The sequence below is a fragment of the Falco rusticolus genome, chromosome 4 (genome assembly GCF_015220075.1).
Source record: "Falco rusticolus isolate bFalRus1 chromosome 4, bFalRus1.pri, whole genome shotgun sequence".
NCBI lineage: Eukaryota > Metazoa > Chordata > Aves > Falconiformes > Falconidae > Falco > Falco rusticolus.
In genome coordinates, this window is record NC_051190.1 from 65,261,556 (window position 1) to 65,333,644 (window position 72,089).

Below are 72,089 nucleotides of genomic sequence, written 5' to 3' on the forward strand. Positions count from 1 at the left end.
GCGGCCAGGGCCGGGGGGGGCTCTGCCCGGCGCCGCCGCTGCAGGGGCCCTTCTCCTCGAGCAGGTGCTGGAGGGGGTTTATTCGTGGTCGTTGGTCCCTGCTGGCAGGCGGGGGCTGGGGCAAGGCCAGGGGGCTGCCCGCTCCCCCTGCGGCGGAACAGGCACATCTCCATCTTCTGAGGAGACGGAAATCTCCTCAGGCGGCCCCTGGGGACCGCGACACGCCGCGCCCGGGGGAGGGCCCACGCACGAAGCTTAGTCTCCCCGGCACCCGTGGAGCCGCGCAGGGCGTGGGGAGGGCGGCCCAGGCGGCCGTAACCCGCCGGCTCGCCGACCGCCCGCCGCGACTCCATTTCGTGCCCCGCCGCGGCCCGGCACCGCGCACGCGCGGCAGGGGAAGCGTCACCAATGGAGGAGCAACGCGTGCGCGGGGGCCCGGCGGGACATGCGCCGTGCGGCCGCAGGCTGCCCCGCTGCTGGGAAATGCGGCCGCCCGTGCTTGCCGTACAGTGGGTTGTACCAAGCCTCTCTCCTCAGGCGGGGGGGTGGGGTCGGAAAGTGACGGTGCACCGGGACCCGTCGGCCCTCGCCCAGCCTGTAGCCGGCGGGGCGAGCCTGGGGGCGGCGGCGCGCGGCGCGCAGCGCGGCGGGTGAGGGAGCGGCGCCGCGGCAGCGAGGAGAGCGCGGGGCCGCCCGCGGCCCGTCCCCGGCAGTGGCGGCGCCGGCGGAGGGGCGGGGCGCGAGGGGAGAGCGGCTTGGGTAATGGCAGCGCTGTGAGGACGGAGCGGGGCAGGGACCGCGGCCGCAGGGCAGGGAGCGAGGCAGGCCGGCCGGCGGGCGGGCGTCGCTGACTCGGGCCCCTTGCCGCCAGGTAACCCCCCCCCGCTCCGCCCCGCCCGGCGCGGCCCGGCTCGGCCGGCAGCGCCGGGGCGCTGAGGGGAGGGAGCCCCGAGCGAGGGGGAGGCGGCGGTCCCCCCCTCTCCGCGCGCTGCGGGCGGCCGGGCCGGGTGCGTGTGAGGGCGCTGAGGCCCCGCCACCCGCCGCCCCGCGGGGTCCTGCCCGCCGGGGTCAGCGCCCCGCCCCGAGCTCCCTTCCCCGGGTGTTTGTGCGGCAGCGCCCTGCCCCCTGCGGGGGGCGCGGGCCGGGTCCTGCCCCGGGTCCTGCCCTTGCCCGGCGGGAAGGGCGCGATGCGGCGGCTCCGGCGGGGCTGCTCCGCGCTCCTCGCTGCCGCCGCAGCCGGTTTCGCTTTTCTTTCGGTGGAGGGGCAGGTCCCTTGCCCGCGGCCTGCCGGCGGAGCGGGGGGTGCCGGGGGCACGGGGGGGCAGCAGGCCGCGCTGCATACGTGTTTGCCGGGCTGCCCTAGCCCTCGGCGGCTCACCCGCCGCTCGCACGTAATATAATATCGCTTTTTTTTAAATGATTAAACAGTTGAGAAATTCGGGGGATGTTTCGATGCTGGCAAAACCCTACATTTATTTGTGGGAGGAACTATATTCACTGTGACAGCGGTATGGTTTAAAGAACAAGGTGATGGAAGCAACATCCTTTCGTTATCCTCACGTGTAAATATGTTTCGACAATATCCGCTTACCTTAGGGCTGGTCACACAGGTATGGTTTCCTACCCCCGAATGCTATAAACCCTAGGGTAGATACTCTTCTCTACGATGATTTTTACTATGGAGGTTGCTTGCATCGGTACAAGTAATTTAATTCTCTAAGCTGGTAAGCTTGCGCGCTGCAGACAGCAAAGCGTAGCACACACCTACACCCACCCCCAAACCCCAGTGTCTTACAGAAAAAGTTATACTGCCTTTCTGAACACGTCTAGAAAACATGCTTCAATTTGTATTGTTGTGAAAGCTGTAAGATAATGCCAAATAAGTCAGCTTTGTGTTAAACTATTTAACTCCAGAGTACCTTTATGAGTATGTGGATACATAGTGCTTTACATATTATTAGGGGTTTTGGTGATACTAAACGCAGTGTTATAGATTCTGTGTGATGTATGGTGGGGAGGACTTTATATTGACCCTTCCTTCCTCCCCTCCGTTTTGCTTATCTGTGATGGAATAGAGTTACAAAGTGTGTTTCAGAGAGAGCAACCTGTAACATAACATTCAACCAAGTATACCATTGTTACCACAAGAAATTCTTAGGATTCTTAAAATTTTGGGGGACCATGATATTTTTTTGGGGAGGGATCAGCTGAAAATAGTCCTGTGTTTTCCAGAAGAATAATAACATCAGAGCTTTTAGAAGACTAGCACTTTTTATTTTTTCTTTTTCCCCTCCTGGAAGTGAGCTCTCCTGTTGTTTATTTCTACTGAGGTTTATGTTTCTATGAAACAAAAATGGGTTTGTGTTTTTCAGTGTACCTTCCTTGATGCGTATCTGTTTGTGTTGTCAGTTCTCACTGATCTGTGTAGTAAGCTGTAACTGACATAAATGGACTGTTGATTTGTTTTTGTTTTCCAAAAGTAGTAACTATGTTGCAAATGTAACAGCTTAAATGTTTCTACTGAACTGAAAATGTTTACACACCACTTTCTGAGCTTTGGTGGTTCTTAAAAAAGATTCCTGTTCATAAAACATAGGATAATACCACTTCCTCGATATTAGTTGCTACTCAGTTTCTGTATGAAATCAAATGTTGATTAAGTTTTAAACGGAAACTGTTGTGTTGCAGGTAGAGGAAAACAACCCTCTGTGGTTCCCAAATTCACGACAGTTAAGGAGCTTGGTTGGTTAGTCAGGGTGGCATTTATATGCATTCTGTTTTGTTTTGTGTTTTTTTTTTTTTTTTAAATTTTTTCTCTCCTTAAACTGAGAAGCTATATATCCTGCAGTTTGAGAGAACTGATCTGCCTGCAAAAAATTAAAAGCCAGTAGCAGTTAAGGTAGTAAGCTGGTTGCTAAATAGTTTTTTTTAACATGCCATTTGATTCTTTCTCTTATAGAGGTGTGTTTTGTGTTGAAAGTCTGTCGCTAGCTTTCTTTTTACCCTTCTGACCTTGAAAATTTGGGAAGACAAGTTGAGTCACTTTTCCATCTATTTAAAATGGAGATAGAAGTATTCTTTCCACTTTTTGCTTTAGTTTTACAATGTTGTGTTTCTGAGCAGGAACTAGAATTCTTTGTGTATGGAATGTCACATATCAGGTCCTTTCTAGATTAGGTGCATAGGACAGAGAGATAGAAACAAAGAAGAGGCCTTCACCGTTGTGTCTCTAGGGCCCCCTTTTTTTCCTCTAAGTTACATTTTTTCCTCTATTTATTTCAGTAATTTAATGCTTTTCTTTCAATAAATCTCTTCCAGTGGTTTTTTATATGAAACTACTAACACTGCTTCCATATTTTCAAGCCATGTCTTACTTGAAAGAATTCACTGTTTGTCCTGCTGCACAGTGCAATAAGCTGCACAAGCTCTATATAATACTCTGTGTTTAGATGTGTTTTCTTTTATTATCCTGATCAAAGCTTTAGGGTTTTGTGGCTTTTTAAATATAACACCAAAAACGTCTCATGAAAGCTTGAGGTGAACATAGACTACAAACTGACAGTAGTGAATATCAAATACTCTGTTAATACATTCAGTATGTTCCTGCCCAAAATTCTCTCAGATACAGCTGAAACAGTCTTCGCATGAAAGTGAACAAACAACATTTTACAGGAAACTTGTTTTCTTCATTTGGAAATGTTAAATTGGTAGCTTGGTAAGGTGATGAACTTTGAGGCATGATTTTCTTAGGTTAATTGACGTTGTGTTATAGGGTATTCATGCAACATGAGTGTTCCATAATGTTAAACCTAGGGGCTTGTGAGCTTGATTTTGGAGGGTGGGGAAGCAGGGGTGGGTGTTCTTTTTGTTGCTGTATCATGGTGGTGCAACAGTGTACAAAACTTAAATTGAAAAATTCAAAGGAAATGTATCTTTTTTAAAATAATTGTGCAGTGTTTGACATGTTTAATTCTTCTACAGATTAACACTAAAGCCCCACAATGTCCTTGAAACCACGAGTAGTTGACTTTGATGAAACATGGAACAAACTTCTAACAACAATTAAAGCTGTTGTTATGTTGGATTATGTTGAAAGAGCAACGTGGAATGATCGCTTCTCGTATCCTTTAAGTGAAAATCTGACTTAATGTGTTTGTATGACGTGTTTGGCATGGAGTAGGCCTGTTGTACCTGTCATTGTAAGGTTGTATCAGTTGTTAAGCCTGTGGGTCAGTGGATAAGTTGAAAGAGATGGGAAATTCTGCATATTTGGGAAGTATTCTATGTGGAAATTGCCATGGTAATAAATAGTAAACTGTTCTGAGTTTTACTCACTTTTAGTAGCTTTAATGCTTAGCTTATACTATAGCTTTTCACAGAAGTATATGCATCGGCTACCGTATTGGACATGTCTGTAGCAACGGTTTGTAAAAAAGCCTTGTTACTTTCGTTCCACTCTTATTGCCTCTCTACTCTCTGACAGTTAAGCTATTTTAAAAAATAATTACTCTTTCTAGTTGTGGTCATATGATCTTGCTGTTCAACTCACAGCTGTACATATATTGTTGTGGTGAAAAGTTTGCATTTTACATGTAAAATGGACTTGTAAGTTTTTTACAAGATTTAAGTTTCAGTCAACTTCTTTTAAAATAAGTGTGACTATTCTAACCAGTTATGTTGTGCCCTGTGTCTGTGCATTCATAAGGCATTACAGTGTGGTGGATAATTGAGAGACTTTTAGGAGGCTTTGCAGCTGTTCTGCAGCAATTTGACTGAGTTTGGTTTAATTGTAGGGGAGAATGATTTAGACTTACTGTTTTGTTAATTCTTCTGGGTGAAAAAAAAGCTCCTGAGAAGATTCTTATACATAGATTTTTACAACATAAGCTTATTCTGGGTGCAAGGGCTAGGCTAAAGAAAAGAGACTCAGAACTGCTTTCCCATGTGCCTGTTTTGAGTGTGTGCATGCATATAAATACATTAAAAAATCAGTTTCCCAAAGTCTTTGTGGAACCTTATTCTATGGTGTGATAATCTTTAAGGAGCTCTTTAATTTTAAAACTTTGTGGTTAATTTCTAAGGGGCACGACTCTTCACCTGGTCCGGGACTCAAGTTCAAATGGCTTCACAAAATTTACAGACGTTTTGAATTAATGAGTTGTGTACTTACTACCACAGCATAATTTGTCAGCATTTCTTTCTAAGCAGTTTTTGAGAATTGCGTATTTCAGTCTTCAACAAGCTGTTAACTTCTGTAGCTTAAAGCTCTAAACATTTAAACAAGGGCACCTAAAATCTAAAATAATAATTGAATGAGATGTTTCACTCAGAACTTCTTACATGGAGGCCTTTTACACTAGTCTGCTGTTGATCCTCTTTTGGGATTTACTCCAGTTGATTGAACATCAGAAGGGGAACACTTATGAATAGGAGACTTGGGAAGCAGTCTTGGAAGAATTATTTGGCATGTAATTCTTAGGACCTTACTTGCCATCATCTTGGAATTATGTTCCTTAGAAAGTGGCACTATTAGTGCTGATTTGGCACAGGCAGGAGCCTTTTTGTCTTATTCTCTATGGCTGAAAGGCCTGAGAAGCTTGTGTGACTTGTAACTTCCAACTTAAATGTTGATTGTTTAGTACTTATGCTACTCTTAACCAAATTCTAGGTTTTAACGCAAACTGCTCACTGAGAATTGAATGACTTGGTTAAACTTGTCATTTTATACAGCTGGTGTGTTCCAGGTTTTAAATAAATAAAGAAAACTAAGGTTTTGATGATATGTTTTAGGAAGATGTGGCATTTGAAAAATACATCATCTTGATCTTTGTTAGCTTTAAATTCACTGTTAAATTCAATTTGAGTAATCTGTTTCTAAACATCTATAGGGATGTTATAACAAAATGTCCCATTAACTCTTCTTCTTGCTGTTTAATAAGCACAATAAAAAGGTGACCAATGATTTGAACTGTGTGTTAATGAAATTAATACAGGTTATTTCATTGGTTATAGTACCACTTGATCTTTGTAGTCTCCTTATAGTTAAAACAGTGATGTGGAAACAAAGGATAAAATATAGCAAAGGATCATGATTTCAGTCTGCAGCAGTGTATTCTAAGAAGTGTTTGCTTTCTCTTGTGCTGCTTGAGACAGCTGAGATCAAATAGTGTATGGAGACTAATAGTATTTTAGGGGTGAGAGGCTTTTACTGTGTGGATTGCATTTCTAGAACTAATTTTTGCCTCACTGCTTCCCCAGAACTTGTTTGTCTTGAATATAGTGTTTTCTCTGTAATGCTGGCAATTCTGTTGTTAAACATAGCTTACCTTTAAATATAGCTTGTATCTCAAACTTGAAACGCTAGAATGGCAATGGGCTGGGAAGCACAACTGTGTAAGCGTTAAAAATCTTCTGGAAAAGATCACCTGAAAGACCATATGTCACTTTATTTAAACTGTGAGTCATCTTGAGCCACCTTTGACCTTCAGATTTCCTTTAAGGTTCTCTGCAGAAAGAAATGTTTCTGGAGTTGTTTCATTGTCTGGTAAATGAGTGACAGTTGTCTCTCTGAGATACTATTTACAATAATTTGGTTATTATAAATGCTTTGTATAACTTTCAAGGCTTTGCTTCTAAGTGTTCAGTAGGGTAGGGAGTACTCTTTAAGTTAAAAGGCTGATCAAGCTTGGTTAGAGTTACAGTTCATCTGTACTTGGATAACTACCTTTAAGCAGCAGAACCTTTTTGAATAGGTAGAAATTCAGGATCTTCTGCTTGTTGTCATGGTTTTTCCACCAACCAAATAAACAGGATGAACAGTACCCAGGGAGGAAGGTAGCCATACAGCAAACAGAATTATTTTAAAAGTATGCAACGTGGCCACCTGCTTTTTTCAATCTTTTATGCATATTTGTTCTCCTTCCTCTAATCCCCCATTTTACAAGGGTCCTAAACCAACAACTTATGAACTATATCTTTAATATAAGAACCAGCCCAAAGAGAAGGAAGAGTAAATAAAGTTCATATCATCATGATTCTTTCTGACTGTGAGTCCTCAAGTGCTCTATGAATTTTGATTCTGTTACAGAGGAAGACCAACAACCACAGAGTTTTTCTGAAAGCTGTGCTTTGGTCTTCTAGAGAAGATCCATTCAAAACTTTCTGTTAATATATGGTCTTAACTAGATGCTTTTTTTTACCCCGGGGACAGTATTAGTGAGCTTTTATGGCCTTGGATACAGTATTTTCTTGTAACTGGTGATTTATTTTTTTCCCCTTAGTTTGGAATTGCTTTGGTTTCCCCTTGCTGGGTAATACCCCTCAAATAGCAGCTACTGGAGTACTTAAATTGTGCAAGGCTTTTGATGTTCTTGACACAGAGTGAAGGCCCCTAAAGAACAGTTTGGCTTCAGCTTTCTTTGACCTTTCTCACCCTGCAAAACTATGTGCTGAACTGGAAGGACAGATGGCTTTCACCATTAAAATGAATTATTGAACAGTAAAGGCTGCTTCCTGATCTTCTGAGGGACAGCATCACAGAAAAAATGTGCATTAAGTTTATGGAGTAAAATACCAGTGATGACTAATGATTCATCTCCTCTCAAAGGTTTTTTGTTAAAAGATTCACGTTTTGAATGGTACACCTAAATTTGGATTCTGAAATGAAAGATACAGTTGAGTGAATAAACTAGTACAAACTAAGCAAGAATGTAAGCTTTCTGTAGCAAAGCTACACTTTAATGTGTTCTTGAGACTCATGGTAGCTTTTTTTTTTTTTGTAGAAATCCAGAGAAACTTAGTATCCAACAAATAGGATTTGGTGTTGATTTTTATCATTTGGTTGTTACAGGAAAATGTGTGAGGTTGATATGGAGGTCCTTCTGTGATTAAGCCATTAGTTTAATTTCAGCAGGTACACAAGAGTGTTATGTCAAGGAAGAATACTGGATTCTGCTTTCTTAATCTGCAAGAAAATTTGACTGCTCTCTGGAATAAAGAAAGGCATGTTTGGAAGATAGGCATTTTCGTGAAGGAGTACACATAATATTTTTGATCTTCAATACGTTTATTACAACTAAAACTTGTTTACAACAGTCAAGTCATCTAGACTTCTAACTGAAGCCTAGACACAGAGGCTAGATAAATTCAGAGATACTTGTTTGCTGCTTTCATCAGGTAAGCTGCCGTTATTTTATTGTGCTGTGGTGGTGAAGACTGCCTGTTTCCTCTAACTTCAAAGCAAGTGGTTCTGGTAGCGGAGATCCATAATAGTTTTTGCGATGCAGGTAGTGTAGTTGTGGATCTAAAAAGAAAAAAACCAATGTCCTCTTTGCTTGTGAGTAGCTTACAAAGATTTCTAATTCTGGAAGTTACTTTCTCAGAAATACCTTATTTACGTAGTGAGGAGGCTTGTGATTTGAATAGTACTGAGGATGTGTTTGACTGTGGACCATCCTTAGGCTGACAATTTGTTGGGGAGGGGGAATGTGGCAAAAAAATCCAACCAAACTCAGTTGTTCTTTACAACCTGTTTAAGAAAATATTTCATTCTTCACTAATAATTTAATAGTTTTGATATTTCATTGCTCATAACTCTGGAAGTTGGTGTAATGTAATGCTAGCTACTGTTATAAAGCAGTGAATATTGCCTGTTTTGTTTGTTGGGATTTCCATTTAATGCTTCTTGCCATTACAAGGAGAATTCTGATAAAGATGATCGCAATGGATGAAATAACTGTAACTGAGATTAGGCTTTCAGATTCCAGTGGCCAAATAAAGGCTTTTTTCCATTTAGTTGTCCCATATCAGTACCTTTCTTTTTTTGAGTTGTAGTTATGTGTAAAAAAAGAATCATGCTTTTGGGAAGAACTGTGGGATGAGAGCTTGGCCACTGTTCCATAGACTAGGCAGGTGACTTGTCAACTGTCCTTATGTCTTCTACCTCCTTTTACACAGGCATGTGCTTTTTTTAAGGTAGACTACAGGAAAGCAGATCTTGTGTCTTCCCTTAATTAAAGAGCTTACCTTAAAGAGTAATCTATGCTAAATCATAATTTGTAGCTTGGCTGGTTTTATAAAGTACCTAATCTTAGTGGATAAGCATAATGGGTTTTAGATAACTTCTGCAGAACTAGTTTGTCCTGCAGTTTTTCACCTGAAGCTGGACTTAATCATTTCTTGACTTTTCTGAAAGCCAAGTTGTTAATCATAGGTTTTTTTTCCTGATGAAGTATCAAGTGACTTTTTTAAAGCTCTGCAAGGTACTTCAGAGGCAGAACCACCTTAAGAGGTTTAATTGTTTGCTGCTGTCCATTTAAATGAGCAAGTGTTACTGTTTTGTGTAGCTGTGATCTAAATAGGATTACTGAAATAGTAATGATGGTTAAAAAGAAGACAGTTTTTTGTGCCCACATTACCATTGTGATTACTTAATTTCCAGTGTCCCACAAAATTGTTTCACCTGTGGAGTGGGGACCAATACTCAGGGACAGTAAATTGTTTTGGACTTGGGAGAGGAAAACTTGAAGTTGGTTTCGCTTCATTTTTGCTATGCTCCATACTTGGCTATCACGTTTTAACCTAATTAGTGCTTCTTTCCATTATCCAAAAACAATCTTAGTTTCACATTGGCTGCAGGTACAGAGGAAGAATTTTGGATGAAAGCTGCTTTTTCACTTTGAGATAATTGTGTATTATTTGTGCATGGCAAGTAAGTGGTAAAAGCCACGCCAATATGGGGCTGCCATAAGTTCCAGGATCTTAGCTGTAACGTTCTTTCACCTTCCACTACTTAAAATTTATTATTGATGCTAAAAGCTTAGATTCTTCATAAATCAGGACTTACACTAATTTAAGAAAATGACTTCTTTTGTGCTTAACTGAAAAAAAATATGAAAAACATCTAAAATGCATGTGTGGGAGAGAAAAGAAGGTTCTGTAAATCTTAAATGCTGTTTGTAAGTTTTCACACTTTAAGCAGATACAAACCTTGACTCTGAGCTCAGAGACATTTATGCTTTGTGTGTGGCCTATCCTGAACCTCTTGGAGAGAGACTTTATACTGAGACTAAAATTTTTTTGGAAAATCATGTGCGTCATTTGCACAAGGTAACCTATACAGTTACTGATGTACATGTAGGTATTGTATGTCTTTTTCGACTTCAGGGAGGGGGGCTGTTTGTTTTGTATGGATGAAGGTGTGCAGATTTTATGAGACTAAATCACAGGTGAGAGTTCCAGGGGCAGAATATATATCTTTGTCTGTATCTATCTATCTATGTAACACATCACACAACACAGTGTAGACAGATATATAGATATCTGCCTGTATGCAACACAAAAGAAAGAATGTTTTTTTTAAAACCAACAGTTACAGTTTATATAAAATACTCATTGGCTTGAAAAGCAAGTTCTTTTCTACTGAATGCTTAAACAAGTTCCAGAATGTCTTCATTTTCCAAATGCGCTATAGTTACTGTTACAATGTTAAAGTATATACTCTAATGTATTGGAAACTGATTGTATATACTCTGCTAAAGAAAACTTGCAAAATATGTGGGAAATAGAATAACAAAAATGCTTGGCAGGGGAGGAATTAATGATGAATTACTTATTTTGCCAAATAACAATACTTGTATACCTATGTAACTGTGAATTAACTTCTGTATCATCAGCTAAGACAGCTAATTTTAACAGAATCATGATTCATCATGTTGAATATGTAGGATGGATGAACAGTGTCTCCTTGTATTTTAGTATAAAGAGTAGATTTAAATAAGATGCCTGCCTTTGATGTCTGTATAGGGAATGAAGAGTTGCAAATTCTGCACAGTACTGCTTAAATGGCTTGATGCTATTTTTTGAGCTTAGATTACCCATGTATTTGTCAAGATAGGCTGGGTGTCTTAATGGGTAGTTCCACTGGTAGCAGAGAGGATACCTCTGAAACTTTGGTAGACTATGTCAGTTCACTAAACTAGCAGACAACTTGGATAGAAAAGTTCTTCCTCGTTTATCTAGTGAGCTGCATGAGCTCACTTTGGATAATCAGGCAGGTGCCAGCACAGTAGAAGCTGTGGGAAGTAGTGGAAAGCATACATCTGTGTGGTTTTTAATTGGCTATCCACCATTTGTCTTTGAAATAATGTTGGAAAGCTTTCACAAAAATCATACCGTAGAGGGAATCACTCTAGATTTTGTTTTGTCTACTAGCTTTCCTCTTTTACATTATTTTTGCATAAGCTTCTTTGCTACTTGAGCCAGAGTTTAAAATTACATACTCTATAGAGAGTTATAGTTGAATTCCTAGGATCTCATCTTCCTTCACAAATCAGACTAATTAGTTTAAATTGTAGAACTTATTCCTTTGAAGTATGAAAATGTTTTGAGAAGTTCAGACATCAGCAACAAAAAGATTACTATTTGCTTAAATTCCAAAAGGTTTGGGCCTAGATTTACAAATCTGTTTTAAGTTTGCACATGTCTGCATTTCGTGAAACTTTTTTTATTCCAGGATTCTTGGTAAGTATAAGGGCTTTTCTAATGGGTAAGGCATACTGATCTTAAGCGGCTAGAGTTAGGCAGCTCCTCCAGTGTGCATGTGGCTGCACGAGTTTAAAATTGATCCATGTCAATGAGGGAATAGTTGTGTGAGTTATCCCACCAGTGTGATGTGAGAATATGAACCATGCTTATTCAAGCAAGTACTTCTGTGAAAACAAATAGAAAATAATATATTATAGAGGTTGTTCTTTTTAAAGTGCAAGATAAAGCAACTTTGTGTTGCAGCTGGCTTACCAAAACTTTGTAGTATAAAGATTTGTTAGTTTCCTGGTCATCTCAACAAAGCTATTTTTAGACCAGTTAAAGCTTAGGTGTGGTCTTAATTTTGAGTATGCAGTTGTTATTCCAAAATTATAATCCTGTTATGATTTTCTATGTATGTATGCTATTTTCTTACTAATTTTAGTGGGTTGTGTGTGTTATCCTTCACAGAGAGTTCTGGAAGCTGAAGAACAAGTGCTGGTTATGTATCACAGATACTGGGAAGAGTATAGCAAAGGGGCAGACTATATGGACTGTTTATACAGGTAAGCTTTGCAAATGAGTTATTAAACTTCTGAAATGATTACAGTGATCTGCAGCTTAAGTTGAAGAATGTTGTTTAATGAGAGCAATAGCTGAATATGCCCCAGTCAGTTTTGGAGAGAATATACTTACAGTAGCAGAACATGAGAAAAAAGGAATGTCAACAGGTTTTTCTGTGCCCTGCTGCTTGCTGCTGAAGTAGTTATCTAAGATGATTCTACTATTCTTTCATTACTAATATATTCTACTTCTGTTGTTTCTGATGTTTCAGTGCCAAATATGTTGTTGCTAATCAACCCAGTGGTGAAGTAGCTGATAATATCCTAGGTGGTGTTCTACAAGGCGTTGTGATGAAGGGTCCAGTTGAACCAACATGATTTGTTTCAAAGCTTAGCTCTGTACCTTGGCAAAAACACAGCTCTCCCTTCTAGAACTGTCTCCCTTTCAGACAAGGTTATGTGCTCTTTGGGTCCTCTCTTTTCAGTTCAATTTTGTTTTATGTGAAGTTTGAACTGCAAGGATTGGAGAGGGAGTAAAAATGTCTCCTGGTTTCTTTTCTGAGAACTTCAGAAACTAATAGACTGCATACAGGCAATCAATGTTACAGTTTTTTCATTAGATTACAGCCAAGTCTATAAATAAAAACACAACCTGTGTTATTTTTGTACTTCTACTTTTTCCTGAATTACGAATGTCTTTTGTTGCTACTAGGGGTAGCTTAAACATAAAAAACCTCACCTGTTCCTGAGTTGCTAGAATTATAACTATATTGAGGTGGCTTTTGATTTACTAGGATTTGGATTTTAATTTCACTCTGACTGCAGGTTGAACATTCTAGTATGCATTATGCATGTGATTTGCAGCAGGTAAATATAACTTAGGAGGCACGGTTAATATTGTACTTATGATGTGAGGATTTGCAAAGGATTTCAAGACCTTTACTATTATGTTAGGAGATACATGTGTGATCTTGTCAAATCTGTTAAATTATCACTAGCAGACTGGGAACACATGATGGAGTCCATTCTGGGCTTGCAAACTTTGGTTTGTAATGTGTCATTGACTTAATTCAAGCTCATATGGGGAGGTGCTAAATCCTATTTAATGTGTATGAATCTCACTGATTTTGTTTTGTGTAACAGTTTTTCCAAGTGCTTCAGTGCTTCTGGTCATAAACCAACGAATTAAAATACTTCTCCAGCAGTGTGAACCTGATTTTTTTTGTTTGGCTTATTTTTAAATAAGCTAGAGCATTTTTTTTTTCAGACAGTTTTTATGCACACGAACCAACCTGTACATATATATAAGCTCAACAGAGTGGTATTCATGTATCTGTGAAACCAAGTTCTTAAACTCTGAAGTTATTCATTTCCTGCCAGCTCTGCACATTCTAACTTTTCTTCTTGCTTTGCATATGGTGTTTTGGTCCAGAAGATGTACTTGTTGGGTGTTCTGTTGGAAATAATTTTACCTCAAAGTTAGATGTTCTTTCTTTGTGTTGAAGTTGTGAGTTTTGTCATATACTGTCTTTTAAAAGTCTCTAAAGGGTATGACTTTGAAAGTGATTTTTTTCTTCAATAATAAAACATACACCCACCAGGTGTGTTTTGCTAGGAAAACAAATTTGGATTCAGTTTGAAAACTAAAATCCCATATATTCTTCACTAAGATAAAACTGATGGAATAAGAAATACCTGATATTAACACCTGATATTCTTCAGTTGTTGGATTTTTTTGTTAACTTCTGATGACAAACATAATAGGTAAAAGCATTGCTGGACATGGGGTCTTAACAGTGTCTTGGTGCTGTAACTGTCTTCATGGGTAATTGTATTTGTAAAAAAATCTGGTTTGTGTACCTTTATTTAAAATAACTGGAGGATTTTCTTATCCAGCAAATTGAAATTAAGCGATTTTTTTTTTTAAATGCTGAAGTTCTAAAATCTACTCATAAAAAAAAAATCCTAAAAACTAAACACACATAATGCAGCTTTTGCTGTTTTGTCTTTTTTAAAAACACTTAGTACTAGCATATTCATGTAATTTTTAGTTCTTTAGGCTAATTTTGGTTTGCTTTGTACTTTTATGTGACGCATTTTCCTTTGTTTTAGGATTAAACTTCAACCGGTTTTGTCATGATAGGAGTAACGTGTATTCTAATTCTAAGCATGATATGGCAGTAACTTGTAACACAATCTAAACTTGTATTAATTCCAGTCCCCTTCTCGTTTTTTTAAGCTTTAAGAAGCTGCTGCTCTTAATCTTGCTTACTAATTACATAACTTAATAAATATGAGGAAGTTTTAAACAAACAAGAAGTGCCATCAACATTTGAAACCTAACACTAATGATATTTTTCTATTGAAACTTCTACTGAAAGAACTACCCTCATTTTAGCACTTAGTAGCCCTGGGAGGTTTACTTCCACATCAGGTATTTATTATTTATCTCGTAATTTTGATATGGCTGTTGGATTCCTAAAGTTTTAGTATCTGCAGTGCTTTGTTGTAATGAAATGGCTTTCATTTATTCTTCATATAGATTATTTTAACCCTGTTTTACAGGTCTGTAAACCAGTGGACAGTTCATCTGTGCTTGAGTAAATCAGAACAGATACTGTATTATCTAAATTTCTAGTGCTGAGCACTTGTATGTGTACACTACTAGACACACTAAAGCATTCTGCTGCTTTTGGTATAGCTCTTGTGAAATCACTGTTGCATGTTTTCATTGAAACGTATTAAAGTGTGAACAAGCCTCTGAAAGCCACACATTTCAACCTTATGCTCAGAGTAGGGCTAGCTTCTAAGTTAAACCAGATTTTTACAGTTTGATTGAGTCAAATTTCAGCTCCTTCAAGGACAGAGATTTTTCTGCTCAGCCTGTTTCAGTGTTAGATTACTCTCACTGTAAAAAAAAAATCCTGTATGTCTGTTTGGAATTTGTCATTCTGCAACTTGTGTCCTTTGCTGCTTATATTTTCTGTGTGCTCCTCTGAGAAGAGTTTATTTTAATCTCACGTATGTCTCATGCTATTCACCCTAGCTATTTCAGTGAGCTTTCTCTGGACTCTCTTTGATTTGTTGAGATTTGTTGTGTTTGGGTACTCAGAACTGGTCATAATATTCCAGGTATGTCCTCAAAAGTGCTGAGGGAACAATTGCCTCCCTTGACTTGCTGGTACGCTCTTGCTAATGCAGCTGAGGCGGCGCTTGGTTTCCTGTTGGATCTGTAAAACAAACTGCTCCCTCAGTATCCACCTGTGAACAGCACTGTTCATAACTGGTTGTGGATAGATTTAGCACCGCTGACCATGTGAATGCACATGGAAATTACTGAAAACATTAATATAATTGCTAATTCCTATTATACAGTGATGTAGCCATTTATAGCTTCACCATGTGGCCGTGTATGCATTCTGTAGCTTGTAAAGCAATTTAATTCTGCAAGTGGTAGACTGAAGAAAATCTTAAAAACCAAACAGTGTTTCTGAAAACAAACTGTAATAATTAGTCCTAGCTAATCAGTTACTTCTGGTTGTTTAAATTGGCATCTATGCATCAGAAGAGTGGATGATATTGGCACATAGGGTTTTTATCCATTTCTCTGTCCATGAACACTTGCAATGGCCTGTGAAAATTGTTAGCAGGTTTCTCTCAGTGCAAATTTCTGAAAGCAGTTTCCTCAGCACTTGGTCAGGTTTATTCCTGTATACTGTTCTGCTAGACCTTTGTGCCATTTTGGGGATCAGTATAGCAGTTTGACTCTGTGTGTAGGAAGCAGGGTGGGGGAGGAAGAGTGGTTACTTAGAAGTTTCTTGTTTATCTTAGGACAGCTTTCAGAGGAGGAAAAAATCTGAATAGAGGGTGTTTACCTTTTTTGCTTAAAGTATGGTACTTCTGGAAATATATGTAATCATGCATGGTGTTTTGTGGTGCCATATCATGGATGGACAAAGACTTAAAGGTGGTAAACTCTTTTGGCTTTATTCATGGAGAACATAAGAAAATGACCAGTAGCTGATTTGAGACAGATACGCTCTTAGGTTCATTACATTTAAGCTAGATTTCGCAATGTCTATTTTGCCAACACTAATACTTGTTTCTTATCCAGGAGTATGTAATTCAAACTACTAAAACCAAATAAAACATTAAAAGAAAAAAAAATATACATCTAATCCTTCTGTCAGGACTTTGAAAAGTCTGTTGTGTCTGTGCCCCATTCTCCCCCGTCAAGGACACTGTGGGCTGTTGAGATGTGGCATTGCTTTGGGAGTGTAGTCACTGTGTTAGTCTGTGGTTAGAGTAGTGTCCTTGGTTGATCTAAAAGTATGAAATACATGGAAGTTACCAGGTAATCTGTCCCAATAATTAGCTACCCTTCTGATTGTTAAATTAGTTTTTTTGCTAAATTCCTTGTAAAAGAACTTACCTTTTGTTTTGCTAAATTAACAAGTCCTTTATGTCTGAAAAAGTTTGCCACAAAAATATTCATGTACCGGATGTTTTCATGATGTTGTTAATTTACATGGGATGCTGTCTTCCAAATGCCACTGTAAAGTAGGTATTTGTTTTGAATAAGTCTTGTAACACTCTTCTGAATTCCAAACTTTTTACCTTCTTTCTGGAGTGGAAGGTTGGTGGGTGTGTTTTGAGGTTTGGTACCAAAAAGTGTATTGCTTTGCTAATACCATGAAAGTAAACAAGTTTTAATTTTCTCATTTTGTTTGCCATTTTCCTCATCAGATACTAAAGTGTAAGTCTGCACAGGTGAACTCTCAAGTAATTGGGCCTGAGCTGTGTGATCAAGTATTTCAGATTTTCACCTGAAAGTTTTACCATAAGGGCAGCAAGAGTCTGTGGGTTATTTTATGGTATTATCAATTCATGCCCAATTCTTGTCTCCACAGTAAGTTACAAGTAAACCTTACGGATTGTCTTGTGAAAGTAAGAAATCGAGATGAAGTATTTAAAGTAGTAATTCAAGGTGGAAAATAGTTGATCGCTTCAGTGGAGGAATTGATTTGAATTACACTGTTCACACATCCTTTGCAGTTACTTGCTTATGCTTGCTTCTGGAAATTGATGGTAAAAGTAGGACAGCGGGAGAGGAAATATGGGCAAATTTGGTTTTGGTTTTGAGGCAGTGTGGTAGAGCTCTTGCCACAAATGCTTCTGCCTGCCTGCTTCTTGCCACCCTCTTTTTTTCTTGAATCAGGTAGGTCTTTGCAGGGATACCCAATCTAGATTAAACTTGCTTATTTACTTGTAGCTACATGAGCTTTAAGATGGATCAGTTGCCCGATCTGGATTTGTTGAGAAGGCATGTACTGATGGAAGAGAGGGAGTGAATGAGGAGAGCATAGGGCTTTCCTTTTTGGCAAGCTTAACAGGAAAAAGCAGAATGGCAGTTGCTGGCTTTGTTCTCATGGCAGGGGTAGGAAATATCATCAAGGACCATGCTTGCTTAGGGCTTGTGTCCCAGCTATTCTGGATGTCCATACAAGTTTTATATGAAATGGCGGGCCGGTAGCCTTCTGCACAGACTTGCATTTACAATTTATGATGGTTATTTATTGATGGTTGCAGAGCATTTTACAGTATTCTGTAAGACTCTGGAGTCTGAAAGTAGGTTAGGCCACTGTATTCCAGTTTGTCACCACTGCACTATCACAAGTCTTCCTTCTTTGGACTCTGTGGTGTCCTAAATACTTTCAAGTTCACAGGTTTCCATAGTGTGTTTCTCCTTTTCGTCTTTGCTTGTCATTTGTATTCCTGCCTGAAGTATTGAGGCATCACTAGTCTGGTGCAGCCTCTGAACCCTGAATCTCTTAAAGCACTTCAGTAATCTGGCTCTCTTCAGTGTCTGAAACTGAGCATCCCAAAACTGCTAGTTGGATCAGAATTTTTTTAAAAAATCCGTTACCTCCTTTAAGCACTAACACAACAAATACAAGTGCAGTTATAAATGGTGCTATAATTTTGTTTCCCGTTTACTGGGGAAAGAGGAGGAGATTGGTTTGGTTTAAAAAAGCTACTGTATTTCTTTTAAGGGAATACTGAGAATTAAGAGGGACATTTTATCAGGTCTTGTGCAGAAACCTTTGTCTGTTATTTACAAAACCTATGCATACAATAGTAAATATTAAAATAAAAAAGCATTTGTAACATTTCTTCTTTATAATTGTTAATTAAAATATTTTCTGCAAATTCTTATATTTAAAATTTGCAATACAGCTGTTTGCTAGTTGTCATGACCTGAGTAAAGCATCACAACTGACAAAAATTGGTCCTGTGAAAATTGACACTATTTTTGTGTTTTAGTCTGAGAAATGCAAAATAATAAACAGTACAGGTAGAAGAAAATACATTTTACTTAAAAATATCTGATACTCAGGAATGTTTTTCTATCATTAAAAATTAGCTACTTTCACTCAACTAGTCAACCGCTCAGAATTTAGCAGTTATCTTGCATATGCATGTATGAATAATATGGTAGTATATGTTGAAAGGTTGGATTCTTCCACAAGTATATTGCACACCAAGAAAATGCTGACAGTGATGTATCAGGCTACTGTGTGATATGTCAGTTGCTAACACTACTGTTTTAATATGATGTAAGGTCTCTTAAATTAGAAGTCATTTATATTTTAAGAATTTCCTGCAGATAACCAATGCCACTGGTTAAAAGAGGTTATCTTTTGTGATGTGGAAGATATTCTACAATTCCATATTTTTAAAAAAAACCAAAAAAACCTACAACACCTTAACTTCTGCCTGTTTTGATTAGAATATCTTTTTCTATAGGTACCTCAACACACAGTTTATTAAGAAGAACAAATTGACTGAAGCTGATCTTCAGTATGGTTATGGCGGGGTGGATATGAACGAACCATTGATGGAAATAGGAGAGGTAGGTATCTCTGAAAGTGGTAGAGGATATAAATTACGTCCAGAAGTGCCACAAGTTCAGCTTTGTCCTCTTAAGTTTTGACTTTCCTGTCATAGAGAAAATGAATAGCTAAATATGGTAGAAGTTACAAGCACTGAAACCTTTGTAAAATGAAATTACGGTTTTGATGTATAAAAACAGTGATCCAAGGCAGAGGGTGGGGGCACAAGCAAATATGAAAACTATTGGAGAACTTCAGTTTAAAATGTGGTAATAGATACCACTTTGCAAAAAAAAAAACAACCCTTTGCCTTATTAGGTGACACTTCTGTCTAGAAAACACTTGGAAGAAGCAGTACTTTTGTTTCTGGAAACCCTTGAAATAGTATCTTTAGGCTTCTATTTCTTGATGTTGCAAAGTGTAACAGCTTTTTTTGAGATTAGTCTTCTGTACATCTTATTTTCTAATGCAAGCAGTTTTGTACTGCTATTGTAGAAACTTGGATAGAGATTTTAAAAAAAAAGTAGACATTCTTTGTACAGAAGTGTAACGTACAGAAGGTTTATCTTTAAAAAAAATAATTTGGGGCAAGCACAAGGATGTTAACACAGTTACTAGTGTACATTGGAGAGTAATTTTTAAATACCTGTAAAATGGAAAAAAGTCAGCAGATACCACCCTGTGCACTTTGACTATGCAGAAGTGAAGTATACATAGTTTCTGTCACTTCATGATTATTCTTACCATTAAATATGGAAAGAAACATGAAAAGATAGTTTTACAGTAAAAAAACCCAACACCTTTCAAGTTTTTCAAAACATAGTTTCAGTATGACTTTAAGAAGATTTTGAAAACACCTTTTCAATCTCAGTCAGAGCAAACCCACAATCCTGAATACAGTTGAGCAGAAACTTTTCTTTTGAATGCTTGTCTTTGTATGTATACACACTGCTAGCTGGGGAATTAATTTTATTCTGTCATTATTTGTAGTGGTGTATTGATTTTTTCCTTTGCTCTGTACATTTGCCTTTTTCCTTTAAAAGTGAAGTGAACACTTCTCTTTTGGTTTGGAAAGCTAGAGAAAATACATTCTTAATGTCAGAACTCGAGCTGTCAGTGATTACTGTTCTAGCTGTTTGATGTCATTGATTTAAGTAAGAAGTCTCTGCTGCCTTTAGTGAAGAGTAAGGAGAGACTGCAGTGCATGAAGAAGCATCTTCTGTGCTTCTGACTCAGATATCCAGCTGCTGAAGACAGCACTGCCAGCTGGGATTGCTAATCCTCTGACAGGTTGGGAATGGGCTCAAAAAAACACCAGAAATGTGATATACTTAAGGCAGTTCAGGTAATTGTTCTTCCCTTGTCTACCTGTGCTGTCTCTGAGGCTTGCTAATTAGTGGCATCTGTAAAGGCTTATCAAGATTGGAAGTGCATGTTGCTTCCGTGTTTGTGGTATCTTCAAAATGGCATAAATCTTATTCCTTATTTCCTGAGACTGAGATTTAGCTGAGTTCGTTTCCACAATTGTCGGGAGGCATCCTTAGCTCTGTGTGAATGACTGTTCAGCTGCTCTGGGGGCTGGGAATAGGTCTGGGCTTGTTCTTGGCACTGGGTGATGCTGATGCGTTAGTGAGTTCTCTCCTTGTTTCAGTGTGCTACTCTGTTCTGAGGTATTACCCAAAGGGTGGTAATGACAACTTTTATCCATAGATTTCTGCCCTAGGATATGTTCATTGGTAAACAACAAACTGTAGACCTGATAATTCAGCTTTTTGGAGTTTCTCATTTTCCTTATGTTTAAGGAATCATAAGGGGGGGTGGAAGGACAATGATGCACACTTCTTCTTAAAGCTCCCCCGCAGCTGTTTCTAGGATGGTACAACCATAGCTCATCATTTGGGCAGGTTATGGCGAGGGTCAAGATTCTTGAACTGTAGTTGGCAGCCTTTGGTCTTTGAAGATGTTTGGATGATTATGATGTCTGGAATGCTACTAATGACTTTCATTATCTCACACCCCAAGACTTCTTTCATTTCTCTTTGTCAAATACTGTCTTAGTAAGCTGTAGTAGTAGTGGGAGCTAAATTTTTGATCTTGAGACAGTAAAGTTAATCCCAGTTCACTAGTGGTATAGAATTAGCTTTATGGCCTGAAAAGGAATAGAGACTTGAGTCCTACTCTCAAGTAGTTCAATAAATTAATTGCAGTGCTGCTTTTGGTAAATTCATTGCCTCAGAAATAAAAGTAGTTCACATTTCTTGACCTGTAAGGCACTCGCCAAGTTTATCAAATCTTTTTGTTTTGAAAGCATTTTCTCTTTTGTTATGGTTCCTGTTTAGGATTCTATCTTTCATTCTTTGGATTGCACTAGGGGTTTTGGAAAAGTCTTTCAGTTGTTCACCTCTTTAGAATGGAAGGAATTATCATTTATCCCTTTTTAGATGACTGAGATGATCATGCTTCTGGGTAGATAAAGGACAGAAGTTACAGAAATAACGCCCAGTGTTTGTAGATGCAGAACTGTACTGTCTATGTGCTGAAGCTTCTGTCTCAGTGTCACTCCTGTGCGCTAATGAAACTTTGTGAGCTTTTCAGTAATCTTAAACGAGTACGTGCTTGCTTAGTTCTTCTGGGGTGTGTAACAGTAGGTATATAGTAGAGACTGGAGGTGCGTATGTGACGTGTGTGGGCATGGCTTCAAACAGTTTATCATCCTGATAAGTGTTCCAGACATTCAGTAATTGTATTAAGAGAAATACAGGATGAGATCAGTTGATGAAACTAGTATGCCAGTGCTTGCAAGAGATTTATTTTTCTTTCCGTATGTTATGAATGTGTGGTGAAGGATACTGTTTTTCTGGGTTGAGCCCGTATCATTATTTTCAGAGTTCTGAGTTTTCAGTGACTGTATGGGAGCCCTGAGCTAGGAGGTAGTTAAAGTGTGCATTCTGTGTTTTTTTACCCCATCATGGGGCAACAGATTCTCGAAAATGAAGGAAACTACCATGTTCTGTATTGTCAATCCAGTGGAGAAGGAAGATCAGTTTTCTCCTCAAGGAGAAAAAAAGTCTCTAGAACTAATACGTCAAGTTGCTGGATTGACCAGTCTGTAGCTTACTTGACAAGAAAATTCCGACAGGCAACTTGAAGCTGTTTCAGACTGGTAGATCTTAAGTGAGAGGGACTATGCTAGAGACCACATTGCAGAATAGAATTGCCTGAGATGGTCCCCTTCACCTCAGTCACAACATGTGTCAGTCTTTTTTTTTTTTTTTTTTTTTTTTTACTTTTTTCTTTCTTCCCCCTGCCCCTCTCCAGAGCTAGCTTCTTTCAGCATTCTCTGCTGGATGAGCTCCTGATGTCTTAGGGAAACTGTTTTCCTCTAACTGTTCTGCTACTATTGTCTACAAGGCAAGACAGTGAAAATCACTCCCAAGACAACTTTGATTTCAAAATGTTATCTGTCTTTTGATTTATAAGCAAACCTCTTCTCTGAACCTGCTTATGATACAGTTGGGTCAGCTTTAGCTCCTAGACTCTTGTACTCTGTATTACTGCACGGGTGTTGGAGAGCCGTGACAGAGCAAGTTCATCTGTCTGCCCTTCAAAAGGAACATTTATTTCACAAAGTGGATTAGATCAGATACCTAGTCAATAGCTAAATGCCTACTTTCATTTAAAACACACTCAATCAATATTTTAATTTTTGCAGCTAGGAGTCTATTAGTTGTGTCAAAACTTTATTAGCAATATTCCCTCTGTCATCACTGATTTTGATAATTTCCTTTTTTTCCCCAGTCTACGACTCACTATTAGGTGTTCTTAGAGGTTGCAGCTGTGTGTGGCTATTCCCTCCATCTGAGGGATCACATTATCCACTTGGGCTTTAAATCTGACTTTGACTTAAGTGTAAAAACTCCTTTTGAATGATTGCAGTTGTGTTTTTACAGGTGGTATGTTTTGGTAGCAATTACTTCACCCACAACAGTTTGAGATACTTGAGTCTATTTGACTGATCCCTCTAATCATATATTAGTAATAGGGTGACCTATCCCTAATATGAAGGTGATTTGAGTTCCATTTAAGTCAAATATTATCTTCTCAGTGACTTTGCGTAAGCTGTATATATCTTAGTTTGAAGATGTTCACTGTGTGTTTGATATAGAAGGGTTCTTTATCTTTGATTCTGACCTCTGACAAATTGGCCAAGAGACATTCCCTTTTGCTAGCTGAGGCTTATTTTTGCTATCATTTTTAGAAATACCGATGTCTGTACACATTCAAACACTTCAGGTAGAAAGACATGTTACTTACCTATTGCTGTGCAGATTTTTGTTTAAATGTACACTGAAAACCTGCCCTTGTAACCAACTTGCTTAGGGTCCTTATGTACATTTGAGAATCCTTGACAGAGTGGAACCAAGGAATAAATCGGTCCTATTAGATGTGTGGGAAGAATGCAGACTGGAAAGCATGCATTCAGACACTGCATGACTAGAAATTCTGTCTGACACTGCAAGAGTACAGGTCTGTGTGATTTTCATCCAAATGCAGTCAGATGGTCTAGAAGAAAGATGCTGAAATAATATATCAATACATTGATAAATCGGAGAGATGTGAAGCAAACAATAATTTTAAAAGGAGACAGAAGAGGGTATCCGACCATTTCATTTTTGAAATACTGAATGGGGAATTGTATCATCTTTAGTTTTGTTTTGGGGTTTTTTTTGGTATTTTTTTATTGATGTAAACTTGTGTTGTGTCTTGACAGCTAGCTCTTGATATGTGGAGAAAATTAATGATTGAGCCACTGCAGGCCATCCTTATTCGGATGCTCCTCCGAGAAATAAAAAAGTGAGTGCTTGAATATTTTTTTGCTTTTACACGAGGGGGGGGGGGGGGTATTGCACTTTTTTACACTGAAAAGTCTGGGGATGCCAATCAAACTTTTTAATGGTTTTTTTGAAGGTAGCATTGTAACTTATGATGATGATCTATCAGCCTTTCTTGTTGTGGCTATATATTTGTGGTTTGCATGTGTAGAAAGAGTCTGAAAAGGAAATGGTTAATTCACTGTTACCTGAGGGTCGTGATCTTTCTGTTTCAGCAACCCTTTTTATCAATGGGATTGGGGAGTAGTTGGAATAATTCTCCAGGTCCCATAGGATACCTTTTGCCTTTTTTTTCCACCTGATGCTGACCGCGTATGGCTTCTGTGCCATCACTAAACTGAAGGACCAGGGCTTATGCAAAGATTCTGGCCAAAGCCAGAAAAGCTATGTTGCTTTGCATGGGGACCCAAAAGAGTTCTTGCTTCTCTGTAAGGAAAGCGAAGCATCTGGGTTTCTGTTGTTCAGATGAGTGACTTCATTTAACATTTTTGGTGCCTTGCTTGAATGAAATGGAAATAAATATTATTTTTTTTTTCACTTGGAGGGAATTTATTATTTTATTTCTGAATATCTTTGTTACTTTTAAACAAAGACCCTGGTAGTTACAGGACTTGGGCTTCTTAAGTTTTGATTCAAAAGCTTTATACTGTTTAGCTTCTAAAGGATCTTTTTATATATGAATAAACGGAAATTTTGAAATATACTACAGACCTTGTGTGTAGTTGTAAGTTCCATTGGTTTCTATGCTTTTACTACTGTTAAGGGTAGCTCTGGAGTTGCCCAGTGACTGGGTGGGGGTTTTTAAAGTGATTGCATGCCTGACTCAGTGTAGGTGAACTGGGATAGTGAGGTAATTTGGCTGATCAAAGTTTCTTTGCTGTGCACGTGGTCAGAAAAAAAAAAAAGCTGTATTTAGAATGCATTAAAAAAGGATATTTTAATATTAAATTTTGTTTTTCCTTCCTGAATTAAATTTTTGATGACTAAGTAACTGACATGATGTGTCTCTCAGATGGTATCTCTGGAATCAGAAAGTATTTATTTGCTTTGAGTTGTTGAACCGTGCTTCCTTTGTAACCAGTGCTAATACTGCTTTATCCATATGTTTACTATAACAATTTATTTTTACTAAATTCATGGTGAAGAAAATTCTGCTTTGATACATCGAGCACGGTGACCCTGAAGACTCATTTTGGTCAATCTGTATATTTACTTGTGGGTGGGAGTGGAAATCTGTTAAAACCTTTATCAAGAGACATCCGATACCTTTTAAAAGTAATGGTATGTGTTTACCTTGAGGCTGATGACAGACCTCGCAAGGATATTTAGATCAAGACTGTCGCTGGCTCTGTGGGTTATTAGATCTTGAGCCTGTAACAAGTTGACGTTGTTATTAAACCATTTAGAAAGTTCTAAATAAAACTTGAGTCATTGTCTCTAATGGTTGGGTCTGGATTTTCCCCCCCCTCAGTTATTAAGGATTCTTCTGTTTGATCTCAAAAGTTAACTCAACTCCGTTTCTCAAAATACACATCTAACAATATTAACTGTGTTCTACCCACTTTGTGATCTGCATATAATGTAGTGAACTATGTAAGAGAGACTTCTTATTATAGCTGTTCTTCGTGGTATCATGAAATGTAGGACTTACTATGGGTATTCTGAAGATGGTCTTTGCATGTATCTGTAGGCTTCTTGCTGTCCTTTACTGTGATTCTACTGGTTAATACAGTTTGTAAGAGGCAATGTTAAAGACGCTGTTGCAAACAACTCTTAAAAGTCTTTTAGCATTGAGCTCAGCAATGCGGGAATTAATCAGGGTCTTTGAAGAAGTGGATATCAATGAGTTAAATCTACCAGAGGTGCAAGATTATGCATGGGAAGATTATTACCTAAAAAACTTAATAAAATTACTAATACATGTATATACTTAGAAACTTCTTGATTAGATTCCTTGTGTAGTACTTAAGTGTACATATGGTTCTATTTATTAAAATGTTATACAAAAAAATTGAAATTTAAATAGGTGGAACAGTTGAACTTCTTTTAACCAGAAGATTTTGTTTAGTATACGGTGATATGTGGAGTTGATAACCAACATTATTGTCAACTGGTTGCCTATAAAACCATGTTTATTATTGTACTGGAAAAGTTAGGGAGAGCAGAGCCACAGATTTTGCTTTCAGGTTTTATTTTAGCAATGTGTTTAACTGGAATTTGAAAGACTTCTGACTAAAATCTTGAGCACGTTGACTTTTTAGAAGTTACAGACTTGTGTGATACACTATACATTACAGTTGACAACAAGCTTTTTTGGTATATGGCAGTGAAGAACTACAAGAGTGACTTGTGGTTCAGCTGAACAAGATGGCTAAACTGATCTAAGAGTTTGCTGATGCCAAAAAGGAGCAGGCTGTGCTCTGCTACTTTCTTGTGCTGAATTTGGTGCTCATCTTATTAGCGGTTGCACTGCCTCACTATGACAGAAAACCATCTTGGTTAATATTTCTCTAGATTGGCATGATGAGTCAGTTCAGCAAAGCATTAGATGAGTGCCAAAGCAATGCAAGAGAGATACAGAGGCCTGTGACTGAGCAAAAGGGAGCAGGATTAGTTACCTTGAACAGCAGAAAATTGGTAAATCACTTAAGCTTGTCTGTGTCTGACTGCACTCCTTTTTATATAGTTCTGTATATAACACACTTTCTTCCCCCTCCCTCTAGCCCAAGCACTCCTCCTACAAGGCAAGCTGAATATCAACTTATGCATTTTTGTTTCAACACAACAGGAAGCCGACAAGATCTCGAATTGTGAGAAAATTCATCTATGAAATTCTTAAACAGAAATAATTTGGAAATTATTCAGGTGCTATCTCAAATGACAGTGTGATTAGAACAGACTAACCAGGAGAGGCTTCTCTAGTAAAGATAACTAACACTTTCTAACTAACTGACCCTGTTCTTGTCAAAGCTGATAATTTATTTCTACCATTTGTTTGGAAGGAAAGCTATTGGAAGTTAACTTTTTAGGAAGTGTTCAAAATGGGCTCTTCTAGTTCACAGTGAATTCTGTAGTTAAGTGGTGTTGATAGGCCATTGGTCTGACACAGCAGAGCACTTCTTCTGAATGATGAAATCTTCTCAGTGAATACAGTATTTATTATTGTGTCTTAAACTTTAAATCTATTTTATGGGGCTGTAGAATTACGCTGTACAATAAGTATTAAACTTCACTGTTAGCTTCACTCTTAAGGCAGGAACAAGATGGAGTTAATATAAACTGGCACAACTTCCTTGAGCTTGTTTTCTGTAGCTTTCTCCATTTCTTTTGAAAAAAGAAACTCATCATCCAGATTAGTGGAACTTGTGTTTCTAGTGCTTTATCTTTTTGTCCAGATTCCCCACCAAACATCATCATTCCCTTCTACCCTCCCAAGATGTCCTGTGACATCCGTGCTTCAAACTGTGCAGCAGCTGCTCTGTAGCTGTATGTGTCCATATTGCTTGCTGACTACTGCCAAGAAGGAAAATGCAGACTTAAGAATTCCACCTCGGTGGGGTCACCAATTTCTCTCATCGTAGTTTGGGAGATGCTTTTACTGCTATAGCTTTCCTGAAAGCCATCCTTGAAAATTATGTCAAATTTTGTTGAAACTAGCCATTTGCATTACAAATTGTTGGGAGCAGTGCCATTGGTGTAAATAAAAACCTGAATATGCTGCCAAAGCAGACAAGGCTGGTTCTGTGCTGTCTTCCTTTTCGTCTATCGCCTTCATGCTGTTGACCTCTGCTTCAAAAGCCTGTCTTCCGCCTTACAGCTCTTCCACGGAGTGTCTCCCTCCTGCACTTTTACAGCTTTTTCCTAATGATTTACTGATCTTTGAATCCCTTGAGCCTGACTTTGCTGCCCCTTCTCCTCCTGCATCTGCATGGGCTAAGGTCTGTGAAGTGGCCTGTGAACCGAGCAGAGGGGATCTGAGTCTTCATCTGTTATTACAGTAATGCTTCTTGTGTTTGTGTCACCAGTATCTTTCCAGGTCCAGCCCACGTGCTAGAGGTGGACTGGATGGTTCCCTGTTTTGTAATATGCTTAACTTTTAGTTACATAGCTTCCTGCACTCCATGACATCGTGCTGTGTTCACCGGCTGCATACATCCTGCAACTTAATCATGCTCCTGGGTCCCTCCAGGGTGGAGCTGGGTCCAGGCACTGGGTCTGGTATTAGACTTATTCCCTTCTGTGTCTTGCTGCTGCCTCTGCCATCATATAATCAGACCCAGCAGAGGGATGCTGGCAAGATTACAAGGTGTGATTACATGTACCCAAACCCAAATTTATTCCGTTGTTCCAGCTACCACAGCCAGAGGAAACCTTCCTTTCCCCCGGGGTGGGTGGGGGTGTGTGTGTGTAAATCAGACCATCCCTGCTAAAGCAGTTACCATTAGGTTAACTCACTTGTAACAGGTGACCAAGCTGCATAAACCATACAATGACTGCTTGTAATCTGTTAGAGAGCTAGTTCTTTCCACCCATCATGAGCTTAAGTTTTCGGATCTTAGGACACAGTAGTATTTAAAAGCAGTACACACCGTTAACAGTGCTGTGAACATATGGTCTGGTGTATGTAATTTAGTAACTGCTGGTGTGGCTGTCCTGGTAAACCTCCCTAGCTCATGGGCATCTGGAGTTTTTATCAATTCCAAATCAAAATCAATTAAATTAGCAAAATTATTTTCCCCTGATTCCACCCCAGCCTAGATGGATATATTGTAATGTTTGAGTTTGAAGTATTTTTTCTGGCTTTACTTTTTTTTCCCTTTTTATTTTTTTTTTTTTAAATCACTCAAGTAATTGACTCTCTTATACCAACGTGAGTTTCTAATGGAGAACTTGTTTTGTCTTTTCAGTGCAGGCTGGGTAAAGTAGAAGTTCTTATTCTATCCCTATATATGTATGTACATGTACACATGTGTTTTAAAAAGTAAAACCTTTGAAATTACAACTGCTGATGCTTAAATATACTTTTGTAAATCATATTTTAGTCCTATTTAACACCTTAGGAGTTAAGGAATATTTTTTACTTCTTCGTAAAGTGTATGTGCAAGTGGTCTTTTTTAGAACAGTTCATGTTTTAAAAGTCTCTGCTGCTCTGAGTGTGGGTCTGTTACTTCCAGTCTTTGCAAAGGAGTACACGCTAATGTTTTTAGCATGTAAAAACACTTGTTTCAATTACTTTTGTTTTCAACCAAATATTTTCTTTATTTGAACTTTTTCCTTAGAAGCTGGAATGAACTGGAAGACATAAAGTTTTCCTTTTCCAGTGTATCATTAAAAATTGAGACAATGCACCAAGTATGTTATTTGTTCCACTTCATATCTACATGTTGAATAGTAGATAATAAAATAGTATGCTGCTTGGTGTGATGCTGGCAAAAATGATTTTAATTTTTTTTTGGAGGGGGTGGGAGTTTGAAGGTAATATATTTAATTGGATGTAACTTATTGTAACTATTCAAGTACTTGCTTACAGTATTTGGAATACTTATATCTTTAGCAAACACTGGGAAATTTCATGACCTGCAAATGCTTTTTATGATAGTTTATGAATTGCTTTCTCAACAATTTAAAAGTATAGGAAAGAAAGAGGAGTGCACTTTTTATTTTAAGATTAATCTTCTTCAATTTTACCAATTTAAGCAGAGGAATTTACTGGAAAATGTTTTCATCCGATTTTATTTCATTCAGCTATTAGATGAGTTACACTAGATACCTACATTCTCATTAATATTTCCTTTGCCTATTTCAGTGATCGCTGTGGAGAAGACCCAAACCAGAAAGTAATCCATGGGGTTATTAACTCCTTTGTTCATGTTGAACAGTATAAGAAAAAATTCCCCCTAAAGGTAGATAAATGTTTCTGATTTACGTTTGTAATTTTGAATGTTAATCTAGTGTATGCATTATTTGTACTTTAAAAAAAATATCTCCCTTTTTAGTTTTATCAGGAAATATTTGAGTGTCCTTTTCTGAATGAAACAGGGGAGTATTATAAACAAGAAGCTTCAAATTTATTGCAAGAGTCAAATTGCTCACAATACATGGAGAAGGTAAGAGATTCTTCTGTACACATGTAATAACTAAAATCTGGTATTATAATTAACTGATGATACGTGTTTTCCTGTACAGTTCCCATAGTTGTTCTTTTTTGTGTGCTTTCATGCAGTTTAAACTATGCGTTTTGTTGGCATGAGTATAAACTACAAACCTTGCCTATGGATGGACTGTCAGCTTCAAAATATTTCATAATAAACGATAACTCGATTGCATGAAAAGTAGAAATAAATAAAGACAACCCCCAAAATGTGTATCAGGTTGATCTGTATTGCTTCCTTATTTTTCTTCTGTTTGTAGTAGTATATCAATGTAATGCTTAAAGAAGACTACATAGTAGAGTTGTTACAGAGCATTGTTAAAAATTACATACTCTGAGATGGATTTTTTTTTTTGTGGTGTACGAAGGCAGGTTGTGATTAAATTACTGGTAATTCTTATACCTTGCTTGAGAAGGCAAAGATTAATACAGGACTAGGAGTCAATCATTGGTGCTATACTGTCCACACTAACAAGATGGAAGAGTTGAGGAGAAGGCTGTGAGATCGCTTTTAACCATAAGGAGCATATGCTAATGGTTGCACACCTGAGGTAAAATTCAGGGACAAGCTAAGACTTCAATTAAACCAAAAGAAATGAATGCAGATTCATTTTGTCTATCATAAGCAGTTTGTAGCTGCACTACTCTTCCTCTGCTCCCCTTATAATTACTGGATATAAGTGCTTTTCAGTCAGTTTTCATATGACTTAATATATGATAATGCCTATTTCCCTCATTGAAGTTATAAAGAGAGTTTTTATTAGTAGCTCAGATGTACTCCTGTGTCTTTTGAGCAGATGTTTACATACAAGCAGATGGGTTTGGAACAGTAAAGTGATTCTTACATAAACAGGTATTGTGGTAAAACCTCCTCAGAAAAGAGTAAATATGGTAGAAGAAATTGGAGAAGACCTGTTACAAAGCTGAAGGGAGAAATAAATCGTGACAACTATTGAGTTCTATTAGACATCGAGTAGTAACTGAGCTTGGTCAGTACTCAGAACAGAAGATTGCACTAATTCAGTGACAGCCTGATTCAAAAGAACAAATCTAATCTTTCAGGATCCTGGGCAAGTTCTTTAACGTTGTTACTTATTCATGTATCTCATTCTACATACATACAACTGTTGTATGTGCATGGTTCTATATTGGTTGTTAGCATCTCATCAGCTCTCAGTTTAAACACTTGTCTGTAGGTTTTAGGTAGATTAAAAGATGAAGAAATGCGGTGTCGGAAATACTTGCATCCCAGCTCATATGGCAAAGTGATTCATGAATGCCAACAGAGAATGGTAGCTGATCACTTGCAGTTTCTACATGCAGAATGTCACAATATTATCAGACAAGAGAAAAGAAGTGGTAAGTCTCAATGGTCACAAACGCATGAAGTGGGTTTTGTGTCATTCATTTAGCATTGCAATTTACTATCTTTATTCAATGACCTATGTGCTTAAGCATTTTCAACTAATAGCTGTTACTTATCTAGAAAGCCCAATTAAACCCTGAATGACATTTTAATTTTACCACATAATTCATTTTCATTTTCCCAAATACAGAGTCAAAACCTTCTTGCTGTTAACAACTCTTCTTTCAGCCAATACTCTTTCTCTTTCCTTGTCTTAGTCGGCTTAAAAACACACTGAAGTCCTGTGTCCTGTAGAATTGATCATATTTTATGCTTGTGTTTTCATTTGTAAACCAATGGTTCTGTCTTTACAGATTCCTTCGTCATCATTTGACAGGTCAGGATTATAAAGTATTTTGGCTTCTTTTCATAGCCACTTTTTATTGTCCTGAATCTTTTGTGACCTCCCTTCCCAAATTCTTTTTACAGAAGCAGATGCTCTTAGAACTACATACCCTGCCCAACTAAAAAAATTATGCATCCCGATGACTACATACCTTTTAACCTTGAAAGAATGTTTATTTTTGTGTGGAAGATAGTATCCGTTATGTGAAAAAAATTACTTTTCACAGTTAAATTGTATCTAATAAGTGTTCAATTTCCAGAGAGTTCTGTAAATTTGATCAGAGCCGAGATTCTTTTTTTTGGCCAAAAAACCACCAACCATAAAAATAGCAGCTGCTTATTTATGGCTTTTCTAACCTGAGAAAAATTTCAAGCCACCACTGGAGGAAAACTGTGGTCAAGTCAATATGATAGCTAAATTGATTTTGGTTGGCTGGTGCTAAGGGAGGTTTAAGGAGGCCAAGGATTAAAAGAAACTGGCACAATACTTTTCCATACTAGCCTACCTCTCCTCTTGGAGTCTCTCCTAAATAAGCAATACTGAACGAGTGAGGTAGTCACAATGGCAGTACTCAGTAAATTACTGATATTAGCCCTACCCCTTCTTTTTGCTTTTGTCAGTGATCCAGTGTATGTTAATTTTTTTTTTTCAAAACAGTTGGTCATGTTTCAGTCTTTGAAAAGTTCTGTGTGAAGTTATGATACTAAATTAAGTGTTGATTTTTAGTGTTTCTAAGCATATTCTATAAAAATGTATCTCTGTTACAGACATGGCAAATATGTATACTCTACTTCGTGCTGTGTCAAGTGGTTTACCTCATATGATTCAGGAACTACAAAACCATATCCGTGATGAGGGCCTTAGAGCAACCAGCAATCTTTCTCAGGAAAATGTGAGTTTTCTCAGGCAGCTGAAATCACCTATTTGATTAACATTCCTGATTAAATGTTTACCCTTTTCTTTTTAGTCTATTCTGTTTTTTTTTTAACTTTGTCTATATGAAATTGGTTTGGAACATTATGGATAAATTGTAGCTTCTAATCAGCACGCTTAGCTGTGCAACACATATCTATCCTGAGAGTTGATTGTTGTGATCTAACCAGAAACTACTACAGCTAGATATTTCTCATTGTTGTTTGTTTAATGCTGTCATGGCAAGTGGGTCCTTTTGTTCCATGTATGTATTTTTTCCCTCAATTTCTCTAAGTCAGTGACATTTGCTGTTCTGGTATGTTAGAAACCAATGATTCCATTTAGTTTAATTATATGTTATTTGTAGGACTTGACATCCTGTCCTGATTTCAGTGTGGTGTTTTTCACTAATAGCTTTGTAGTCTCATATTTTCATGTAATTCCTGAAAATACTGTAGCTTAATTATTTTACTGAAGTGTGTTAAACTTTCTTCAGTTCATATGTATTTAAATTACTCAATTCCATTTTTGTTCCTCTAGCATTGCTGCTCAGAAACAAATTGGCATTACATTTGTACATGTATACATCTTACTGTCTAGATCTGTGCTCACTTTAGGATGGTGACTTCAGCCATCCAGTGTTTCTGTCTGTAATACTACGTAGATATGAACTGTTGTAAATTCCCTTTCTTATTGCCCAGGAGTGCTTACTTTTCTGTACATGACTCCTGTGTGCATACTGAAAATGGGCTGAAGTCTCTAGTAGTATAGTTTGCTTTCATGTTATTTGCAAATTTCAAACTAACAGTGTCTACCCAGGGAAGTGAATGCAGAGCCAGGAGAATGATGAAAATTCACAAACTTAGGTAGATAAATTAAAGATGTGAAATACTTGTTCCACTGTGTGGATTAAGTACTTTGTCTTCAAAACATTTTTAATGTGTGACCTGAGAATGCACTTGGGGAGTCATGTGATGCAGGCAGTGCCTTGCACACTGTTACATTGCTGCCTGCCAGCTTGTCTGTGTAAAGGCCGCCTCTAATTCTTATTAGCTGTTTCTATACAAAATGTTACACTGAAATGGGGCACACTAGATTTGATTGGTAACCGTCCTATGTGGGAAAAATCAAAGGGTTTTTTTTGTCTTGAAGTCAGTGTGTAGGGGAAGCAGCAACAGTTTACTTATTTCAGGAGCTTTTTGGCTTGGTTGCTGTATTTCCATGTTAGCGTTAATGACTTTTGAAAGGGCTGAGGATTTTAGGGTATAGTGGAAAAGATTAGACAACATGAAAGCAGCATAGACTCAAACCTATGTTTGGTAGCAGGACTTTTCATTTCCAAAACATGCTGAAGCACAGTAGTGTAAGTGTACAACAGTGCAGAATCAATCCTCTCAAAGACTTAATCAATATGATTTTAACTTTTACCAAAAAGAATAATTAGGGAAAGGTGTACAACTACTGTAGGTATGCTTGTGTGTGCAGGCAATACTACTTTTCTCATTAACTTGCTTTCTGTTTTATCTACTTTTTTTTTAGATGCCAACTCAGTTTGTGGAGTCAGTTTTGGAAGTACATAGTAAATTTGTTCAACTCATCAATACTGTTTTGAATGGTGATCAACACTTTATGAGTGCCCTTGACAAGGTAACTTTTACCTAAGTTAAAAAAACATTGGACAACAAAATATGGGACCCTGTTACAGGCTCACTAAAATTCTTCAGGGCATCAACACATACTCAAAGATAGAGTTCTTATGCAGTTTTTCTAGTTAAGAAATGCAGTGGCACAAAAGACAGTCTGGTGTTAGGGGAAAAGGTGGTCAAAGGAAACCATTCTAATACTGAAACGTTTTCTGAAAGAGAGGTCTGTCCACCATAATTAAAACATAAAAATGGAGCTGACCCATTTAATGTAGAACTAAGTGCAGATAATAAATATACAAATTGTGGGGTTTGGAAAGTTTGGTAACTCTTAACATGTGTTTGAAATTTAATTTGCTTGCTGCCATAATGTTTGAACTCTGAATGCTGTTAGTATTACTTAGAATCTTTGTTACAAGTTGAAGCAAGTTAGCTACAGAGAATATCTGGAAACTTCCGTTACTTCAGTCGCTGTCACAATAGGCAAGTTTTTGCAGGAGAGAACTGCACTTAAAGTTAAATAAGCCTGTTGAGGGAGAGAGGCATGCTGCTCTTTTCTTTGAAATGCCATGAAGGTATTTAAGATAACAGTTCTAATTGTTACAAATAATAATAATAACAATAATAGTAATATTAGTTGTTAAATTCTGCAACACATGCCTGGGCTCTTGAGGGACTGAGTGGTTCCTCCTAAAACGTACTTGGTTTTGATCTAATCCATTTGTTAATTTCACATTCTTTCCCATATATCCTTTTATCTTTTTCCTAGAGAATGCACTTAGTACTATCCTATCTATGGTTTCCTTTCATAGTATGCGTGCATACATTTCATTGCTCTTTTGTGGCATTTACAGTAATTGCAGTTTTTAGTTAGGGTCATGGTCTAAGCTTTGATAATTTTCAGCCAAGGTGAATCTGGAAAGACATAGTGATGAAGATACCGGTAACATCAATAGTATTTACCCATCTGTATTTGTGATATTGATAAAATAAATATTTTAGTATTTCAAAACATACACTTATTTCAGTACCCTAATACATTTCTGTCTCAGTTGTAATTAATGTCATGTACCAGAAGGTGTAGTAGTAGGAGATTGATAGCTGCGTTTGCTGGCACATAGGCAACGTACTTTTTCCTTAAATACATCAGTTTTTCACTTCAGTGATCTTTATTACAATAAATGTTTAAAATCTTAATCTGCTGTCAGTTTTTCATCATGGATATAAAAACTGCTATTGTTGCCTCCAGTGTAATTGCAAAAGACTGTTCTAAGCTTCAAAGAGTTTCATGTTTCTTGTCAAGTCATGCATTCCTTTCTCACAGGGATTCTAGGGACCTGTTATCAACAATTGAAATGTTGACGCATTGTACAAGAAAGTTGCTTGTCAGTTCTTCTTTACAATAATCGTTTCCTTCCATAGAAGGAACTATTAATTCCTAGGAGCTATGGTCATGCAATATTTTCGGATCAGTATTAGTTTAAAATGTTAATTTGTGTGATATGTAGTTTAGAAACTAATCTCAATGATTTTGATATCTGTTTATTTCCATTTCTAAACTGCTGTTCTCTCCTTCCTTTTCTTTTTCATTATATTCAGGTTTTCTTCAGCTACGGTATTTTTTTGTACTACACTGCTCTGAATTTCCACTTTCAACAGTATTTTTTCTCTTTATTGAAAAATCCAATAACCGCAAGTTCTTTCCATTTTTTGCTGTTGGGAGCACACCATATGTAGAGCACATATCTTGAGCTGAAAAACATGTAAACTGCTGTTGGTATACTGCTTGATCTGCAATTATTCCTCAGTTTCTTTCCATCTGTACTTTTGGACCATATATATTGTGGTATACCAAGATCTTCATACTTTTACAATTAAGTTTCTACTCAGAACTTAATTTGTTCTTCTGCTTTTTGCAATTAACTTCTGTTCCTTTACTCTTTCCACTTTTACTTAAATCTCAACTTAAAAATTTTCAGCACACAAATTCTCAGAGAGCAGTGGTTCAAACACTTTTATTCATTGTTTCTTTTTTGATTCCCTTTTGTGTAGTTCAGTTTTATAGGCTCTGAGATCGTGTTTGCCCTGAACAATTTTTGATTTCTTCAAATTTCATAAAAGTTTCAAGTCATTTACATTTTTCCTCTTTGCTCTGTGTTCCTATGTAGGCTTTGACATCAGTAGTTAACTATAGGGAGCCCAAGTCGATCTGCAAAGCACCTGAGTTGGTAAGTGATACTTATTGTAAAAAGTAATAATAATTTTGTGTAACTGTCAAACAGATTGGCATAGGGCCCATCACATGAATATCTGTTTCTCACACTAAGTCAGCCTCAGGTGTGTATTTCAGCAGTCATAAATAACCTATATGCATGTTTTGTGTGTGTACAAAATTGGTACAATTGTAATTTTTGATAAATAATTTGTATTTTCTGTGCATGTAGTATGTATTGTTTACCTATGAATACAGCCCTTGTAATAGAACATGAGACTGTAGGCTGTGACTTATTTCATGTATTAACTTTTGTGTAGAAGTTTGGAATACCTTGGCATACATTTGTTCTCAAGCTTGACAAGTAGGTTTGGGTTTGTTTTTTCTTTTTTTAACTTGAGCTGGCCAAGTACTGTGACAACTTGTTGAAGAAGTCAGCAAAAGGAATGACAGAGAATGAAGTAGAAGACAAGCTTACAAGTTTCATTACTGTTTTCAAATACATTGATGACAAAGATGTATTCCAAAAGGTAACTTCTGATACTCAGAAAATGTTAAAATGTTGCGCTTAAAGTATACTTGAAGAATGTGGTTATGCTTTTGAAAATCCTCATATCTGATTTTTTTTAAATGCAGTTCTATGCCAGAATGTTGGCAAAAAGATTAATTCATGGTTTGTCTATGTCTATGGATTCTGAAGAAGCCATGATTAATAAACTAAAGGTAATGTAATAATTCTTCTAATGCAGAATAAACGTACATAGGTGTATGTAATGTTGACTGGGAGCAGCAGAGGGTGCCAGAGATTACATAGCAATTAGTAGATCCTGTTTCCAGTAGCTGAAAAGAAAAACTAATTTCTTGATCAAGTTATCACCTAGGCATTTGAGATTTTTATGAGATTTTGAGTACGTCTATTAAGTGTGTTTAAATAATTCATGCTTTACATTATAGAAGTATCAAGGAATACCATAAAATAGCTCTGTCTTTCTGTACGTTCATTTATATGAACAATTATTTTATGAAATTGAAAGTGAAACTAAAATAAATCTGATAATTTTCTTTTAAATGTTTGTTTTCTATTGTAACTAATGTTCTCTGTAAATATTATAACAACACTTCTGCTGACTAGATTTTCATATTTTTGGTAATGAATGGGCATAATATTATATAATAAGTACAGTTTTCACTGTGAAACCTGTTACAATCTTTCTTCACAGCAAGCCTGTGGTTATGAATTTACCAGCAAGCTCCACCGGATGTATACAGACATGAGTGTTAGTGCTGATCTCAACAATAAATTCAACAACTTCATCAAAAACCAGGACACAATTATAGATTTGGGAATTAGTTTTCAGATATATGTTCTACAGGTACTAATGTATGTTTATTACTGTTGAGTTATTTGTACTTAATTTTTGTGTTTTGATAACAAGCGAACAAGTTTTCTAACGGAATACTTCTCATATGGAAACTGACACCTTGTGATCATTGTAGAATAATTTATTTTCCTAGTGTTTCTTTTGAAAATTAACCCACTAGCACACTAAACAATAGTGATGTAAAATGCCTTGTGTTCTTGTCTCGAATTAATACCTCAGTGGGGCACGCATAATGAGAGTTAAAAAATGAGCGGTAGAACTCCTGGTTTAAAGTGGTTGTCTGATGACATAGTATACACTATAGACCTGTTCAATAGTGTTATTTTTTTCTTCATGTATATGCTGTATGAAAATGTTAATGCTTTTATTTTTCCCAATACCTTTAGGCTGGTGCATGGCCTCTAACTCAGGCTCCTTCTTCTACATTTGCAATTCCTCAGGAACTGGAAAAAAGTGTACAGATGGTAGGTTAGTAGGAGGCTTCTTGTAAATGTGTGGAAAATGTAAAATAACTCCAAATAAAAGGTCATCAACAGAGAAAAACCTGAGCTGCTTCATTTTCTTTGTTAATCATGGCTATCCTGTTTGCAGTCCATATGAAATTTGGAAGGGTCGCCCAAATGACTTACTGAATTTATGTATCTATTTGCATAGCTTTTCTTTTTTCACATCTGTCTTCTACACTTCATGATTGATGAGGGAGATAATAAATAAAATCAAATGAACTGGGTTGTTTCTTAGCTTTAAAACAGATTCCTAATATTTAGATAAAAGAAGATTTTGTTTCTAATACTAAATCTGAACAGATTTAATAGCAGATTAAAATGCACATACAGGTCTCTTGTCCTGTATTTCATAGGAGCCATTCAAAATCAAGCTTTCTTCTTTATGAATTCTCAAAGCAGTAGAAGTTTTACTTTAGTCAAATATTCTCTTTTTATGTCATTATTTTTGCTTTGTAGAGATGCAATATTTTATTACTGTTTATTATATTATTGTGTTCCAAATGTTACGTGTACAATGTTTGCGTTAAAATACAGAATGTGTGTGTTGATCTTTGCTAAAGTGTATTTAATGGTGAAATACATTTTAGGCAATAAAAATTTCATATTACTGGACATAACAGATTTTTTTAAAGCAGTTTTTATACCTTAAATTGCTGTCTGATGTAAATTATAATGACAAATTTTTGTTTCTGTGGTGAAGGAGCTTTCCCATGTATTGCTACTAAGTACTAGAACTATTTATTCTGCTTTTATTTCCAGTGTCTTAAGTGGCAGTTGGTTATAGCAATGTAATAATTTACTTTCCAACCCATACTATGGGATCCACAGAAGGTGATTAATGACATTTTGCTGTTGTTAGTGGTTGTAAAATAGGAGTATTGTCAGTTGTGCCTCAGTTGGAATATTGTTATCTACTTGCCTATCAGAAGCAGCTCAGAGTCTGGGTTGCTTGCCTAACTTCGCTGTTCTGCCACTTGAAAGGAGCAAACTTACTCATGTGTCACCTAGCTAGAATTAATGTGCTAAATTAAAATTCCCTGAGGAAACAGAACATGACCTTGTGGAGTCTTTGAAAGATTGACAATGTCAGTCTTTACTGTCAGATTTCATCATTTGACCCATGAATGAAAGTTATCTCAGGATTCTGGCCAGGATTTAGAAAGGAAACAACATTTTGCAATTGCACTCCAAAGTATGGCAGTACCTCTGTAACCGGGCAAAGTGTTTAACAGCTTTTTCAGGCTCTGAGACTGCTGGAGCTTCTGTAACTACGTATTTATTTGAATGGTATATAAATACTAGGTTTGATACTATGTAAGCTTATGTGTGGAAAACCACCTGATTCTTAAAGAGGTCAAAATTGCCTCTTGCATTTTCCTTCGATGTTAACCAGAGTTGCCAGAGCAAGTGAGAGTAAGCCAAATTGATATGTACAGAGTGTTGGCTACATGGTGTTTAGGGAGGTTTGATCCCATTTTAAGGAATAGTTCTTTGAATCTGTTTAAGTTTTTCTCATTACCAGAAAGTAGTTAGACCTTAGATTAGGTTTTGTCTGCAAGCCATATTTTCTTTCTTTTGGATAGGAAGTATGAACGCAAAATCTCTCATTTTATTAAAAAAAAACAAAAACAAAAAACCAAACCCAACCTTACATACTAAAACTAAGGTTTAGCAGACACTTGCCCATAGTATTGTCAGATTTGTTCCTCTTGGCTATAGGGCTAATATGTATGATTAAGATTTATATTTGAATTTTTCTGTTGGATTTTCAGCAAAATTTCAGTCATTTTCAGAGGACAGCCAAAAGAATGCCATAGCTACTAGAATGCTACTGAAAAATCCCCATTTTTATATTTCTCCTTACAAGCAAAATGATCAGATTCTTGTATTACATATGTTAAAATAAAATCTTGATTTTTACAAGCCTTGCAGAAAACTTTCACTTTAGTCTTTTTCCTGCATGTCAGAGTAACTTTCCTGCATCATTTTAGCCCACAGAATAAGTAAGCTGGAAGCCATGTCCTCAAAAGATTATTTTTTTTTTTTCTAAAATGTTCTGGAATATCTTTAATTGTTCTTCAAAATCCACTGCTTCATTTCATCTCCTAGGGCTTTTTCTTACTCTCTATTGCGTGCTCATTTCCAGGAATGTACCTGCTAGTTTCCAGGAATGACAGGAAGGGTGCGTTATATAAAATACAAGATTGATTTTGTGCTTCTGTATAAATTTGATTTTTCTTATCACAGTCTGCAGATCACTTATGCCCTTCCTTCTCTTATTCTCCGTTAGTGAAAACAACATTTACATGTACATAAATACACCTTTGAAAGAATCTTCTAGGAATTACATTCCTAGAGTCTTCTGGAAAGTGGTCTCATTTACAGTGACCAAACTTGTGCACTGTAGTGCCACATTTTAAACTGCATAGCTGATTTTCACTTGCACAAAACAAAAAACTTCATTTCTTAAAGAGGAGGGGAATTTTAAAGTTGTTTTTAAGACCTTTTCTTGATTAGAGATTTTTTTTTTTCATATTCCTGTTCTCCTATTATATTTGTTTGTCTTTGTATAGCTTCAGTATCGGGGGAAAAAAAAACACTTTCCAGAATGATTGATATAGCATTTCTCATAATGACAAGAAATTCATGTAAAAATCAAAAAAAGATGGAAGAAATTAGCATTACTACTAATGCCAATTTTGCATATAGCATTTTTAAAATACTGATTTTGAGGGGATGCTTCAGGTTTTGGGGTGTCGGCACAGCTTTGAAAAGTTATTTCCTAAATCATAAATGTGTTCTTTGTGAAAATAGGTTTTGGAAGGTTTCAACAGAAATTTGAGGATCTGTAGTCAGTTCCTGATTTGGAGATGTTTACAAATTGTGTAGATGTGTCTAGAACGAAACCCAAATTGGAAGGTGGCAAAAATTGGGCCTACTTTCAAACTTGCTCTTTTGGAATTCCCACTAAAAATATGTTCAGGAATGTAAGATGAGTTTTGGCATGAAAGTCAGTATGTAGCTGACAGTGGGAAATACATGTTAACTGAAAGTTTATGCTTTTGAAGGATGTTGTTAAAAAAATAGGTAAAACTTATTTTCTGAATTTATTTTAAATAGGATATCAAAGTCATGGAATCATAGAATCATTTAGGTTGGAAAAGACCTTTGGGATCATCAAGTCCAACTGTTAACTCAGGACTTCAAGTCCATCACTAAATCACATCTGTGTGTTTTTTTAAACACCTCCAGGGATGGTGCTTCCTCCACCTCTCTGGGCAGTCTGTTCCAGTTTTTCCTAATATCCAATCTAAAACTCCTCTGGTGCGACCTGAGGCAGTTTCCTCTTGTCCTGTCACTTGTTACCTGGGAGAAGAGACGGACCCCACCTGCCTACAGCCTCCTGTCAGGGAGTTGTAGAGAGCAACAAGGTCCCCCCTGAGCCTCCTCTTCTCCAGGCTAAACAACCCCAGTTCCCTCAGCTGTTCCTCATCAGACTTGTGCTCCAGACCTTCACCAGCCCCGTTGCCCGTCTCTGGACATGCTCCAGCACCACCATGTCTTTCTTGCAGTGAGGGGCCCAAACCTGAACACAGGGATTGAGGTGCGGCCTCACCAGTGCCCAGTACAGGGGGACAATCACTGCCGTTTGTCCTGCTGGCCAGACTGTTTCAGATACAAGCCAGGATGCTGTTGGCCTTATTGGCCAATATAGATTGATTTCAACAAGGTGAAAAAAAAAAAAATGCGCTTGTTTTTATATTGAAATGGAAGGAACAGCATAATAAAACCTAACAAGATTGATTGCTAAAACCTCCTAGAAATGCTTTTAAATGCAGAAGAATTGATACTACTTTGGAACACGGTTTAACTACAGTATTTTATGCTTTGAGATTATGAATGTGTCAACAATCTTTTTGATTTAGTCATCAAGTGATAATATATGTTCAAATAGTTTAGTAGAAGACTGATGTTCAGTCATCACCTGTCTTCTAAAGGAAAATGCTGTATTGAATTGATCTGCAATGTTTGCATCCAATATGGTGAATGTAAAACCGGTATTCACTGCGACAGTAGTGTGATAATAAACTATTGTAAGTAGTTATATGTTTGGCTAATTGAAGTTCATTTTGTTTTACAGTTTGAATTATTTTACAGTCAGCATTTTAGTGGAAGGAAGCTTACTTGGTTACATTATCTTTGTACAGGTAAAAAAAGTGCTTTGCTAAACTTATGCTCTATACAACTGACAGTTATTTGTTAGAAGGGCTTTTCAAATGGCAACAGACTTTGAGGTTGGAAAGTCAATTGACTGACTTTACCTTATAAATTCATTGAATATTTGCTGCTTAGTATTTCCAGAATTTGTTTTGTAAACTTGTGTGTGTTTTCTGTGATATATTAAATACAAGAAAAACCAGAGTTTTACATTCCTAACTATAACATAGCACTGCAGAACTGCTGCATTAGTAATTGCCCTGGAATTTTTTCTATAATATCAGATGTCCCTTAGCTGAATATTAAATAATTTTAAGAATATGTATTATACTATGCTATGTAAGTATCTAAGTAAACACACATATATATTTGCTTATGTTTATATTTAATATATAGATATTTATGTTAAAAAACAGGAGAGAGATGTAAAGTTGTAGCGTAGTTTAGTAAGTATCAGTCAATCATATTTTATTCCAAGTGCTTTCGGTATCAGACTTTAAGGACTGAGCACCACAACATATTACACGGAGGTGAAAACCAAACTAGCATGCAACAAGATGTAATGAAAATTTAGTTCTGGTAAAAGAAGATTGCTGCTGACTCACACTCACCTTCACACATAAAATCTAAATCTGCTTTCAGGCAGATTTGTTCAGTGCGTTTTCCTTTTTTTTCTTTCATTTTTGAATTTCAGGGGAATTTAAAGAATGTAAGAACATTGTGAAAAAATTGTAATAGACAAGTCTTTTAAAAAAAAGAATCCTTGGAACAACTTTCTTGCAATCATTATTCTGTGATTCTGTGTAAAGCTATTACTAATTGAAGTTTATGCTTTGCAATGCATTGAGGCTATTTGGAATTTGCTTTTTTTAGTACTATAAATTATTTTGTATTATTCAAATTCAACACTGTAGGTTTCCTTTTTAATTGAGGACACTATTGCTCTAGTATTCATAGTTAATCAGAGGGTTCTTTTGTTGCAGACCACATTCTATATGTGTGAATTCACAACATCAGTTTTTGTCTTCCCATTCCAGGTGTTAAACGCATACTTAGGTGTGAATTGAATGTCTGGAAATGTATGAGGAGCTCTAGGACTTAGGCTTCAATGACTTTTCAGCACATTCCATCAGTTTATAAAGTGCTATTTGTATCATTACAGGTGAAGTAAAAATGAATTATTTGTGCAAACCTTATGTAGCCATGGTCACGACATACCAAATGGCAGTGTTGCTTGCCTTCAACAACAGTGAAACTGTCAGTTACAAGGAGCTTCAGGATAGTACACAAATGAATGAGAAGGAACTGACAAAAACCATCAAATCCTTACTTGATGTCAAAATGATCAACCATGACTCAGACAAGGTATGCAGTAATGATATTAAAAAGTTTCCTGTTTTCAGTCTTGTGATTGTAATATTTGTTGAGGGCTTTTTTTTAATATAAAAGAATCCGCTGGGTTTTGTGCGTTTTTTTTTTCCTAAGCTGTATTACTGATCCTTGTGAAAACTTAAAAATCTGTATTTGTGAGGAAAGGTACAGGAGGAAGTAAACTATCAATGTCATATAGGCTCTCTATGCCTATAACCACATGGTATGCTGAAAAGGTAATAATGCTAGGAATGTTTATTGTTTCTGTTGCATTTCATCCATATTTAAATTCACTGCTGTTGGAGGGGGACAGTATTTAAAGATGCCACTTTCAAAGTTGTACTGAATCATGGAAGGGAGTGTAGTAACCCAAAAAGTCTTAGAGAGATACTAAAGAAATAATATATATATATACTTCCAGCCCCTTAATCCCAATGTCTAACAGCAACCATATTCTTCCTGGCTGGCATATTACAGGAGGAGGAAAGAGAGCAAGGAGGGCTTGTGTGAGAGGATTTTTGCTGCAATTTGCCAAACTCTTGTCATTCCATGAGTTTCATGGAATTCCAGTCATATCTGAGCTTTGTTTGTGGTTAAGGCAATGGTTGATACAGGTTCTGTTTCTGACTCTGCCTCATACTTCTGTATGACCTATGTGAAACCAGTTACCCTCTTGCCCATACAGTGAAGGTTACAGATACCTGTTGTGTAAGAAACACTGCAGAAGTGCCTGTGCATACCATACAAACTTTAGCATGTGCTTTCAGCTAGCCTAGAAAGCCCATTATTCAGACAGTGTCAGGCAGAAGAAACCTGAGATAAGCTGTTCACTTCACTTACAAGGAGAAATCCAAAGCTGCTCTGAGCGCTGCTTTTTTTTTTAACAAGGAAAATGTTAGAAAATGGAAAGTGAGATCACAAGGAAGATCTGATGCTTGGCTGAAGCATAGGACATGCTTCCATTATCTAGAAATGAGCTCAGGTTGGAACAGTGGCTGGGAAGATGTCTGTTAAACCATGGGTGAAATATAACACTGGGAGCTATTACAGAAAACAGTGAGACTTCTCATAATCTTAGAAAGTTGCCCATTATTTAAAGGATTTACATTTATTTATGTCTGTTTTATAAGGTTTACCCAGTTTCTTTAAGCATATGTCATTGAAGAGTGAATGATACAGCTTTCCAACCCTTTTACCTTTTAACATTTACCACTGCCTTTTCTGATTCTTTAACGTCCAGACTGTTGTATTCAACATTTTTGCTAATTCTGTTTTCTTTGCACTCCATCCAGCAAGATGAAAGCAGATCTCTATAGACAGTCTGTCAGCTTACTTATTGAATAAGCCAGTGAACTTTAGTAGCATAAGCAGTGAAATTATATAATACACTAACTTCTCTTTAACTGTATCTGAGCCACACACAAAAGCACAGTGTATTAAATGTTGTAGTTTGCTTTTGTTTGTTGTTTTTAAAGGGGGGAAGAAATAAAGAAACTTTTGGCAAAATCTTTATTGGTTCACTAGAATCATGCTTTTTGAGTTCATCCACAACACAATTTATTTTGGTTTATACTCAGCCATTTAAGTAGAATAATGGTAAAATTTTAAGTTAGCTTATATTTTTTAAAGCTGTTGATCTTTGCCCTTTTTCTATACTATGCCTGGATAATACAAAATATTGTAATAAATAATATTTGTGGCAGAATATAGAGTCAGAATTACTGTTGTTTTGCATATATATTCAGATAAATATTGGCAGTGTTTACTAAAGTATTTGCACTTGAGACAACCACAGTTTCACAGGATTCCAAGGTCAGAGAAGCTCAGTAACTTTATTCTACTGAAAATTGGTAATACTTGTACAGACTCTTGCATGGAAACTGCAAAGATTGGTCAAGTCATCCTGTTAGTTGAACATAAAGATGTTTGGGCTGCAGGGAATAATTACCATTTATTGAAAGAAACAGACTTTTGCATGTGGAAAAGAATTGAGATTCTGACAGGAAAAAATTAGAAACATACAGATAGATGCAGTTGCTATTATAATGTAACAAAATACTGAGATGTTTTTCCTTAAGTTCTGGAAAGCAACCTTAGTAGTAGTTGTGAAGGCAACAGCTCTTGTGGTTCTGACATAAAATGCAAATCCTACTTTTCTTTGCAGGGAGAAAATGAGTTTAAATGAATAGTGTTTGCAACTAAGATAAGCAGTTGAAGTATTAAACCAGAAGTTGTGTTAGTTGTATTGGCTTGTTAGCAAAATTTGTGTAAGTCAGAGTTCTTTATAGTGTTTTCTGAAACAGACTTGATTTCTAGGCTAGTTAAGCTGTAGCTTAAAAAATTGACCTGGTTCAACTCAACTGGCATTTTAGAATTTCCAACTACAAATCTAAAATTGTTTGTACATATGCAAGCCCCAACCTGTGATTTCTCAAAGTAAATTGTTATCATTTTCTGCTTCCATTTCTGTTTTTTTAAAAAGATTCTTTATTGCAGGAAGACATAGAGGCAGAGTCTACGTTTTCATTAAATATGAACTTCAGCAGTAAACGAACAAAATTTAAAATTACTACATCAATGCAGAAAGACACACCACAGGCAAGTATTCTTTGGTGTATCTAGCTTGAACAGCCTTAGGAAGCTTATTTTTCTAAAATCAAATTAATTGTATTGGTTTGGTGTAAACAGATGTAAGAGTCCCTGTGTAAGATTTACATCACTGTAGAGAAATGGTTTAAGTTTAAAGCTTAAGCACTGCAGATTTTTTTGCAATTATAACTTAGGCAGGAGAAGATGGAATAGGGAATAAGAAAGTACAAGGAAGAGATAAACGAGAGCTATTCCTCTATGTAATAAAATGGGATTGACATTTAGCTTGTCTTATCTAATGAGACTTTTTTTGTTGATGATGGTGTTTATAAAAGCAACTTATTCCAGGAACCGCAGAACCAATTGACTGTTTTCCTATGGTTTTGTGTCCTCTGGCAACTATAATTAACTCTGGTGGTGTTAATCCACGTTCCCTCTGTATCTCCTAAGACACAAGATTTTGTACAAGAGATACAAGTGCTGCCAAACTTGATATGTTATAGTAAATTCTGCCTGCCTTTCTCCCTAACAAAAATGCTGGTTTGGATGTGTCTCTCCTACCTTCCTGCTGATGTTCATGAAACCTGGTATTCTTGAGTTACGGAAGTACTTTGCCTGGAATTGAACTTCACCTAGATTTTTGTATTACTTGACCACTTTTATTAAAGTATAGGTTAAAGAGACTTTTATGCAGTGCCATTTTTTATGAATATGTCACTTTTATTGATCTTGCTATATTTTAAGCATTACTGTTCTTCCTGTGTCGCAGGAGATGGAGCAGACCAGAAGTGCTGTAGATGAAGACAGAAAAATGTATCTTCAAGCTGCTATAGTTCGTATCATGAAAGCACGTAAAGTGTTGCGACATAATGCTCTTATTCAGGAGGTAAGAGAAAATCCTGTTCAGCGTAATTTGATGAAAATATTCAGGTTAATTGGGTAAAAGATCTCACAAAACTCTCCCATGTCAAAACTAATACCTCAGTGAAACTGGTGAGAATTTCATTGGAGTCTGCTTTGAACTGCAGTACTGGAGCACTAGCTGTGTCCCTCAGTCTTGTAAATGTGTCTTAGCACTAAAGCATTCAGTGCCTCTGTGCTTGTCTTTCCTGTTGGCTGGTTCTGTGCCAACAGATGTATCATTTAAGAATCATGGCCAGAGCTATAGGTTCAGTTGAAGACCTGAGTATGGATATTCTAGGTATGGAATCTCCACAGAAGCAGCTACCCAATTTGGAGCTGTAATTGTGATTTTATTCTAATTCATGGCTTGAATTTTGGAGGTTGTTTGAGTACGTAGACATTCACTACTTAATCTCCGGTTTCCATTAAGTGGTACAGTTATCTAGGTTTTTTTAGTTTCCAGGTTAATGATATGTGAACTATCACAGACGGGCTAGGATGGAAGTGCTATTTCTTTCATTTCTCTCTCACTTTGCCATCTGTGCGAGTTGCCTGCCTGATTGTATTTCTTACTCCAACCTAATCTTTGCTCCTACCTATCAGTTCCCAGTTTTAGTTTTCTCAGCCTTTCAAGGCATTCCTTCTTCAATCTAATTCATCCTTGTGTCTCGTGAGCCTTGCTGGATAGCCTCACAGCAAGTGGTGGGAGAGAGAATAAAGATTTCTGCGGAGGAGGTAGAGAGGTGTTCAGTCATTTTGAGATCTGCTGTGTGCTTTCTGTCTTGTGGTCATGAAGGAAATAGTTTACCACACTGGGCACTCTGATTTTTACTTCCTAAAAAAAATAAGCAGTTACACAGAGCTTGTAAGCCCAGAACTTGCAATGTAGGACGTCTTAAAGCTTTTGGGTTTTGAAATAGTGCTTGTACACAAGTATTCTGAAAGCAAGCTTAATTCAAGAAATCTCATTTTAAATACCTAAAAGATGAGGCAGCAGAAGTCCTCGTTATTCTCAGAATCTTTGGTTATTTGGTTTCCTGTTTACTTAAACCATCTCCATGCAATTACAATGAAATCCTGTAAGAATTTACAGTTAAAAGTAGAAAATGGTAGGCAAGCCCTGTTTCATCTTTGAAAATGCTTTTTTTCTCCCTACTCTTAAATTCTTAGGAAAAGTTTTCAAAGTGTAATTTGCTTGAGACCAGTTTATAAGGGTGGAATAGGTTACAAATTGTTATGTTTCAGAAAAAAATAATCCTCTCTGGTTTCTTCTTCCGTTGTTTTACTCAAGGGGCACTAACTGACATGCCTCTGCTGCATTTTGGTCTTGCAGTACTCTTGCAGAATAGTATGCTCTATTAACATCAGGAGCTTTTTCATGCTTTGCAGGAAAGGTGGATATTTTGATTGTTATTCAGTTAAAAACTAAGTAAAGTTGGTGCTCCATTTATCTGTCACCAGCCACCTCTACCTGTAATGTTTTCTTACGCTAGTTTTAAACTAAATATATGACATTTTTGAAAATCTTATCCTTTATCATTTAGTCTTTAACTCTCAATTTTGAATGCACTTGTATCCTACATGGATTAGAGAATTTAAAATTGTAGGCTGGGCTTCTAAATAATTGCTATCTATGCTGCAATATGGTGTGGGGACCTGATGTAGCCTTAAATGAGCAATTGTGAAACCTTAAGCAATAAGGGGAAGCAGTACAAAAGTCTACTAAGGTTAATTTTTCCTTCTTTTTTTGCACACTGAATTAATTTGTGCCGATCTCCATTCTGCCTCAACTAAACTGTTACTGAGGCGTGAACTTGGTTCTTTAAAATGTTAGGTGTCTTCTCTACAGTCTGGGATACAGATATACTCTTTGTCACTTCAGAAATTATTGCCAGGTTTTACAGCAAATTGTGGGGAGATGGGTTTTTGTATTGTTAATGCATAAACACAAAGATGAAAATGTCATGCGAAGTAGAAATTTTACCTAGTTATGTCTGCACTGAGCTCACTAACTTGTTTTGCTTCATGTTGTATGAATAAGGCTGAACTGCCAGGTGGTTCTAGGTTGAACATGCTCAGCTTTCTCATAAGACTGACCTTTATTAAAAATGAGTAACCACCACTTCTGTTAAACTTTCAGAATATGCATAACTACCTACTTGTCTGTCCAACTTCCTTTTTTTCCCGTTAATTTTGTAGTAAGATTTGATTTGCTGTCAAGAGGGTTTTTTTATTTCTTATTTAATTGTGACATTGTTACTAATTATAGTGATATTGTTACTTTTATCATGATGTCTATATAGATCTAATTTATTATGTGATATATAAGCTATATAAATGTAAAATAGAAATTTATACATATTTAATTTATCAATTGCTTATTAATATATACTTATATATAATATATTCACTTAAAATTTGTAGTCAGACTTCTTGAGGAGTAAGAATGAATCTTTTGAAACGAATCTTTTGAAAGTCTTTACTGTGAATGGATAATATTTTTTCACCTCATTAATATTTTTTTCTGAAATATAAGGACAGGATTATACTGTTGTTAGAGATACGATTGAAAGGCTCATAGCCTTAATGCAGTTAGCTCTGATTCTAAACAGACTGCACCACCACACGTTTCATTTAGGGTGAGGTGTCCAAGAAAATACTCGAGGCCCTTGGTAGACCTGTATATGTCAGCATGTGGTCTTTGCTGAATTGTTAATTGTGTGTTAGTTATGCCCTGATAGTTTTACTTCTGGCGCCATGCTGCAGTTGCTGTAGGACGAGGTAGCTTTTCCCTTAAAATGAATGAGGTCAGTGGGACTAGTGGAGGGGAAAGGTCAATGCAGTCATTCCCAGATTTATTTTTTTTTATTCTGACCATCAACTATTTCTATCCATCCTTCTTATTTCTATTATCTTTGATAAAACAAAACCAAAATAACCTTACCAATACAAATTTTTGCCTTTTGTTCTCTGTCCTAAGTAAATACATGAAGTATGGTAATGACAATCAGTTTTGAGTGTAGGACTGAAGGGTGAAATTGGAGCAGAACTATTAGCTTGTTAGCACCAAGTTTCTTCATTTGTACTGATGTGGAACATACCAGACCCTTGGCTGCTAGCCCAACAAAACTTACTCTTTGAAGTTTTTGTTTGCTTTGCTGGGTGAGTTCTACCTGGTGAGCTCTGTTGGCTCACAGAGGGCTCCAGCAAGCTCTAGAGCTGGGACAAAGCCAGCCAATGAAGAAAGTTGTAAAGAAAACGGGAAATCCAGCTGAAATAAAAATCACTTTCTCTAAGAACAAATGAGAAACTATGGGCAAAATATATTGTGACATTTAGTAGTAAGATTTTGTTTGAAAATTTTTCCAAGTTAATAGATAATACATGTTCTGTTGCTACATAGTTTCCTCCTCTTCTCTACAAGAGAATGTACAAAACTGAGAACTACTAAGAGACAGCTAAAGTTTTGTCTGCAGTGACAGTTTCTTCCACGATGCATATATAGATTTGTTTTTACAATGAATAATTTTTTATTCTATGTATTACAAAGTTCCAGCATAGCAAGATGGAACTCACCAAACCATAGGTCTATCTTCAGTGACTGAAGAAAGGGAGGTTCATCCTGATAGTCTCAAATTGTATAGGAAAAGAGGTCAGTGGTAGAGGGACTCCCACTTACACTTACACCTTCTAGGCAGCTGAGCAGTTCCGGTGCCTTCCAGGACCAGGTACACAGCACTACGTGGGCTGGAACTTAGACAAATCGGAACAGATCCAGCTCACATCTCGTATCCTGGCAGCTGCAACAGCAATGAAGTAGTGTGACTTTACAAAATGATTACTACGTGGGCTGTCTTGTGTAATGAAAAGTGTCATTTCATCTAGTGCTTTTCAGCAAACTTCCTGACTAAGGAAAGTTATTTTTTTTTCTTGCTAATTTGATTGTCTAGTGCTGTGGAATCTCTGAGGATAGGTTTCATTTTTAATGTATTTAAATTATATATTATTTTAATATATTCAAACCTTATTTAAACCAAGAATGGATAAGGTCTTATTGTAACATAGTCAGATTTTTTTTGGTAATTTGTGAGGTAACTGCTTACATGTCTTCTAAACGTGTCTTTGTAATGCTATGAAGAAAACACAGGTTTCACAAATCTTTATTAAATGAAAATGTCTTCACTATCTTATAACAAAAGTGGCAATGGATGGGAAGCAAATTGTGTTCAACTTTAGAGATAGTTTTGAAAAATATAATCAAGTGTATTTTAACCATTCATAATTGTATAAACTATTACAAAAACTAAGATGAACACATTCTTCAGGCATTTAATTTCTAAGTAGGACTGCTGTAACACAAGCAAAATTTGGGAGTCCATAGACTAAATATTCCAGAATAATGAAAGTACATATACAGAAATAAAAGGGACCTAGCGCAGAAAGAGGAGTCAGTTAGCAAAGCCAGCATGGAAAGGCACATATATTTTTTTACAAAATTTTCACTTTTCTTGAGCTGTGGTAGTAGTGAAAAAATACGTCAGTTTTTAACCTGGATATTTATCTTCATTTGTACTGTGGCAAATTAGGCAAGGAAGAGAACTGAAAAGATCTGGTTAATATGCAAGCAAACTGAACCAATGAGCTGACATGTCCTAATGCTAATGTATAGAGATGCTTTGTTGATTATTATAAATGAAGTATTCCAGGTTTATTTAATCCTGACTTTAAAAGTAAAATGTACTGAATTTACCTTAAAGCCCTTAGTGAATATTTCTATAGCAGTTGTAACTGTTGTAAATACAAATAACACAAAAATCCTGTCTTTCTTTTGCAGGTAATTAGCCAATCAAGAGCTAGGTTTAACCCAAGTATCAGCATGATTAAGAAGTGTATTGAAGTTCTGATAGACAAACAGTACATAGAGCGAAGCCAGGCCTCTGCGGACGAATACAGTTATGTAGCATGATGTTGCTATCCTGCAGGTATGATTGTAAGGAGATCATTGCTGTCACTGTTTGGTGTGTTCCTGTGGGAAGAGGCAGGCCTGGGCCTCCATAATTGGTCACTTGGCAGCCCCTGTTTTTCTGCTGTTTACAACATCACCAGTGCCATGTCATGAGCGTCAATGAAAATGCCTATAGATATTTCAAGCTCATGTCATTATGACATTTCTTAAAACTTTACTAAAAGAATGAGTGAAGTATTGCTGAAATGTGGAAAATTGGTTGGGTACCATGCTTTTTTTTTTTTCTCCCCTTTCACGTTTGCAGTTGATGTTTTTTAATGTATCTTAAGACAAAGTAAAAAATAATAAAAATAAAAAAACACAAAAAATCCCACAAAAAAACCCCAAAACAAAAACCCTAAATATTGTAATATGACAGATAACCTAATAATTGTATCTACATTAAAATGTAAAAAAAAAAGACGAACATGATACTGCTGCTTGTCAAATAAAAAAAATAAAGTTATATAATGTGTCTCGAATGATTGTAGAAATGGATATACCATTAATGTCTGTAAATATTATTCAGACCTGGAAGAGAAAATTAATGTTATGTTTGGGTTTTGGATAACCTCAGAGGTAGATCTGACAAAAGAACTAATTTATATAAAACTGAATACTAGGTATGTTAATGTTTGATGTGATTATAAAAAATATTAATGGCTAAGTGCACATTTTGTTTTCTTGAGATTAGGCTAATTTGCATTCTTAGTGCCTGTAGGCCTACTCTGTGTCTGTTAATCTCTCACTGTAGGAATATGTTACAAGAGAAATAAACAGGCGTTTGAGGGGATTTAAGTAGTGTAGTTCACAAAGAGTTAGGAATAGTTATCATGAACATCAAAAATACAGTTCAGTGGCTTGTGAAACCACCCTGTTAATGAGAAAGAATATAGCAGACTTGTAATTAAAAAATGTTATTTCACTAAAGCATTGGGTAGAAACACTACATGGATAGGTACCTATGTTTGTTTCTGCATAAGCCCGTACTGTTTTTTTCTTGTTTTCCCTCCTGGCTCATATAACTGTATTTATCATATTTTGCTTTTATCTGCCCCAATTAGATTTCTAGTTAGTTAGGCCAGACAAGAAATCCATGGACTATTTTGTGTCCTGCATTGTTCATTGGGGTGGCATGGTGACTGTTCGCTCTCACCACAAGCAAAGCATAATTTTAAAAGGTACTGACTCTACCACTGGAAGTAATTGGAGTTTAAGAGCGTTAAGAGTGTGAACACACTGAATGCTTGCTGCAGAAAAGAGCTTCCTTATGGCTATGCCTGCAATTATCGTTGACAGGATAAATATTAACTTTAAATGTTCTATTTTTGCCAAATTTTATTTGCGTACATATAAAAAAATATATATAGATAATTTATTATTTGCAATATTTTTTTTAGGTGGTATGATATTCATTACTTACTAAAAGCCCACAGATCAAGAATTAATTTTAAAGGAAAAAGCCCTGTGGAGAGAGCTTTTTCAGGGGGTTTTTTTTTCTTTTTCTTTTTCTAGTTCTTCACTGTATGAAAGGTTTCTCTCAGATTCTCAGATTGTTGCTGTCTCTTATTTCTTAAGTGGCATTGCATTCACATGTTATCTGGAGAATATAGTAAACTTTCTATAGTTAACTAGGAAATGCATCAAGAAGTGGGTAATATTTTTTTCTTATGTGGATTTTGCTGAGGGCATGTAAAGGGCAATAAACATTTCCATGTTTATGGTGTTTTATCCCACTACACTAAGATCTAGATTTTTTAAAAATGTCTTAAGTGTTTTTTTAACTGATCATAATATGGTGCAGAAGATCATTGTCTACAGTGGTAGTTCAGAGTTGCGTATGCGTGTTGGGAGACAGCAAAGGTGCTTGTAGTGTCACTGAGTGTAGTAAACAAGAGACATGTTAGCATAGATTTTGACTGGAGTGACTTCTATTTCAGTGTGAAACATTTTTGTGCTTTATAAAAAGTAATTCATTACTACTTATGACAAAAAAAATAGAGTAGAGGGAATATTCTGTGACACAATAGAAAAAAATAGAAAAAATACTGCCTGAACGTTGAATCATCAGATCCTTTCTCCTGAAAACAAACTAGCAGTGACACCAAAGCTTCTGGGAAGAAATGTGGTTTATCTTGTAACTTGTGTATGAATCAACAGATTTTAAGCTTGCTTCTTCGTAAAAGGGTTAAAAAAATCTTTATTTAAATTTAGATTGCAGTAGCAAAATTTTAAGACTGAGTTTGAAAAAGCCTTAACAAATGTCTTTTCAGAAACACTTCACAAAAACTTTACTGCTCCAGCCCAAACGTGTAAGATTTTAGCATTACCTTATCTCTGAATTTTTGCATACTTAAACCATCAAAAGTAGTATTTTGCTTTTTAGATAAGCACGCTGCTGAGTTGAGACATGTTTAGTGAGTTAAAAACATTCATGTATTTCAGCGCAGTTGGCATCCCCAGACAATGTCTTTCCAAATTCTGTCTTTTCAGTGCCTCTTGGGAAACATGGCTATAGCTGGGAAACATTTTGAATTCTACTTTATAACTTGCGCTTCTCCTCTAAGGAAAAAAGCAGTGCAGAGATTCAGCGCTCTGTAGCTGGGTTAGGTCACTGAGGTCATTGCAGGCACACAGTGACACAACTTAGTGTAGTGCTGCAGCCTGGCAACTCACATCTGGCAAGTGTCATTACAATACAAAGTGCTAATGGGCATTAACAAGAGGGGCAAATTATAGAAAGAGAAGCCATCCAAAAATGCCATGCATTTTTAAGTTTTCCACTAGAAGAAACTGGTATAGTTGTACAGATTTTTATTATTTGTTAGAAGTCTATTGACATGTATGACTTGCTAGTTTACTGGGAGCCATACAGCTGAGTCTGAAAACATAATGATTTGATAAATTTCATACATTTCTAATATCAAAATGCATTTTACCTCTAGTATTGTTATTGATAATTCTTATGCTAACAGAAAATGTTTCTATGATGCTTTGATTTGTCTTCAGATCGATTGTCATCGTCTAAAAAAGAAAAATGTGTACCTGTATTTCAATGTGTTCATACTTTCACTGCTGTAGCTTTGAAAGGTACTTAAGTCACCATAACATGAGAAAGCAGAGAGCATCATCACTTTTTAAGAAACCTTTCAATCAGTACATCCTTTTTCCAAATAAGGAGCCGAGTACAGAAACTGGTCAAAGGAGAAATGTATTTTATAAGCTGTCGTCTTTCAGCTATGCTTAGAAAGCTATTTCTTGTCCCTAAAAAAAGTTAATTTTAAAAGCAAGTTTTGCAACATAGTATTGATTCTTGAGCAGAGTAAATTCTTTGTACCCTAGAGAAAATATATTAGGATTGTCCATGCTTTACAAGTATCGTAAGTACCTAGCGTTAATTAATCTAACATATTGGAATCTATGAAAACATGTTCTCCAGAAGCAATTATTCTTGCACTTGCACTTATTTTCTCTTATTACAAATCTGAAGTTATTCTTACTTGCTTATGGTAAGTTGTACTGCACTTCCTACCTGATAACAAAACAGAGTTTTTGCAAGTTGTCAGGCAAAAGAAGAGGAAGGATTGAAACATTGTTTGGGTATTATAATTTTAAAAAAATACAAGACTTTGCTGAACACAAGTGTGTGAGGTTTTAAAGAGGGATGACGAACAAACATGACTGTAAAAGTAACTAGGTATGTGTAGCTTGGATGTGCACTTCTTACTGTCTCCATTCTGTGGAATTCACAATTGCATCAATAAGGGAAGAAGACAACAGCCAGCAAAAGGAGAGGTGGATGAGGAAGCTGGCCAGTTGGTCTTCCTTTTAGAAGTACTGAAGTTGTATTTTTGTATTCCTTATCTTTAAATAGTTTAAACATGCTGATGTTAATTAACAAGAATACTATTTAGTTCAGTATTGATGATTACTTGTCACGTGTTTGAGGCAGAAGTGTGCTAGAGTCTTCAAGGAAGCAGTGCATTTGACATAGCCATGTGTTGGTGCTGCTTCCATCAACTGCCCCATGAGAATGCAGCGCAAGACTTGAAAGCCCCCTTAATCTCCTCGGTAAGTCCAGTCTTGCATATGTATCTGAGAAGTGAAGGACCCTAAGCCTCAGTTGTATGAAGCAAGTCAAAAAGTATTGTTAGTCACTTCTAAAACAGTTCTAGTAGTTTAGGGAATTACTGCCAACATTTATTTCTACACCCTCTTTATGACCCTTGTGACTGAAAGGTATCGATTTTGATGTAAGCAAAACTGAAATGCTCACTTTGTTTGGTTGCTTTGACTGGAGTAATGAACAGCTTGCATTGATACCATAGTAAGCCCCTCCTGCTCAGCTGGGGAAAGTGATGCGGGTGTGCATTACTAGTCTATTACAATATCAAATAAAAACTTTACACTTGAACCGCTGGTGAACTTGCTGTATATGAACTCTTTCTAGAGCTGCTGGACTAGCCAGAAATCTCATCTGGTATTTTATACTGAGGAGCACTATACTAGCTTAGTGTGTCCTTCCACTCTTTTACTGAGATAAATCATACTCTGCTCTCCTAACCTCCTCTGAGGTAGTGTTACATACCAGGAACAGAAAATCATGTATTTTGGGACTACAGAAAGTGAAGTAGGATGTATGGAACACTTCCCAATAGCCAAGGCATCGATGCTTTCTTTGGATGGACTCTTATCCAACCAAATGTTTGATATATTGGTGTTTACAGGAGCTGTGGATGCATAAGGAGGTTGTTAGGTGTGTTTTCATCTGAGAGAGCCCTTGTTTGTAGCATAATCGTTGACTGGCAAGCTCTGTAATTATCACCTTTTGGTGGAAGCTGGTGGTTCTGATGTGTGTCAACCGACCTTTTTCCAGCAGCTGTGAACAGCAGCAGTGTAGTTGCCAACAGCTTGTAAAGAGGAGTGGTTTGAGGACAGCTTTGAAAATTGGCAGATTGCTGTTCCCTGTATTTCAGTGTTGACTGTATCATCCAGAACTGACTGGGTATATATGGTAAAAACCCTAAATACTTCTAGGGTAATTTTTTCACATTATGCTGAACAGTTTCAGTTCAGTTTCATAAAATGTGTTATGCATGGGTCCATTTTCCTTTCTTCTTTCCAGCCACCAGCTTAATAGAATTCATGGTCGTCAAAACTTGAGCTTGAGAGAATAAAAAAATATATCTGAAACTCAGGTTGTTAGGTAGTCATCTGTATATTTGAAGCCAGTTCAGAATGTGTTAAGGGATTTGTTTTAAGCAGTGTCAGGCATTTGGCTCCTTCAGAGTGGTGAGATATGTGGAGCAAGGTGCTGCCTAGAACTAATGAAGAGGAAATTATCAGTGGAAGGGTATGAACGGTCTACTGACTCTTACGCTTCAGAAGTTGATCTAGTGTGTCTGTGTACACAGGATCTAGCACATCACATGTTTTTTTCAGGCTTTTTTTCTGTCACAAAGAGAGGGCATAAGCACTGATGCTATGGGCGTTCAAGAAACCAGAGACGTGGCCGTTTTGAGTCTGTTTTCATTCTTTCCTGGACCAGGAGACTGCCCCAGTCTTAACCAACAAGGCAAGCAAGGCCTCTTTCCTCTCTTGGATGTGTACAAACTTAAATTGGCTCAAAGGTAAATGAAGTCAGGAAGAATGAACTCTTACCTGCTTCCCAAGGCTTTTTGTGTATTTTTGATTGCAGTATTCAAGGCACTGAAAAATAATTGGGACAAGGGATCTGTAACGTATTCATGGAGGTCTACCTGTGGGAACTGGGCTGTGGGTGTGGGTTCCAGTCAGTGAGTTGCTACACTAAAGATGAGCCATCTGCTGTTCATTGCCGGAGAGCAGCAGTGGCCAGAACTCTGTATGCGTACTTCACTCGCTGTGTTTGTTGATGTCCATAACAGACTGAAGTGATAACTAGTAGTCTAGTTAGCGGTAATGAACAAGTATGTGAGTATTTATGTTTAGGGATCACTTCACCATCTGGGGACTCAGAAATGCTTGGAAATTGGGCTTTGAGAAATACCTTTTTGGATTTGCGCGTATATTCTGCCTGACTGTTGTCTTAAGCCATGAAAATGAGTCATGTGAATCTCACCCGTAGCCTCATCTCAGCGATTTCAGGTGAAATTCTTTCTCCCTTCCCCCAAATGGGTGTCTGCTGCCACATGTTCTAGTGTACTGGTAATGGTATATCTCAGCCTTACTGTAGCCACAAATTGAAGGGAATAGATGTACACCCACTAAGCATGCGCTGCCTAAAATCTGAGTCATGGCTGTGAATCAGAGATGTGCCCATCGGTGAAAGATTTGGGAAGGTATAATATTCCTGTTGAGAACAGCAGTAGTCTTGTTTTGGGCTAAGGAAACCTTCCATCTGTGTGAAAGTAGACTGTAGCCTTAAGAAACCTCTATCCATTGAGAAGACCCCACAAATTAATACCTGTCATCCATTTTTGAGTAAAGTCATTGAGAAATTAGGCGAGCTGCTCCTCAGCCCTCTTCCCTCAAGGCAGTAGCATTGCCTGTTTTGGATGACCTCCATCTTTCAGAGCACTGGGCGTTTAATTTTTTACAATGTGTATTTTAAGACGTCTGTATAGTTTGACAGATAGGATGGAAGAGAAATTGAGCTTATGTCACTGAGACGTTTACTTGGTGGGAAGGGGCAAGTGGGGACGTGTATTCAGGTCCTGAGCAGCAGCCTGGCGGTCGGGGCTGAGGAGTGTGGGGTTTGCATGTGGACTGACAGACCCTCTTTGTTCTTTCCCACACCCAGGCACAACCTTTGAAATACAGACTTGACAGGCAGAGCTGGAATATCTGCTCCTTCCCTTCCTGGTGCAGCTCCTGTGAGCGTAAGGGCTACGTGTCCGGACAGGCCTTGCTTTGCCAGCTGGTGGGTCGGGGAAGGCAGCGCTGCTGCCCTGCCCGGCTGGCAGGGAGGAGGTGCTGGGAGCGAGCTGGCAGCGCTGCGGCAGGGGGAGTTGTGGGTGGCGAGGGAGGGTGTCATCTGCGTGGACTTGGTTCTAATATAGGGACGAAGATCATAAACTTGGATGTATAAAAATGCCATGAAGCACGGGATAAAGTTCGTAATAGCGTATTATCTGAGGTGGCTCAGGGAACTAGGTTATATAGGTCATGACAATGGTGAAATGCAATGACAAAGGTGAAAATATGATGGGTGAAATAGCTGCTTTATGCACAGATTTTGTTTTTTCCTTTTTTTGTTGTCTTGTAAGTCCTTTGGTAAAATAAAATACAGACTTAGGCAAAGTAGATCTTCAAGAAGTTTCTTCAGGAGGGCTTGTCGGTGGGATGTCTAATTCACACATCCTGCTGATGCAGACTCTGGGCTTTCAGTCTTCCAGAATTGCCTTCCCCGCTGTCTGAAGTGGCCGTTGTGCTGTCCCACATCTGTAACTGGCCAGTTGCCTGAGCTTCAGACACAAGAAAGTTCTTTCTCTTTGCAGGAGCTGTTCTTGCTGTGCACACCACCTCACTGCATCAAGCTTTTATGTCTTACCATTTGCTTTTAGGCTTTGTTGCTTAGCTAGTGTGTTTTGTATATGGCATTCATACATAGTGCCTCACAACATTTTTACTTTTTTTTAAAAAAAAAATCTGCACTTGTGAAGGTACATCACAAGTTTCTGCTCCTGTGTCTGCTTCTGTAACATGAAGTTTGGCCTAGCCTTACTTAGAATGTGATTTTATTATTGTCATACTCATGAGAGCACTGGGATACTAAAACCAGGTTTTCTTCAGGAGTTTGCCATTGGTCGTAGCTGGTTTTAACACCAATTGATAAAACTAAAAATCCCATTAAACCTGTCCAAGGAGACTACAGTTTTGATACCACTCCTACAGAGCCCTGCAAACAATCTATTAGTGCTTCATGTGCTAGAGAGTAATATTTTAAAACAACTTCTAGTTGTCCTTAGATATCCTTTGGGGGTTATTTTGTTTGTTTCTGTGTGTGTAAAATGCTCGTAAAAACCTTCAGTTAACTACATATTAGAGTATGGACAACGTAAATGCAAAATCCTTTTCAAGCCATCACCTGCAGTGATGGAGGAAGCAAATGTGATGGGATGTCTTTGTATTCATCCTCTGCTGAAGGCTACAAATATTTTCAGATATTTTAGACTAATTATGTTCAATAACAACTGCTCCAAAATCACTAAGTGTAGGAGAAGTTGCAGTGTGGAAGGGAGAGATCCTTCCACTGTTTTGGTTTCACGCAATGGGATTACTAATCTCTTTACTCAACAGGGTCGTTGGCTGATTTGGAAAATTTGGGGAAGGTGGCAGAAACCTATCAGACCTGCTTAGGGCAGTTACTGTCAGCAGGCTCTTCTCATCTTTCCTGGGGCCACTAGTACAGGGTGATTCTCTTGCTGTCTGCAGCAGCAGGACTCTCGATTTAATAGTGGCTATGGGGAAACGTGGGTGCTTTCCTTAAAATGTATTGTTATGGCAGAACCCCTGCTGACTCCGCAGCCCAAGTGACTGTGGGGAGAGCAGCTGACAACACGTTCCACTGGAAAGGCCAAATACTGGGGAGACAAATGCAAAGAAGTGAAAATGTATTGCTTTGCCTTTGTTAGTACGAAGGTGTTTTGGGTGGCTGAGATGTTCTTGCAGCCGAGGCCCCAGCGCAGCCTTGTGCTGGCTGAGGCAGCTGCGCGAGGCGAGGGAGCCGTTCCCAGCCTGGCACAGCTCTCCCAGCCCTCACCAGCTCCTGCTCCTGGTTGCTGGGATTCAGCAGGTCCCAAAGCCAGTTTCCCACAGCAGGAGCCATCTCTTCTTAGCAATATATTTTAAGAGAGGAAATACCCTCCACTGTGGAGTCGGTATTCAGCAGATGCTTTATTTAGCATCTAGGAAAGCTTAGAGGACACAGGTCATAAACAGAATGAAACTTGTAAGCACATGCTTGGGGGCTGGTAAGAGAGGGTCCAGCTGGTGCTGTGCTCTTAGGGTTTTGGGGGTGGGATAGAAAGTTAGGACCCTGCTGGGATGAATTTCTGCTGAGACAGCTGCAACCTTTTAGCAAATTTGGGTGTGAGGGTAAGAAGGGGAAGGTGCTTTGCATCTCAGCCAGATGTCTTGTCTGAGCAAGGTTAGCACATCTTGCAGAAAAATGTACCTCACTTTTCTGTTAGAATCCTTCTGGATGGAGACAAGTCATCCTTGTGGGAAGAGCGGGCTTGGGGAGCACTGCAGCATTTGAAAGGTATTGATCATCTTCTTGGCAAGACAAAGAGAGAGAGAGAAGAACTGAGAAAGAAAATGGGTGTAAAGCTGTTCGCAGCCAAATCACTGTTGCAGTGGAAGGGCTCTGGAAAGGTGGGGAAAGGCAGTTTGGGGGTTTAAGGGTGTATGAAAAAGCAGTGGACAGATACAGAGCTGACAGTACAGAAATACTTTCTGTGTTTCAATGTGCAGTGCATCAATTTTGTCCAGGGTGGGAGAAAACCTACAATTCTTCATCTGGGCAGTTTGTAAGCACAGGTGACAGGTAACAAGTGAGAAACTTCATGTTTGATTCCCCATAATTTACTGCTCTCTTAATATCTTCTGAGTTCCTGTCAGCAGCTTCCTCACCCGAAACCTTACTTTGAGTTTTGTGAGGAGTATCTGGTGGTATAAGTTTTTAAAGCCTTGTTGAAAATAAAGGTCTCCTCAGCTGTGGATGCTGCATGCAAGTGAAATGTGGAATCTAAATTTGATTTGAGGAAGAAGCTAGAAATCGTGAAAGCAATGAAAGTTCCAGGTGCAGATACCAAACTTTCTTTCCAGGCTTCTTGAAATGGGTTAGCAGTGCTGTATGTGAGTCCCGAGTGGGCAGGAGAGAATGGGTGAAGCCCCAAAGCAGAGGAGCAGATCAGGAACGAAGCCAGGGGATCTATACCTGTCCTACCATTTGAAACTGGCTACAATTAATTGTTGTGGGGGAGGAAGATGGGTCAGTAGAAAATACATATGATAAATCTGTGTCATTAGGAGGCTGGTGCTGCACTGCTTAATGCCTCCTTATTCTTTTGAGCCTCCTGTGGGCTCTTTGCTTTTTCTTTCATGTCTGTATGGGTTTGGGGTTTTTCCTATTTTTGTGGCAGAAGCAAATATTAAGAAAAACTTTTTAGATGTCTGGATCTAGTAATGTGATTGGAATACGTAAGACAATCTTGTGGTGAGAAAATTTAAAGATTTTAACCATTTATGTTACAGGATACTTGTTTTCATAGATTCATCTTGATTTTCGGCACACTAGCTGAACTGTCTTTCAGCACCTTGAATGTTGGCATGGTAAAGTGTATTTACCGATAGCTACACAAAATCAAGTGAGCTACAGGATTCCTGCTTGTATGAAGGGGAAGTTGAACAGAGTGTGGTTGGGCAATGTGCCTCTTTGGTGGCATTGCAAGCCTTTTGTGTGTAAAGTTGAGGCCTAATCATTCAACTTTCAGGTAGAACATCAACTATATATTTTGCAAACTTTTTTTGTTTTGTTTTTGCTCAGGAGAGCAAATGCTGCTTGATAATATCTGAGTTCACAGAACACTAATCCTTGAGATCTGAAGTAGAAAATAAGAGTTATAACTTTTGAAATTAATTAACTATAACATTCATTTAGTCAAGATACATGTTTTTCAAATAAAAAACTCCTATCTCTGTTTCTTCAAAACATTCAAGAGCATAGTCCAACTGGAGTAAAGTTCAGATATTGCTGAGAAGTTCTGGAGTTGCCTGTGGTCAGTTAGTTATCCAGGTTTTTTAGGTAACAGTATTTATTCTGTCAGAACAATTATTAGCTACAGGTTTTGACTCTGGATTGCCCTTTTCTTTAAGCTTATTTCTACTTGGAATTTGTACTTTTTCACAATTATTGTGAATGAGATGCAAAATCTGGAGTCCATGTTTTGCGTAAGGTTAAAACAACACGTATTCATTTGCCTTCCCTGAAAAGTAGTTTTGAAAAGTTATAAGTATGCTAAATACTTTCCAGTAAAATGCCCTCAGCATAATGCAGTAAACTTAGAAAGAAATACTTTATACCCATCCTGTGGAAGCTAGTGTGCTGTGCTGATGGGAATTTAAGGTGCATGAGTACAGAAGGAGAACCAAGAAGGGATCCTGGTTTGGTGGGCTGGTCACTCATGTAGAAGTGGGAAGGCCTAAATGCATGCTTTGGCTCCCAGGCCATGTCTTTTGCTCTGCTTGAAGTCATAGAATCACTGATCTTGAAAAAGACCTTTAAGATCTTTGAGTCCAGCCATAAGCCTTACACTGCCAAGTCCACCATGAAACCTTGTCCCTGAAACCCAGGAACATGTGCGCCATTTGAAACTAAGCCCTTTTGGGTGCGCACCGTGATGGGCAGTGCAGTGGATCTGGAGGAATATGGAGGTGCGTCTGGGAGCAGAAGCCAAGACTTGCCCCAGGCAGCCAAGAAATGGCAGCATGCTTTCCCTCTGTTCTGGTGGCGTCCTGAATTCCTTTGTCCCCAGCAGCATGGCTCCAGTAGCAGGTGTGGAGAGGGCTTCCTTGCTCCCACAGGCTAACCCCCAGGCTATTAAGGGGTAGGTGAGAAGGTTGCTGGCTTCCTTTGACTCTATTTTATAAGTATCTGCCATCAGTGCATTTCATAGGGTGCCTAATCTTGTTGTGTGCTCTGAAAACACCCTTTAGACTGAGCCCCTTAGGGGACTTTAGGATATTATGGAGCCTGCTCAGGCTGCAGCGCTGAGCCGTTCAGCCCTGCTGAGACTGGGGCAGCTCTGGGCACGCACAGAGGTGAGACACTGCCTATCTGGAATGTCTGAATATCAAAAGCAGTAAAGTGCCTCTGTGCACAGACTTTTAGGATCACTGTTTTTGTCACTATTGGACTTAGGTTAATAATATGGCACAATATTTTAATTTTCAATGAATGTTGGCCTAATAAAGTTCATCCCCATCTCTGTGAGAAGCAGATTATTTTTTTTTTCTTGATAACATGTGGCCAAGGTCTTGAACAAATTTTTGTGGGCAACCTTACTGTTGGATTAGTGCCCTCATTCAATCACAGTGTGCAAAATACAAACCCTAGGCAGAGCTAAATTACAAAGCGGAGAAGATTTTCACAATGCCAAATAAAGGGAAAGCAGCAGGGGAAAAGTATCTGAAATCCTCTTATATGATTATTAAAACAAAAACATACACGCGAAACTGGCAAAGTCTTAGAGCAGGGTGGCACAGGGAACTGGCAAGAGAACAGCCTGTTCTAGTTGAATGCTTTGTTCGATATTAGTTGGAAGCTGTAACAAAGCAAATATTCCAGGGCTCCTTGTAGTCTCTGTGGGTGAGCTGACCAGGAGTGCAGTGGCCGCTTTCTCCTCCCACAGCACCAGCCACCTGGCACCTCCTTGCACTATCCCTCTCCAGCCACACATCCTCTCTTTTCTTTCTTCAGATGCTTAAGAAACTTTGCTCATCTCTTATTCCCAGCCCTCACCCACTGAACTTCTCAGCCTTTCCACCCGAATACACAGTTTCATCTACAATCACACCCGTGTCTGCGCTATGGATTCCCCTGAATTGGCATATTCTCTTGTGCGTCTTGTTTGCTTGCACTGGCCGCCTGTGCGTGCATGCGCTTAGCACTCCTGAGAGACAGTGATGTATATGCATCTTCACTAGAGTCTAGGCTGTGCTAGCATTAATGCAGTTTTAGAAATAGATTAAAAAATCTTAAGGAGCTGCAGCCTCACCTTCTGGCTTCTTTCTTTAGCAGCTACTCAATGGCACCTGCATCCCTTTTCAGCAAAAATGATCACAATAACAGCAGGTCCCCCAGCAGGAGACGAGGCTGCTGAGGCTGTGTGAAGCTGCCTGAGAATACGTGGCGGGACAGCATAGTCTCTGTTTTAGGATGCCCCAATTAACATTAAATTTCCTTTTCACTGCTGCGTATGGAGCCTTACGGATGAGGAATGACTTTAATGATGGGTAAATTGCATCTAGTTCATAGGGCCAAGGCCAGTGATTATACTTGGAAGACATAATAAAATAAACATGTATAAGATTGTATGAGAAAATGAAAAGCTATGTGAGAGGAGCTAAAGAGAAAATAGAACGAAGCTGAGTGGCAGATTGAATACCATTAGACTTGCCAGGCCAGGTTCATATGCATTAGTTTTCCCAAAAGGAATCACATAAGTAGATGGGAGAATTTAGCCTACAGGCTTCAATCCAAAAACTTATTAGGCAAATCACAAAGCTTTGATAAGAAAAATCTACCAGGTACTGACTGGTGGCTTGGGGCATGGTGGCAACTCCTGCGTGTCTTTACTTCTCGGGATGTTCCCGTTTGCAGAAAGAAGCCCCGTGGTGGCTGCCTTGGTGCTGGAGAAGGTGACAGTGCATCAGGCTCAGCCTCTACCACTAGCTGCCAGCATGCAGCCCCCCCCCCCGGAAACCAGTATGTTAGTTCTTGCTGCAGATGAAGACCCTGTAGCGGTACTCGAGCCCATCCTCATCAGGAACTATGGGCAGTGACACGTTAATGTGAGCCAGAGCTCTGTCCCCAGCTTCGCGGCTGGTAGGATTGCCCCCTTTGAGCAGCCTGGCCTGGGAAGGGCTCCTGCCTCGGCACGTGGCTGTGCTGTGCTGTGCTGGCCCTCGGCTGCCAGCGTGGGAGAGGTTGGTACCTAAGCACAAAGCAGCTTGATGGAAGAGCTGAAGGGCTGTAGGTGACCTTTTTTGAGTTTGTGCTGGTTTCAAGGAACATGCTTTGATTTAAAAAATGTTTGAAGGATGTATATAAGCAAGTGGGGAGGCAGTCTGGGGCATAAAATGTTACAATAAGGGATGGTTGGGTGAACCAAAAGAAATTGGAAGCTGAATGTGAGATCCTTACATACTGTGATTTCTAACAATCTATGCAACACCATCCCAACGTTTTGGAATACCTAAAACTGGAACGCAACAAACAATAAAAAATACAACTCGGAGAGGCATTTGGCAAGTGCAGAGTTCAATGAACTAGAAGACCTCTGCTATTTCCAATTTCTTTTGACTGAGATGCTGGGGGAGAACATCCACAGAGCTCTGAGGAGCTTTGTTTGTTATCCTTTACAGATATTAAATAGAACAAGATTAAAAAGAAATTAGATTATTTGTCTTAAATAAAATTACATTTGTTTGTGTCTTTCTAAATGGGCTGCATTTGTTTTATAGCACTCAATTATTTTCTAAGTCTCTACTGAAAGAAAAGGCCATCTGCTTTAATGATTTATGTTTTGTTTTACTGAGTAGGCAGTTGATAATCATAAGCAGTTTTTCATTTAACAACAAACTTTGAAACTTAATGTGTAGGAATTGTTAACATTTGTCTTTGTTGAATTAATATATCCTTTTATCTGGATAAAATTTCCATTATTTTAACAGCATTTTTTTTATAATCCTTTTTTGATGTTATGAGGCGTCTAAGTTAGAAGTCTACAGTGTAAATATTTGAGCCTGAACCTCTCATCTTCTGTTTTTCTATGGTCAGTAGCAGAGATTAGGTACTTTGTGGTTTCCTCTGAGCTTTTCTGGTTCCTTCCAGAGAAGAAACACTCTGGAGATGCTGTTGACTCTATTGACTGGATCTCTACCAATTGTGAGAGAAATTTTGAGTGATCAGGTTGCACGTAGATGCTTACATTTATGTAGACGACTGCTGTGCTAGGAGCTTTGCCATGAGGAACGCTTCAAGGAAGAAACCAGGCTGGGTCCAAATCCTGTCAGGAAAAGACCTTGCTGTCCTGAATTCAGGCATGTTTAGGGTTTGAACAAGACCCAGAAGCAGCTGTGGGCCATCAATTACTCAGGATGCTGTAAGAAGAGGGAGCTTATTGTGATTGACTTCGGTCGTGAGGTTGGACGTCTAGGAAGAGGATGCCAGGCTGACAGATGTAACCTGCTCCTCACAGGCTGAAGTCAGTAATCCTTCGTGAAGCTTGGGCTGCTGATGCCCCTGTTACTGCAAGATAAAGCTCTGTTCTTTGAGCTAATAGAATAATGCAATTAGGACAAGGCAGTACGGATAAACTGTTATCCTTTAAAGGACCGGTGGTTAAAGAAAAAGTGATACGTGCCATACTTTGAGAACCTGTCTGGCCAAGCTTTGCTGTGCTGGAGAGCCATCATATTGTACCTGCCCATGGTTCCAGAGTGGGAAGGACAGTTTAGATGATGGAAATTAGGGAAGAGGTGGGAGCAGAAGAGAATATGCTAAAGGTCATAGCTGTGAATGGTGTGGAAATGATGAGTAGGGCTTATGTTCACTGTCTCTTTTCATGAAAAAACTACAGGACATCAAATGAAGCTAGCAGGAGCAAGGCTAAAAACAATATATAATAATATGAAGTGGATTTTCGTAGAATGGGTAATTGAGTGGTTAGACTCTGCCTAAAGGACGTTGTGACTGCTAAAAGTTCCTGTGGCTCAGAAGGAGGCTGGGCATGTTCATGGAAATCTGTCTGTTAAGGGCTACTAATACCAAAGAGGCCACATCCAGCCCAAGAAGTCCCTGGAAATGGCTGGAGACAGGGAGAATATTGGCAGAAGTACACTTCTTGCACTGTTCTTACACTCTGATCTGGACTAATGCTTGAGGAGACAAGATGCTGGATTAGATGCACCTTAGTGCTGACTTTTGCAACCACTCTTAAGGTTATGACCTCTCCAGAAAGCTATGCAATCTTCCTTAAACTGGTAGCTTTTTTCCCAGAGCAGCCTTGCACGTTCCTCATAGCATAGAACCACATTTTCTTTTTCTGTCATATTATAACAGTGATTTGTTTTGTTGGCTTTACTCGTATTTTTAAAATGAGATATTCATCTCAGGGGGGAAAAAAACTCATGAAAAAAACCCTCTTATTCATGCCAAAACAATTCTGGGAGATCTGTTTTTGTACTTTAGAAGATGCAAAAGTAAATTTAGCCTGCTGAGGTCAGACTTCCATCCTGCTTTCCAGAATAAGCTACAAAGATCTGTTTGCATCATTGCCACAAAGCAGTGTGTGCATCAACAGCCTTCAGCTTTCTGTCCTGCCTGCTAGGGCTTTTGCTGCTATCTCCATGAGGAAAGCAGGGTGCTGGAGTGCAGAGACAGTTGTAGGCTGATGGAAGGTGCGGGCTGATAGTGCAGCTAACAGCACATTGCCCAGGCTGAAGGAAGAATCTATCAAGTGAGCATCGTTAATCTGTTTTCACAATGGGAAGAGCTGAGTTGGAAGATCTGGTTTTAATATTTCTGAATATGCTGTGTAATTGTCATTATGCAACTGCAATTGTATAATCCTGAGCAACTGTCTCAAAACCAAACTGTTTCTGAATGTCCGGATTTAAACCTGTGTTACAAGCGATATTGGGTACTCGGAGAAAGCACTGGGTTGTATATTTGGACATGCAAGTGCTCTGCAAAGTGCAACATTCACTGACAAGCAAGATAGTCAGAATCTCTCGTCAGGAATCTAAAAATGAGCATACTCTCAGCAATTTTGAGAGTCGTCTTCTCATCTGCTTTGCATATTCGCTGTGAAATGGGATAATCCTATCTGCTCCACTCGGAGTTATTGACAAGAAAAGCACTCAGATGCTGTGGTAAAATATTCATAAACTTTTCAGAAATAAATGGCTAGTGTTGCACCTACTGCAAAGGTTGGGTAGTGCACTGTAAGTGAGGCTTGGGACTATGCAGTAAATATCACTTTAGTGGGTCAATAAACATTCAGTGCCGCCAGAATCCTGTGACACGATCACCATGTGGTTGTGCAATCTCAGCTTTCCCCAGATTTGTCTGTCTTTGTGAGGGTACAGCTACGTTTTGCTTTACTCTGTCACCTTTGAAATGAAGATTGTATGGGCATTTGAAAATGGCACCTTGAGCAAGGCAGTATCTTTCCTATGGGCACGTGTATGCAGAGGGCTTTGCTCAGTGAAGCCTTTAGGGATTTTAAATACCTCTGTAACATGAATGATGATGCTCGTACTGGTGCAGTGGTAATGCATTGCCTTTAGCAGCAAGGGGACCTGCACAAATGCTTAGGCACCATAAATGCAATTCAAATCAGAAGAAGTAAACCACAAAAAGCCAATGCAAATATATACTTGTTAAGACTTAAAAGTTATTTTCAATGCGTGCAATGAGCCTGTGTCCTTGGTGGCAGCAGATAATAACATGACAGTGTCAACTGATACCTTGAGAAACTACACCATGTGTAAGGGAGGTTTCAGAAGAGTGTGTGCGCTGAACTGTTATTACCTGCTAGCACGTCTCTACGCTTACTCTCACATGTAATGTTATTTCACCCAGTGTGGAAGTTAGGGAAGTTGAAGCACAGACTTCTGCAAAACCAAGCTGCTGTCCTGGAAAGCAAATTTTTAATTCTCCCTTTCCTGTTGGAGAACAATTTCTACCTGATCGGAAGTAGATGCCAAAATTAGCAGTGAATGGGTAGGGTGAGCTGATTAATCTTAAAGTGAAATGTCTTCAGTGTGACAGCGGAAAGCCAAGGTGAAAATTGAGGCTAGTCCCGCCAATGCTGCGCTGGCATATGTAGAGCTCCCATTTGTGTTTTTTGCTTTTGCACATACTTAGTTTGTGAGTACTGAGCCAATTATCTATAGATTCCTGAAATTAGCTTTTGAGAAGATCTGGCTTGGGGTTTTTTCTGTCAAAAATAGATAGGGGATGTAGTTTTTAAGTCAGCTAAATGTATTACTGCATGGATTGGTTTTGAATTAATCCTGATTTTTGAAGAGTGGAAAAAAATTACCCTTTTTTCCGAACTGATCCTCCGGGAACAGCAGTATGAACGAATGTGATAGTTTCCATTCATCTTCAGAAATTTTGGACTGCTATTTTTCCTGATTTTGGAGTAGCAATGAATGCGACCTGTCATAGATGCCATGTGTACCCCACTCCATCTTCTTTTTCCCTTCTTTGAGATACATGGGGAGGAGCATGGACTTGATACCCAGAGATTTAACAGATGCCATGATCACCTTATGAGACCTGCCTGTATCCTGCAGAGCTCTTACTTTCTCACAAACTTTGTTATTCTTCCTACAATTAAACCAGACAAGTTGACATAACAAAAAGTGATTTAAGTCCAAGAAACGAGATTGCTCAGTCCACTGAACCCTCACTTTAATTCCTCCTTACCACCCACCCACTACTTTTGTGCCTTATTTTCTCATTTTGCTACACAGGCTAACAGGTGGATGTTCAAGCTCAGTCAAAATAATAAAAATAATGAAATAAAAAAAAGGATGTGAGCTGAGCATTCCCCAAAACCCCCACAAACCTGCCTCAGCAGGCCCCTAAAATCTCAATGACATTATCACTGGGAGACCAGGTATTTCTTCAGGCTGAAGTGATTCAAGTGAGTTTCTATCTGAAGTGCATCCTGCTTGCTGACTCGCAAGGACACATTCCTCACCAGCATGAGTCTGGCACCGGATGGCATCTGGGACTGAAGCTTCAGAGACAGTTCGGATTAGCAGGGTCTGATATTTCATTCTTTGAGAAAGGTGGTGAGTGTTGTCTGACTTTGTACAAGGGAAAATGAGCTGTATTCAAATACAAACGAAGATGTTCTCAGTGTTTAAAAAACAAAGCAACACAAAAACAACTCCTGAAAACACTACAGTAAACAGACAAGAAAAACTTAAGAGCAGATAAGCATAGCAGGGCAGCCCTCGTGTGGGAGATCAGACCTCTTTGACTTGCTCAAACAAATAAACAAACAAACCATAAAGCCTGTCTGCAGTTAGGGAGTACAGATTCAGCAGTTACTCAAAAATATTTTGTAATTGAATTCTCTCTGCTAGTGTCACTCTGCTTATGCATCATTGCAAAGCCTCAGTTGTTAAAATGATCTTGTATCAAATGCAGATGGAAAGTGGAGGGTGCCATAATTCACCCACTCCCACTGCAGTCATGCTACCTGGGATAATGTGGAATTCCTCAGCAGAGCTTGGAAGCTTGCAGTTCAACTGATCTGGTGATCTTGATGCCCTGCAAAGAATTATTGAAAATATTCAAATTTAAAGATTCGTGGTTAATTTGAAGGTAAGCAGAGTTGTCAGCCAGATCATTTATTTTCACATAACTTGTATCATATTGTCATTTTTTTTTTCAAGTCTGCTGCACTGCTGTATGTGGGTAACCAAAAGCTGTGGTGTACCCGTTGCTGTATGCAGGTTATAGCTTTTTTTGAGCTTTTTTGATAGTTAGTCATTTTTGGAACTCGGACTGCTGCAGAGGACAGTCTGCAGCTGGAAGATATGCTTGGGAGCTGGCACCTTCTGTTTAAATCCAAGGGCTGTGCAATATTGCACACTCAGTATTACCTGGGAATAACAGACAAAATGCTAGAAAGGTGATGTTGCAGGCTGTGCTGCTTTATGGATTTCAGCATCTTCACAACCTGCTCTGAATAATCAACTGTGAAATAGCTAATAATTTTGATGTATGCTACTGGTTTTAGGTTTCAGGAGAAGTAGTATACAAATAACCAGGTGCACTCTTTC

The 72,089-nt window shown here is 38.1% G+C and overlaps 1 protein-coding gene across 4 annotated transcripts; it reads left to right on the top strand.

Annotated features, from left to right (window-relative positions):
• Positions 1-514: 514 nt before the first annotated feature.
• On the top strand, positions 515-52,980 carry CUL2 (cullin 2). Of its 4 annotated transcripts, none has more exons than XM_037384066.1 (22): positions 515-650; positions 3,982-4,120; positions 10,005-10,107; positions 11,995-12,089; positions 18,894-18,999; positions 23,751-23,833; positions 26,595-26,681; positions 29,678-29,774; positions 29,868-29,978; positions 31,219-31,381; positions 32,541-32,665; positions 34,225-34,332; positions 36,497-36,556; positions 36,942-37,070; positions 37,177-37,263; positions 37,761-37,913; positions 38,309-38,386; positions 42,570-42,636; positions 43,809-44,011; positions 46,514-46,615; positions 47,376-47,492; positions 52,344-52,980. In XM_037384066.1, the coding sequence occupies exons 2-22, from the start codon at positions 4,002-4,004 to the stop codon at positions 52,473-52,475; spliced, it is 2,325 nt and encodes a 774-aa protein (XP_037239963.1). In that variant the 5' UTR covers positions 515-650; positions 3,982-4,001; the 3' UTR covers positions 52,476-52,980. The 4 variants fall into 4 exon arrangements, with proteins under 4 accessions (XP_037239963.1, XP_037239965.1, XP_037239962.1 ...); XM_037384065.1 differs by lacking the exon at positions 515-650 and adding an exon at positions 737-871; XM_037384067.1 differs by lacking the exon at positions 515-650 and adding an exon at positions 1,462-1,610.
• The last annotated feature ends 19,109 nt before the right edge of the window (positions 52,981-72,089 follow it).

What these genes read in the sequence shown, in the direction of transcription:
- CUL2 (XM_037384066.1), top strand. Translation starts at nt 4,002, where the DNA reads ATGTCCTTGAAACCACGAGTAGTTGACTTTGATGAAACATGGAACAAA. An exon ending in GCTCACAATACATGGAGAAG is followed by an intron (nt 29,979 to 31,218) that starts GTAAGAGATTCT and finishes ACTTGTCTGTAG; the next exon opens with GTTTTAGGTAGATTAAAAGA. An exon ending in CAGACAAGAGAAAAGAAGTG is followed by an intron (nt 31,382 to 32,540) that starts GTAAGTCTCAAT and finishes TCTCTGTTACAG; the next exon opens with ACATGGCAAATATGTATACT.